We start from the raw sequence: 72089 nt of genomic DNA, 5'->3' as shown, positions 1-72089 counted from the left end.
AAAATAGAGTAACCTAGTGAGAACAAAACCCAACTCCCTAGTCTCCTCCTGTCCTTCTGAGGCTCAACTTGCCTCCAATTCTTCTACCTCCTACCCCCTGCACAGATGGCAAATGGGACTTGTGATCAATTCATAAAGTTTTGTGACTACTGCTTCTTCATCATGTTGTATACTCCTGCTTCAGCATGGAGCGCCTCCCCTTCCCAAACTGCTCCAGAGTGTGGGTCCTTTCTACAAGGTACAGGTTCCTTCAGGAACACACTACTCCAGCATGGGTTCCCTGCCTCACAGGTCCAGCCAGGAGTCATGCTCCACCATGGGCTTTGCTTTCCACAGGGCACAGCTCCTGCTAGGATCCTCCTTCAGCATGGGCTTTCCATGATCTAGAGCTTCCTTCAGAGCACATCCATCTGTTCATGCATGCCCTCTCGGGGGATATCTGCTGCCATGGACCTCTGTGGGCTGCAGTGGGGCAACCAGGCTCAGCACAGGCCGTCTGCAGGGCAATCTCTGCTCTGGCACCAGAAGCACCTCCTCCCTCTCCTTCATTCACAGTTGTTCCTCACGTATTCTCACTCCTCTCTTCTTGCTGCTTTCACACATTATTTTTTACTCTTTTTTAAATGTTATTCTGCAGTTGGTCTCAGCATCAGGGATAGACTCAGTTTTGGCCAGTAGCAGGCCCATCTTAAGAGCTGTCTGGAACTGTCTCTGTCTGACATGGGGATAGCGCCTTGTGTCTCCTCACAGAAACCAACCCTGCAGCCCCTCTGCTACCAAAACCTTGCCACGCAAACTGAATAAAAATGTAAAATGTGAAGTGAACCTCAAGGTATTCCATTCCAATTCTAAGCTGGTCATTACAAGCTGAGCAAGATGGCCTTTTCAATTCTGATCCCTATTACACTCATGTGACTCAGCAAAAGGGAGAAATATTTCAGAGATGTAAAAAAATAACAACACAGTTTCAAGAAATTAGCTTAGGATTTGTTTATATATATATATATGTATGTATATATATATATATATCTATATATACACATTTACTTTTTAAAAACCTATATATATATACATGCACACAGATACATGGGACAATTTTAATCTCTGTAATTCAAATGTAGATCTAATTCCATTGATTGTCCAAGTGTTTCAGTGGCATAATTTCCAGAGTGAAGATTTATCCTAAAAGAAATGTTTTATCTATCTTTAAGACAAGAGAGACATCTTCATTCTGAATTTTCTCAATGAGAGAAAATAGAAAGATCCTTAAAAATACCTTATATTCTTACATTTAATCCTTACAGATAATAGATCCTAAAAAATATCTATGCATATTTGTAGAATGTAAAAAAATCTTTCTATCTATATAATATTTTGACATCCTCAAAGGCCAAATTCTAAAAGTTAGTGTAGGTATCTTCAAGGACAATAAAACTCAATTGATATTCTTAAGTATATCGGAGAGTAACCTTAAAATCCTAAAGAATCTAGAAATTAAATTATGAGATTAATAGAAACATAAGAACAAGAAACTGAAAATTGAATAGTATAACTAAAAAATAATTCACTGGGAATTTTAAACTGGAAATATTCAATAGATGTTAACAAAAGCATAGAAAAACATAGAGAAAGTCTTAAACAGTATCCTTGAATGTATTTCAGTATTCTGAACTTTTATGAAAAATGTATTGGTTGGTTGGTTAGTTGGTTGGTTAGTGTTATTTTGTGGTGGTCTTTTTTCTTCTCATAAACAAGAAAATAAATGACACCATCAAAATATCTTCTATAGAAAGTACAATGTAAGAAAATAGGAACGAATAATTTAAATGCTTCTTCATCCCAGCAAGACAAATATGCCTTTATAATTTCACGCCTTTTTTAGGATGATTCTGCAGCAACTAGATTAATTATTCAAAAATACTTTCAAGAATTTAGCTTTATAGTGTGGGTTTTTTAAAATTTTCTAATAGTTTTGTGTTTACTGAGTCATTTAAAAAGAAATCTAAATTCAATTTAATTTTGATATTTCAATTCATATTTATTTCTGAGATATGCACTGGCTATTACAGAATTATTTCCTGACTGTTATGCATCAAAGACAATAAGGAAATTGATTGAAAGTTTAAAATTTATTCTGGTCTAAATTCATTGAAGATTTCCTAAAAAAAATTAATATAGTCATGTTAAAGAAGACTCAGTAATTCAATGTATACAATAAAAATAATAAATATTTGAAGAAAATTGTACTTTGATAGTCTTTACTTGTTATCACTGGTAATTCATCACTCTTATCTCTTCTGTTCTGAACACTCAATGTGCCCTAAATCTCCTTTTGCCTGTCAGACTTTTGGGTACTTTTGTTTAAATTATAAATGTATCATCACAGTTATTGTCAAAACACTGTTTAAATTTAATACTAGAAAGATTTTAGTTTTCTTTTATAGCTTGACCTGGAGTATAATCATATTGTATAAATGTAGAAATTCTTTTTTGTCTCTAAAACTTCAGATAAAACAGGGAATTAAATATTTATTATAAAGTGGTGGAGTGGCTCCTTTTACATAGACAGTATTTCCATTGTGTTTGAAAAGCTTAGCTGTTTGGATGAAAAACTATTAGTATAATTTACATTCTGTTTCGAAAGGAAGACAAATCCTTCAATTCCTCTTATTTTTATCACAAGGAAAAAGAACTGCGTGTGAAATTATTTTACTGCCCCATAAAGCTTGCTGAGATTTCTATTATGTAGGTCAATAATTCAATTTTTTCTTCATACAGGGTTTTAAACAAAGAAAAAAAATTAAAGATGAAAGGAACAGAGAGGGATTTTTGAAATAGCTGATTTGGTACATTCAAGAGAAGTAAAACATCTAAATTCAAACCACTGTTTTTACCTAATTGAAGGCTAATGAGCACAAGTACTCATTGCCTGTTTTGGCAGTTTTTACTCAGCTTCTCTTCAAGTTGTAATGAAAGACCATTGGTTCAAAACATACTGGCTCTGCAACTCACAGTGGGGCTGTGCATGTCTTTAGTGCACACGCACACACAGACACACACATATTTGCATATACATAGAGAATATATATTTTTTTTTAAATGTACATGTATATGCATATGTATACTTATATGTGTATGCATTCTTCCTCAGCATCAGAAAACCTGCACTGAAGTCCTTACTCTGAACCTTGCAGATAGGGAAGCTAAATTTGCATCTATGTCTTTACTGCTGAATTAGTCTAGCACACCATTTACATACAGTTTTATCCCTTAAAAAGTAAAGCTAGAAGAAATACCAAGGAAAGTGGGAGTCCCTAGCACCAGCTCATGTGCATAAGGAATCACGATTCTCTGTGTTCTGTCTAGGCCTTAAATAGGCTTAAAGCTCAAGTTTTCCAAAGAAAATCTGTGAAAAATTCCTAACCTAGCTCACATACAATTATATACCTAGCAGTTTATGCCATTATTTCTCATGGCATTTGTTATTATCATTAAAAATTATATGTAAATTATGTGAATTCTTAGATAAAGACACCTCCTTTCTTTACATAGCACATTTGCATGTAGGCTGTATCTGCGTATGCGTGTATCTTTGTCATCTTTCTGTCTGCAAATAGAGATAACTAATTTCTGATACACTTAGTTCTCTTTGATATCCATAGGCAACAAAGTAATCAATAAAAAAACAATTCACTGTGAAATGAAAAAATACAAGTCATAAAACCAACACTGAAAAATTATTTCTGTACTTTTTCAATCAAGTGACTTTTTCAATCAAGACCAGAGAGTTACTATTTGTCTGAACAGAGCTTGTCACACATTAACTAAACTGAACTCTCACCAGCATTCTCATGAACTCTGCTAAAATAAAGGGAACATAGTTTCTGAAATTCCCCCATTTACGTAATGCATATAGATAATGAATTTGGGGTTTTTAGCAATTAACTTGAATTTGTGTTCTAGTAATGAAGTGGTAGAATTCAATCATGTAAATAAAAACCTTCTCTTTCATTGTAATTTTGGAATTCAGGCTTCTCGTTCTGTTTTTTGATTAGGAAAGAGATATATTCAACAAACTTTGGTGAAAAATCTGTCCCCATTGAAGCCAGTAAAAATAAAAATTAATACCATCCCAAGAGTTGTTTCTGTCCCATCAAATGCAGTAAAAAAAGGCTTTAACTTTTGTAGCCTTTTTGTTGCTTAATACATGAGTACATCATTGCATCTAGGTAGCCAGTGAAGAACCTATCTGGAATTTTCTCTGAATTTTTCTTTCCATTGATACTATAAATAGAACTCCTATGTAGTTCTGCATGGACCTTCCTTTCATCGTATCAGAATAATTAGTTTAATCGACACTATTTATGTGTAATTTCTGGTCATATTTTAATAGGCTTTATTTATCTCTGTTTTTAAAACTTGTACATCAAGAGATTCTGATTTCCTACACTTCATTCTACTAAAAATTATTCATAGGAAGAAAGAGACGTTTAGCGTAAGTTTTTGTTCTTTCCTATGGTTGTGGTCATTTTTGTGCAAATGTCCTGTATTTCTGGCCTCTAAGATCATGATTATTTTTAAACTTCAATATTTGTCTTATTCCTTCTTAGATTTTGAAATTGACTCAAAATAGACTCACTATTCTGAAAGAGTGTTGGCACTCTTAATGTACATTACTATCTATTATTTATTATTATGATTGCTTTTTTATTTAAGTTTTCAATTATAAAGCTATTTATTATTCCCATTTTGACATGATTAATTAAAAATATGAAAAATTGAATCAATTAAAGACATTTTAGTGGTTTTAGCCTTTCCTTTTTTCTGGTTTGAGTAACCTCAAAGTGCCTTATGTTTTCATCCATGTGCCTTGTTTAATTTTCAGTAAGAGTACCAAAAAGCAACATTTTTTCAAGTGATGGTATTGCACAGGGCTCTCTGCAAACTGTAATTTCTTTGATCATGCTCTTATCTAGTTCTGCAAAATTTTTTCATTCACAGTCAACATCAGCCATAAGGCAGCAGTTTAAAAGGGAGAAAAAATAATGGGCAATTTTTATCCAGGACCACACTTAGGCTGAGCTCAGGATTAGTTGAAGCTGGCTTTGATTCAAATTGCACATTAGAGTTTAGTGAGATAGCAGTTCATTTACCTCTAATTTTGTACTTTAGAAAGGATGAAACTAAGACTAGAACTTAAATTGAACAAGCAGAGACTTGAAATGTCAAGTTCTTGCCTGGGAGGGATGTGTAATGATCCTCTAATCAGCTTTGAGGACCAAAATTCAGCAAGGAGTTTTCTCACAGACAACTGCAAAATAATCCTACTGCAAGAGAGAAAACATGAATCTGCTTGATGGTTCTATATATTTTCGTTTGTTGATCATTGTTTTTTAAATATTGTTTAAAATCTTTAGCAAAGTACAAAAGAAATGGCAATGCTGAATTTTTTGAAGTGTTTAGCAATTAAGGACTCATTGACAGCAGTTGTGTATTTTGGAATATTTAAAAGAAGAAGCTTCCTGTATTTTACCAGTTGCAGGGGTTTTTGTTGTGTTCTTCCTCAGCACCAGAATACCTGCATTTTCGTTGTTTTTTGTTGTTGTGTTGTTTTTTTCTTTTTTAATTTAAATTGTCTAGCATTCCTTTTTGCAGTTTAGAAGTGCTTTTTTCCACAGTGTAGATCTTTGAATTTACAGTTAAGCAGCCTTATACTTGTAAAACCAGGCACTTGTTTGGAAGGAGAAAAAATGTTCATAATGTGTGGAATGAACTTTATCTTGAAGGCTTTCTCATTTAATTGATGTGATCTGACCTTGCCATTAGTCTTGCTAGAGGCAAGCTATTTCTGTCTGCATTACTTTTCATTATTACTTTTGTGTAGAAGCTCGGTACCTGCTGCTCCATATAAATATGTGACAGAGCTAAAGAACATACTCTGCAAAGTCATTCAAGTCCTATCTATTCTTCTACTTTCAAAGTTAATTCACACAAGCGTATACCATACTGCCATATATCAAAGTCTGTTGTATCAACAGAAATTTGGAATACCAAACTTGTGATCATGATCCGAGATATTGCAGGAAATTTATATTCCCTATTTAGTTATCTGGAGTCCAGGCATCATCACCTTAGATATAAATCAATCTTATCCTGTACAAGTTACTTTGCAGCTATGCCTGAGCTTATTATTAATTTACAGTGTTCTTTGTTTGGTATAGAGTGAAGGAGACAATCAAATGACATATCACATAAACAATTAAAATCAGTCCTTGTGGTTTTAAGCTGTTGAAATGATACAGGACTTGTGCTGAATGCAGCTGTCCTCAAATTACTTTCATTGTTGAACATTAGACAATATGAAAAATTTCAGTCTGACTCAGTAATTTAGTATAGTGTCTGTAGACCTCTGTAAGATGTTTATTTTTATTATTGTATGGTTACTTCAGCAGACACAGGAATCATAAGAAATACAATGATGGTACATGGATAAAATTATCAAAACTCATATGCCTCATTGTTTTTCCCCAAAGATAGATGTAAGAGAGTCAGAAGGTTCACAGCAAATATCATTAATATAACTTTGCTGCTAAGGCAAATATCTGCCAATCCTTCTAATGTTAATCATTAATTTAATATGCAATTTGACAAATATTATCAATTACTGTTTTGCAGACTATTTTGAATCTCTGTTGAAAATAATTTGTTAAAACTTGCCAATTTAGTACAAATAATTGTTGGTAACCTTTTCCTTGTCTATAAGTATGTCACATCATTCCTATAAACTTGATATTCACTTAGGCACAGAAACATCCAGTCAACTCAGAAAGAAATGGATCTTTTTGTAGCTTCTTCTTCTACCCCCTCAAAGGGCTAATTTGCAAAAAACTCATACAAGAAACTATGTTGAGGAACTGTTTCAAAGAATTTAAAATTTAAATGGCACATTTGGAAACTAATTCTGTATTTTACTGGCATATTTCTTTAAATTTTTATCTCTTGACAGAAATTGTCATAAAATAAGTTAAAAATACATGTTTGAGAAAAGCACTTAAAAACCCACAAGTTTTCCTGAACTATTTTACAAAGAGATGGATGAGTATACAATTCTCTTTTCTTGTTTTTTTTTTGTTTTTCTTTTTTCTTTTTGTTTTGTTTTGTTTTGTTTTGTTTTGTTTATTTTTTTTTTTTTTTTGCTTAGCTTTGTTTCATTTCAGTTTTATTTTGTTTTGGTTTTATAAATTGGACTGTGAAAAGTATGAAAATAAACTTTCTTTGGGCTTGATGAGAACAATTCTTTCTTAGTTTATATAGCAAAACAGCCAGAAAGGAAATACTCAAAGACCAAATAAGTCTTCACAGATAACTTGAAGTGGTTTTTTGCTTAATCAGTCTGATGTCAGTTTTGGCTCCATTAAGTGTTAAGACTTAACACTTAATGTGTTAATTAAGTGGTCAGGACAATTTGAGAAAAGAAAGGAGTTTGCTTCAAGCAGTTTTTATCAAAATATTGTTCAGTGTTTGACTTGAGGGGCCCAGAACTGAACGCAGCACTTGAGGTTTTGGTTTCACCAGTGCCAAGTACAGGGGACGGTCACTGTCCTGGCCCTGTTGGCCGCACTACTTCTGATCCAGGCCAGGATGAGTTTTTGTCCACCTGGGCGCAGCTGGATCATGTACAGCCACTCTGAGCCAGCACCCCCAGGGCCATTTCCACTGAGCAGCTTTCCAGCCACTCTGTCCCAGCCTGTGGAGCTGCCTGGGGCTGTTGTGGCCAAGGGCAAGACCCAGAACTTCCCTTATCAAACCTCACACCTCTGGCCTTCACTCATTGATCCAGACCGTCTAGATGCCTCTGAACAGATTATTAGAAACTAAATATAGTCAAAGCAGCCCATTAACTAGTACTACAAAGAAAAGGAGATTTTGTTTGGTATAACAAAGAAACTATAATTTTTTTAGAAGAACAATTATAAATTTTGTCTTTATGATAGTGGCTGTTTCATGAATAATTGTCTACACAGCATACAATTCTTTACAATTCATTACTTTCTGAATCATCCCTTTTTGCAGCTTTAATAAAATTTCCTCACTAAGCATCTAGGGCTATGCGATACTGTAATTTTAATTGAAATAATGGAACACACTGCAGACCAGAAAAGTTATACTCCACATAAATATTTCATTTTTGCACGAGAAAGAACAACTGTTTGCTACATGTCTAAAATAGTTCCAGTCTTTGAACAGTGCTCCACAATCTAAAGTTTAAGAAAATTAATGGTTTTCCATTAATTCAGTGTCTTTACTTTGAACTCCTTCAATGAAATAAATTTTATTTCCATAAGTGAATCCCAACGTCTTTATATGGTGACCAATTGTGAGCTAAGTAATTTAAATGAGTTTCTACACCAAATGTTAATTGTTGGCCCTATTCCTCACAGTTTTATGCCAATGCAGCTATTGAATCCAGTGCAGTAGCTACCACCAGCAAGGAAGCTGGCTTGTGTTGAAAGCAGTGAAGATTCTGCCTTTTGCATAATGTGACTATCTTGATTAATTCCACTTTTACAGATAAGCTTTGACATTAGAAATATTTTATTTTATGCTATATATGTAAACAGTTCAATAATACCATTGCACTTCCCCTTTATTTGCCTAAAAATATGCATATACATATCAACAAAGCTTTTATTTCTAGTAATGATTTTCTAAACATGTAAGCTGAGGTTCTTCATTTATGGTACAATACTGCTCAAATACAAATATTTCTCCATCAATATGCCTTAAAGTTTCTGATATTGTTTTTTATTTAGCATCCATCCTCAACTCTTTCTCAGGCAAGAAAACCAGTTTCTGTTTTCTTGAAGTATTGCTTATGGTCAAAGATTTCAATGTAAAAATCTATTTTTTATGGTAGGGTTTGTTACTCTAGGATCAAGAAAGTATTACTTTCACTTTGATTTTATTATAGTTTTTATGTAGAATTGAGCAAAAAAGATAGTAAGAAGAAGGACCAAGGAAAGAAAACATTCAGTAAAATTTGTTAATCTGATGAACTGACTTTTGTTCACAGAAGGTGCAATGTAGTGGCAATTATAATTGCACAACATCCACTCTACAGCAACACATAACAGAGGAAATGTACTGAATTGTAGAATTTTTTTGTAAAGTAAAAATAGATCTGCATTTTGATATCTTCAACTACTGTCCTGATTGCCTTATGATAACTAGTATAGTATCTATTAACCATATTGTAAAAGTAAATAGGGATTTGATGAAGGGGCAAGTAAATCCATAGATGTAATTACTGCCTCTATAGAGATAATTACTGCATATACTCATGTGCAAAACAAATTATTCTTATTGTTTGGTTTTCTGATGAACTGGAAGATTAAATGCTGATTATACACTACATTTAAGGGTTAATTACTTTCATTTAAGCTACACACAATACTACTTAGAACTTCACCTGAAAAACACAGTTCTTTGCTTTAGCATAATCTTACACTCAGATAAAGCAAATTTAGCTGACTTAGGGGAACAGTGTGGGAACAGTTCAAAGTTCTTGAACAACTAATTTCTCTAGGTGGATCATAATTTAAATGTTCCTGTTTATTAGAGTAGAGACCCAGAAAAAAAGAGAAATCTCAGGGGAGGATATAGATCAGCAGATGGCAATGGTCTAGTCTTGGTATTATATGTACATTTACTTAGGAACTTAAAAAAGTTCCAAACACACCTAGTCTGTATTAAGTTTTTGACACCTGAATAATACTTTACTAGGTTTTACCTTAATTGGGCTCACTCTAATTTGTGTTTGTTTAAGGGAGTGTTCATAACTACTCATTAAACAGTCTGTTCCTTTCTTTGTTTAGAAGTGGAAGTATTTTATAATAATTCTAAACTGGAGAAATTGGGATGAGTGTAATCCTTTATTGAGGCTCTGCGTGTCCACGGAAGTTTTTACTGTAATGAATCCCCTTAAGAGACTGTCCTGGGATTGCAGAATTATTTTTTTTTTTCTTCTATGTGGGATGCTATTTTCCTGCTACAAGTATTTTGTTGTGCTTATCTGATCATTTTTCTGACCCTATAGGACTGTTGGGTGTCATGTTATACTCATCCTTTCTCATCTGAGGCACAGAGAACAGTTACTTGTATCTCAAAGTGTCTTACATTAGCTAGAAGTTTCTTTTATGGAAACTAATTGACTGAGAAATATGTGAAGTAAAATTAAACACTGTCTTTTCTGGCCTTGAACTCCTTGAACTCTGTAATATTGGACAATCTGATGAGCAGAACAAGCTGGAAAGTTATCAAAGGAGGCTATATCTGTGTCCTGGAGTTCTTCTATTAGTGAAGTAAAGAGATATTGCAGTGTTCAGATGATTTATTTATGAGTTCTTTTAATCTAAATTGCACATGATTTGCACTTCATTTATGCCTGGTGCAGTTGGCATGTATCTGGAAATACTCAGACATAAGAGTGGGTAATTCCAAAAACATCTAGGGAGATCAGAAAGCATAAAACATTGGGGCCTTACCAAATATTGAAGTTTTTAGATTCACATTTACATTTTGCATAAAAAGCAGATTAGCATAGGATAGACAGGCACAGATGTAATGAAAATAAACATATAAAATTAGCTCAAAAAATACTTAATGTCATAACTGTAGAGTCATTGTGAGAGGAGTTAGAAACTTTAATCTACTTTTCAGTAAGGAAATGGCTTAGAAAAGTAATACAAATGCTTGGTGGATTGAGATCCAGACATCTGTTGAATTGTCTGTATTACTGCAATTTAGAATACATGCTGTATATTCCTCATTCTACAAAAATAATAATGTCTGGGTTCAGTTTTTTTTTTTTTTTTTTCTTTTCAATATCAAATAATGCAGAGTCAGCTGTTCAGCTTTATGCAAACCTTCACATTCTAATGAAAGTTGCATTTGCATAAAAGAGATTTATTTTCTTGCTATGTGCTAGTTGAAATTTCAGTATGAACTTTAAAGGGCTTTGTTTATCTCATTGCAGTGAAGGACATTCCAGGAATCATTTTTTCCCTTGGCACAAATATCACATTGCCTTAGCTCAGCATTTTGAGTCACAGTAAATGCTAGTTGTGGATATGATACTATAAAGAGAACATGGAAATAAAAGGATGTAGGAGAAGAAAATCTTGTCTGTGTATGTGTGTCATATTTTTCAGGATATTAACAAAACCTGTGGCATTAGGTGAAGAAAATGTACACTGAAATAAGACTGAAACTATGAAATGCTCATCTGTTTTAAGACTCCTCTGTCATGCCCTAGCTGTGGCCAAAAGTTGCTTTACCAGTGTTTATGAAAATTGAGAGTTTATCAGTCCTTTGCCATTACCAAGTATTCAAAATTATTCCTATGAAAAATTTTACCGAATAAAGACACGATAGGAAAACCTAGCTCAAAAGTTCCATCATAGCCAGGTTGCTGCAATGACTATATGAAAACTAACTAAAGTTTGTAAAAAATAATGTTCTCAATAAATCACAGTCCAGCCACCTTTCTTTTGAACAGTAGTTCTAAAAAATATACATAAATTAATACAAATATTTAAAGCTATCATTGGAAAGCAAAAATGGCAATAATTTTTTCTTTACTAGAACTTGGAAATTTTAAAGAGTTTTACTAATGACAATTATCACATTCTGACACTTCATGATACCACTATGGTTGTTAGATTATTACCTATTTTTCTTAAAAACCGTTCTTCCCACTTTAATTAAAAAATTGCTTTGGTTTTGTAAATACATATTTATATTGTATTTATTCCCTATATAAATTCCTCTGAATGGTGTATGAGACAAAGATCAATGAAAATATAAAACCAGCAATAAAATTTAAGTAGCCATCCAGTGAAGAAGAAAGGTCACATCCAAATAATAACCTAAAATGAGGCTCAGGTCTACAATTAAAATGGTTCGTAAATAAATTAAATATTCACTAAATCAAAGGCAAAGTAGAAGAGGCAGGCCTGTAGTTTATTAGTTAGAGAACAACTTAAGATTTTAGGCTATGTAAATATCCTAGAGTTTTGAATTTGAAGCTACTCCACAAATCTACAGTAGTAGTAGTACAGGTGACCTTAGTAGGAGCATACACTCTTAACACAAACTTCAGATGGAACAACTTGTGTGGTGCTACTTCAGAGGAAAAAAAAACCCAAGAGACAGTGTCAAATTTCCTTTATGTTTCATTCAGAATTGTTGACTGATAAACCAAAAAAAACCCCAAAAAACAGCACTAAAGCATTTTAACGTTTCTGTTCTCTTTAGAAAGATTTTCACCTGTAATTTTGCAACTTTTTAGTAATCCTTAGAGTGTAGAGGATTTTGTTAAAACTAATTCCCAAATAGGGAAATATTTGTATGATTTTTCTCCAAATTCTTCTCTCATGTAGGGAAAGATTTTGGATCAGGTTTTAAAAATAATAAACTAGGGAATTTACAGAGTTTATATGACCTACACATGAAAGAAAGATAAGAAGGAAGAATAACACACATGGTATTAAAACGTGTCATGCTGCCTAAATGCTATGCATCTTTATGTGAAAAACTAGAAGAGGAAACTGAGGGCTTATGAAGCGGAAATATGTGTATTTGAAAACTGGGAAAAGCTATGACTTAGTTCTGGCAGGCATTTGGAAGGCTCCTTCTCTTTAAAACAGAAGGTGCATTCCTCTTTAATGAGTAGTGCTTTATATGGGGTATTGCTGTATACAAATTTGGTTTCTAGGTGATAAACACCCTAGTGAGATTAGCTAGAAGCTGAGCAAATGAGAATTAATACTGGACGCTGCTGTTGGTAACAGATTTCTGCTTCTTTTCATGGATGTAATGAATTTACAAGCCTCACATTATGTGACAAACATGCAAACACTCTCCTCCTCCTAAAAACTCTCTAAGTAGTCAAAATAAAATATCACATAAAGTTATTTTCTATCTTCAAAACTCTTATGTTTATACAAATTGGTAACACGCAAAATTTTTTGACAATTCTTGACATTTTAATACAGAAAATCCAAACAAATTCAAATAATTTTTTAACAGGGAAAAAAATCCAAAAACCTACATAGAGGACTTTTTCAAAAGAAATGCCAGAGGGTCATTTTAATAAGAAGTGCAAAGCAGTAAGCTATCAGTATGGTAATTAAAATCAATGAGTGTCCATAACCAGGCTTGAAGATGTGAAGAAGGTTAAAACTAATTAAAAACATCACAAAAGGTCTTTCTGTAACGATTGAAGAGATGCCTTGGTGGATAGCACTTCCCAACCTGATATCAAGGGAAAACAGGTTCAAAGGAACAAAAGCCTGTTATAAAAAGTGTAATTTTTTTTTTTGCCCAGAGAGAAAGAAAATATCAGACTGTTCAAACATAACTTTATGTAGCTGGCATTCAAATATCATCAGTTCTTTAAACTTTTGAACCTGTTTCTGCTGAAATAAATGAGAATGCTTCTGTTTGACATAGAAGGCTGGGATCAGAATCTACTTTTCCTGTTGCAGAAGGTGATGCAATTATAAAATCTAATTTAGATATTCGTTCGGCAGCTTAAAAAGAATTGTGTTTTGGGATTCAGAACTATTTCTGAGGTCCTTATCTGCAAGCTGGACAGTTTTCCCTGAGAGATTAAGGGCTTTTGAGTTTTTATGCTCTCTGTTTTACAGTAAGAATAATCCTATGTTCTGCATGCTCTATTCTTCATCATAGTAGAGAAAAATTGGAAAAAATTACAATTAACAAATAGTCAGAAATTAAAAATTAATATTCTACCTAGGCCTTCTATTGCTAAATTTAGTGTGGGGATTGTGGTTGCAATTAAAAAATAATAATAAAAAAGTAGTAAATTATACATAACAGTAAGAAATTACATTTGGTGGATTAAAGAGTTTAAAAGTATTTTTAATCCTACCTTAATCCCATTAATTAAAGAGCAAAACTTTATCCCTTAATGTAACCCTTTTAAGTTAGGAACTACCTTGAAATCTTAGACTAATCTTTGACAACTTTCTCTTCATTACATTTTAAACTCCCCACATCTGGAAAAACTGAACACGAATCTTATATTCTTCTTTAACTACAAACCACTGCTCAGATAGTACATTCAAAATCTGGTTTTTTTGCAGAAAACCTAAATCATATTTCTTTTGTTTTCTCTCCATCCCAGCAGTGTAGTCCTTCTCCAAGCAGAGTACATAGTTGCTCCTGAAAAAATTACATCTACCAGCTCTAGTCATAAGGGTAAGTTTTGCTGCTTCTTATTCCGTTTGACCTTAGAGTCCTCACAGCTAAAAGAGATTCACATGCAGATCCAATTCCAGCTCGTGCATCCTCTGAGCTGTTTACTGTATTCAGGCAATTACAGCTGTGCAAACCCAGTGACGGCATTAGGGGGCACAGGTGCAAACAAGGGACTAATTTGGCCTGCAAAACTTGTGTTATTGGTGATAATAGATGGGATGGAAAGGAGCCAGCTTGATTCTCAAATCACAGACCGACTATGTAAGGCTGAGAAGAATATCCAAATGTTTACTTAAATGGGAGAATGTGGGATAAAAAACCTTCCATAGAAAATGAATGTATTCCCAGGGTATTTTTTCTCTTTACTTCTTTTCACAGAATCACTTTCTAAAGTAACAATGTACTTGATTAAATCAAGTGAAAATGCTAATGTATTAACCCCATGTCAGGCATGTACCAACATAATTTTTCATCATGCTATGGAATTAAGTAAGAAAATGAAAGTCAGAAACAATTTTGTAAAAATGTCAGTGGATATGCAAGTTTTTTATTATGAAATAAAGAAAAATTTAAGGAAAGTATAATTTTACATCGTGGGTTAATTCCATTATTTAAAGATAGTGACTATTGTATACTAAGGCAGAGATAATTTAAAATGTCAAGAAAGGATAGACAACAAAAATTGAAGAAATCAGGTGAAAGGAGAAACACTTTGGTGATAAGCATCAGTTTTGTGATTACACTGATTATTTAAATCTGGAAAGATTTAACTAGCTCTATACTCAGAACAACATTGCCTTACTGGAATATCTAGGGTTACTTACTGAAAAATCTGGAAAATCAAGATATTTGAGATTTTATGAACCAAACTCAGTCTTTTTCTTCTCTTTTTCTTCTCTTTTTCTTCTCTTTTTCTTCTCTTTTTCCTTTCCTTTTCCTGCAAAGCTTTGTTTTAGTATATATATTAGATAAATGTTTGCATTCCTTTTCTTTTTACTATTCCTATTTACTATTCCTTTTTACTATTACTATTTACAAAGTTTGCTATCTTTGAGTTACTAACACAGATTAAAAGAAGGTACAATTGTTCTTATTCTTTTCAAAGTAGCTAACAGCAAATTTTGCATTGAAGAAATGAGATAGGCACATTTGAAAATTTATTGATTTTAATAATTCTTTCTCGTAGACTTAACAGGTAAGTAGAAAGCGTCTCTACTTTGAAATCTTTGTCTCAAATCCTGATTTTCCTCTGTTAGTGGTATTGGTCAAATATCTTTTTAAGCAAAGTTTTGAAATCATGGTGTTGACTGAAATAATATATTGCAAGGCAGTAACTATGTTTGAATGGAGACAATTTCTCTGAAATTCAGATGAATGTGTTGAAAATGGGATTTTCATATGCTAAATTAATTTGGAATCCAACATTTGTGTTATTTGGGTCATTTAGTTTAAATTGCCATAAATTAAAATAATACCATAAACAAAAAATATTAAATTCCCAGTTATTAGCTGCACCCTCAAATTAAAACACAGCACTTACCTTTCCAAAGCAGTTTTCACCAAAGGTATTTCTGAAAAAAATTGCTTGTTTGTTTTATTGCATGTTTCTGGCATAATATGACTCCTATATCATATAATTTGTTTTTCCAGTCAAATTATCCAAACAAGTGTTATTAGCAGGTGTGAAATAATTAAACAAATAAAGCAAGTTCTAACGCATCAAAGTAATGAAAAATGATGAATCTATCCTTCCTTACAGAGCAGTAATATGTTTGGATAAATTCATAAGCTGGTGTGGGTATGGCTGTGCTCATATGAAAAGTATAATTTATGCATATTGGAGTACATAATCACCTGTATTCCACTCCCTAATTCAAGGTAATTTGTTCTGTTTGAAGGAAGACCTGAGAAATCCTGTTTCTTCTGAAGCTTTGTCTTCCAGCTTCTTTGGGATTCTCAAGCAGAAGAAAATGCTTAAGATTGAAATGAGAGACAGAGACAACTCTCATTTTGGAGCTTCTGCCTTAATTCATGAAGTTGTTCCCATGTGGTTAAAGTAATAAAGTAATAAAACATGTGGAAGTGACTGGAAATTCACTGGGTACACACTGGTTTATTCAGGTTCTACTGAATCTGAGGTTACCTTGTGTTGTAGTTTCATTGAAACTAAGGTCTAAAAAGGACATTTCAGGGTATATTGTCCAGGCGAGACAACCATTTGGGTATTAGAAATAGCAAAAGTTATTTAAATTCCTGATCCAGAATTCAGTTTAGTCAGTTGAATTGCAATATGTTGATTCAGTTCAGTGTTTGTTTTGCTAGTGTGGTAAATATAGATATATAGAATTAAATTTTAAAAATATATATGCATATAAATAAATATTTGAAATTGTGATTGTTCCTGAAAAAACAAAGAATCTACAAGAAAGACTTGACAATGGACTAACATAATGGTCAGTTCTGTGTCCTGGTATGTCCCTTTACTCCTACCTCCTTTTAAACCAGGAAAAACAATGTTATGAATTTCTAGATTGTATGAAAATATACAGAATCTGCAAGAATCACAACATTTTTCTCTTTTTTTCACCCAACAAATATTCTAAAGGAATACTTTATAAAGATTTTTTTAAAGCTTTATGCATTATAAAGAGTATTTTACTGACTGCCTTATTGATTCTGATGACATTTCTAATGTCCCTGGTTTTAAACTAGTTATTTTATTAGTGCCTGATGCAGTCAGCATGTGTCTGTAAATATTCACAAAATTCTAAAGTACCTATTAAGATGTATTTACTAACTCATCCTCTTCTTATGACCTGGATATTTTATTTTTTCATGATGCTAAACACAAAGTTAATTCCAGAATTCTATTTTTAAAATATTTGCAGCTTTTTTTTGGAAACACTAAAAAAATCCTCTATTTGGAAGCTTATTTTTAAATATTAAGATATTCACAAGCCAAGTTTTCTGGTGTTCCTGCAGATAGGAAGGACTGCTATGGCAGAACTTTAAAAAGGATTTTTCTGTACACCCACAGAAAATTATTTCTGGAAAGATAAATATAATCATAAATAAAATTAAGCCAAGGATAAAGATAAGAACAAATTTGAGATGCAACTTAGCTTTACTGAAGACTTTGAAGAAGTCAGAAAGTTTATATATATATATATTGAGAAATGAGGGAGGGAAATTTCTATTCCTCCTATTTCAAAGGGGAGGAAAGACCATTAGTACAAAAGGATATTGCTGTTGACACTGCTTTGCTTCAGTTACTAATCTTAAAAAAGGGCACGTGACATGTCACTCAGGACCATGCACCCATTTGTTGTACTGGAAACAATCAAAAAACGTGTTTGTCAAAACAGACTGAGGGAGCTTTGCAACAGGATTAAACCATTAGTGAGGACTCCGCTTTTAGCAATATGTGGCACGTCTGAAAGAAAATATACCACGGACTTTCACAGCAGTGAAAGGTTGTGTTCTATTTTTATCCTCTAACCTTTTCTACTGTAATTTTTTCTGTCTCAAAAAATGTAGTGTTGCTTTAATTCTAAGCTCAGCTTAATTAGGAAATGATATGGTTGAGTTGCATTATTGTTAGAGGATGATATTAATCCTCCTCAGCCCACCACTTTAAAAACAAAGGAGAAAAAATAGCAAGAACTACTTATGAGAAGGATTTTTCTCTGTGTATACTGGAAAACATGGACTTGTGAAAAGGAACCAAAAAAAGTAAAATAAAAGAAAGGTTCTATAAGGAACAATCAAAGGACAATCAAAGCTGACTTCATGTGGCTATGATTATGTAAGGGAAATACGTAAAAAAGCTGTCAAAACTTAGATATAGAAGAGTAACAAGAAAAACTACATAAAGTTGAATAAAATCTTATTAATTTTAAGCAAAGAAAATGAAAAGTTAGCTTCAAAGATACTACTTTGATGGCATGTGGGTAACCAGTACCGGAGCTACCCTACAGTGACAGAAATCTTTACAGATTTGAGTTTCATTAAATACAAAAGCAATTTTTGTCAATTTCTTTGTTTTAAAATTCAAAGACTGGAGGAAGTATACTTCCTCTTCCATTACTTATTCCTAGTAATAGGAAAATTATTTTTATTTACCATCATACTGATGGAGAAAACATTTGTTTTTCTGCTGAGGGAGGTCAACAGGAGAACTGGGAATGCATGCAAACTGACATCTTTGCAATTACCTAACAATGGAATGCTCACTTTACCCCAATCCTTGTACAGGAAACAGAAGCTCCAGCTTAAACAGCAATGCTTGCAATCAATCACAACAGCCTCTATAGAAGGAGGCTATTACTGAAGATCTCTGGTTGAATTTTATTTCCTCCTTTTTGTTTCTTTTACTACATTTCCTTCACTAGAGTGATAATTTCACATTGGGTTATTCATGTCAACACTGCCATTTCGACAGTAGGGTCAATTTAATTTGAGTTGTACAATTACTGAACTAACATGTTCATTTCACTTCTGTGCTGTATCTTTATTAGCATAAAAAAATTCCTAAGGAAAAGCTCAATAAAATAATTTCATACCTGTACAATGAAAAAAATAAACTAGACGTCAATTAAATAAGAATTTTCTTGCCTTCTCTTGTCTTCCTCTGTTTTCATGAAGGATATATGATGGTCATATGAAAGGAATAATCTGACAGGCAAGTTACAAAAATAAGATGGTTTTCATCTTAGAAATGTAAAAGAGTAATACTTTGTTCTCAGTTTCTCTAAGAAATGGAGTAAATCTCATAAATTCAACAAGTTCTGAGAAACAGAAGTTTTACCACTATTATATATCTTGTGAGATATGAGGGACTGGGTCAAAAATGTTTCCCTAGTTCCCTTTTTGAAGAATAATTTGGATGCAATAAATAAATATTTATTTTAAAACATTTTTAAGGCATTTCTAAAACATAAATAAGTAAACAAGCAATTTTACATGTAAAACCCCTAACTTGGATCCTGGAGATTATCTGTCTTCTAATGCTCTGCTTCTCAGGAAAGATCCGAACACACATATTCTCACATTTCCCTTAAGGTAGTTCCATAGAGTAAAAAGCACCTGAAATTTATCTCTGTCATATAGTACCTGTGACTTTGCAAAACAATAGTCATTAGAAAACTGATTGTATTGAGCAATTCCACTGAATGCAGGTGAAGGAATTCCCACTGATCTCTGAAATTATAGTATGCCCAAGAAAGCCTTATTTTATTGGTTCTAGGATTCTATTTGAATAGATTATTTCAACAGCATACACATTAAAAAAAACCCTTAAACGTAAAAAAAAAAAATAATAAATCCTTAGCATAGGTGCTTTTGGCTTTAAGATTTATGAGCTGTAATCACCTTTGAGTTATAGTCCATTAATACCTACACTAAAATCCTCTGAGTTTAGTCTAAGACTTTATAATAGAAGGTTTATAACATATTCTTACCTGTACATGAAACTGGAATTTTATACAATAATGTAGGAAATATTATCATAACAAGCAAAATAACTAGTATCTTCAATCAAAAAAGAAGCCTATTGGAGCTTTTTTCCCCCTTTGATATAAGGTAATAGTCTATATTACTCTGCTCCTTCTAATGATTATAGAGTGGGCCTCAGAGAGAAATCTGTCCATTCACTGACAGCTGAAGTGGAAACCTTTGAGTGTTATACCAGAAAGGAATACAAATGCTGAATCAAATTAACAGTTCTATGTGCTCAATGTCTGTGTCTAATCTTTTATGACAGCTGGTACCTGACAGTGAGTTATTTTACCTAGTCTCTGCTTCACTAGCTGTTCAATAAGCCTTTCATGGAACTGAGATTTGCTGAGTAATTCAGTTCTCCTATCTTGGCTCCTTATTCTACTGTAGAATTGAGTTGAAACTATTTCCATTTCTATCAGTGCCATACAGATTTGAAAAGAAACAATTGTGTTGTGGCTGAAATACTGGCAGAAGGTCACCTAGGGTAAAAATAAGTTTAGGCAGTCAAACCTCCTACAATGTAATTACTCTCATCACAAGCAGGGGGGAACACGAGGGGGAAAAGAAAAAAAAAAGGCAAAAGCAGCTTCATTTCTCTAAGTCACTGAGATGGGAATTGCAAAAGAGTAAGTACTGCAGATATAAGTACAAAAACAGACTATCCTGAGGGGTTAGAGAAAAAGGGCCTAAATATAAAGTGCTTGAACATGTGACCTGTTTTCTAAAAGGTTCAATTCTCACTGAGGTTAGCAAAAGCTATGAAGTTGCTTAAAATTTTTAAGAAATCTCTTTTTTGATTTTTCTGTTAATTATGACTACCAAAGCATTCTTTCTATTACATTTATAACCTGTAGTATAGTCAGATCAAAAAATATATGAAGGTTTTTCCTAGTTTCACATGTCAATATTAATAGCAACAGAAGAAGAATATACAGTAAGGTCAAATATATAGCAGTGCTCATTACTAGATTTTCAAGTGTTTTACAAAGTGACAGAATCCTCTGAATATCTAAATACTGTGGAAACCACAGTTTGGTTGTATTCTGTTGAAACATCTGTGTGCATCTGTAGTGTCTTTGCTCTTGATTTTTGAAACTATTAAGGTCCCTTTTTCTGCCTTTGCTTCTCCCTGATGCCTTTGCTAGAGGACAACAAGTTGGTAAGTTTTGTTGAAAAAAAAAGACTCTTCACTTAATCACTCAAGAAAAAAAGAAGGGAATATTGTCCATGAAAAAATGAGTGGACTCCCTTACATCAGCCCATGCTTCCAGCTTCCTAGGGTTAAAAGCTATGGGTGTGCATACAACCACGTAGGATATAACCACACCAAAATGTCAGAATATTCATTAACAGTACATATTAAAAATGTGAGCTCAAGCTTAAAAAAATAAACTTGGAAAAATGTAAGAAAATGTTGGGAAAGCCAGGTTTAAAGTCAGTGGTGTAAAGCATAGTAGCAGTCATGCATGTGTGGCAAGAAATGCAAACAAGTCTAACCTCTTTGCAGCAGTAAATTATTGATATTAAAATTAAATCCCAGAGATCTTTTAATGCTGTAGAAATTTTTTAAGGGAAGGAAGGCCTCTACAATTTTATATGGTAAATAAATAAAAATGTGCTGAGAAGTAACATAAAAGACATCTGTCTGGAAAAAGAAAGGATTCATACAAGTGACCAAACAGCTTCTTAAATTCTGGAGTGACTGAGCTTTAAATACAGTGTCCTACTAGAATGTACTTGTTTTATTTGGCTTTTAGGTCAAAGCTAACCTGCACATGGCTGCTTAGGCTATGCCAACACTAAAAACCAGCAGTACCACAGACAGTTCCTGGGCACTAGTACGTGACCCTCTGTGTTGTTCAATTCTGAGAATATACTTTTCACCTATGTTAAACACTCCGTCTCAAATGATCATAACCAGTGCCTTGATGGTTAGGAGTTTCCAGGACTAGTTCTAATGAGCTGTTTGCATGCATAGACCCTGATTTTGAAATTAAGAAAGTATTGTATCATAGAATGTCTACATCATTTAAAAATAGAGTAAGTGTTGGAAAGTGATTTCAGGCCTACCTGCAGTCTTGTAGATGCATTCAATCGCATTACTAGGCATTGTTGTGATATCCATTAAGAAAATGAAGATATTTCCTAACTAAAGATCTTCTTCCCATGCAGATTATACTGAGTATGATAGAAAGAAAAATCAAATATATTAGATCCATGACATATTTTTCTATATGAGAAAAAAGTTAAATTACATGCAGGTCCTCACAGGTAGAGATCACGATGATTAAGTGGGTTTGTAGCCTTAGAAGCTGCAAATGGAAGTCACCAGGCAGGAAGATATTGGAAGCCATCCATATGTACCTGACATCCAGTTTGAAGTAAGGTATTTTCAGCTGGAGAAAACTAATTTTCTGAGGGACCCTCAGAGGATATTTTGTACATGTGTAACTGTCACTGGATAACCAGCCTCAGACACCTAACAGCAAGACTGTCCTACAATTCAATTCCAAATGTTACTGGAAAAGTGTTTAAAATAACTGTTAGATAAATGCTGACATTTTCAGTGAACATTCTCATTGTTTTTCTCTGAATGTAATTCCTTTACTAATTGCTACTTTTACATTACGAAGAAGGTGTAAATGTTACTTTCACAAGTAACATTTGCAGATTTCTAGTTTCTATAACTTTGAGTTCTCTAAATAACCTCAAAGTTTTGTGCATAATTGCAAACATAACAAAAGCACTTTGCAGCAACAGAAATAAGTAAAGAAATTACATAATTTTTAATTTACTGTAGTATGTAAATTGGAATCAAAGCATGTGTTTGTGGTAGGTTTAAAAATATAGACAGTTACTCTTGCTGTGAACTCTGTGAACTGCCTCACTCTGAATCATTGGCAGTCTATGATGAGAGTCTCCTCATCTACCTTTGATCAGAATTTATTAAAGTTTACCTGCTTTGCTATTCTCTATCAGGAGGAGCTGATTTGCTATAATCCTGGTAAGAAAAGCACTCAGACTCTGTAAAGCACCATTTAAAATGCTGTATATCAGAGCTAACACTATAAAGAAAGGAGAGGATAGTGTAGATAATCTTATGACCCCTAAGGTGCTGGAAACCTTGAGCCGTGCTGCATCAAAGAGGTTTATGGTCAGGGCACAGCCAAGCAGATCCTGTCCATGTCAAGCTTTGCCCATTTTGTTAATTTAAATTCTTATACAATCTTTTTGGAAGAAAACTGCTCTGTATGTTATTTATTCTATCCAACCAAAAGGATATTCATATGTAGGAGAAGATCAAGTTCAAGACCATCTTAGGAACCTGAAGGGGCACAAGTGAATGAGACCCAATGAGATTCACAGATAGATCCTGAGGCATCTGGTGGACAATGTAGCTAAAGCACTATCCATCATATTTGAGAAATCATGGTAGTCCACTGAAGTTGCCACTGACTGGTGAAGGGGAAATATAACCCTAATTTTTAAAAAGTGTAAAAGGAAGACTAAGGGAACTCCAGGACTGTCAGTTTCACCTCCATGCCTGACTCGATCATGTAGCAGATTGTCCTGAAAACTGTGCCAACAAAAACACAGCGTCATTAAGGGCAAACTGTGCCTGACAAATTTGGTGTCCTTCCACAATGGGATTACAGCAATGGTGGGTAAGGGAAAAGCAATTGAGGTCAGATACTTAAACTTGCACAAAAAATTTGACACTCTCCCTCAAGACATCTTTGTCTCTAAGCTGAAGACATGGGTTTGACAGATGGATCAATCAGTAAGCGTTTAAAAAGTTGGTTGGATGGTTGCACTCAAAGAGTTGTGGTCAACAGCCTGGTGACAAGTGGTGTTAGTCAGTCAGTCCCAATACCAACTGGTGATGTTTAACATCTTTGTCAGCAACATGGAGTGTGACATTGAGTGCACCCTCAGCAATTTTTCCAACAACACAAAACTGTGGGGCACAATCAGCACACTGGAGAGAAGGGATGCCATCCAGAGGGGACTTGGCATCCACTGGGCCTGTGCAAACCCCATGAAGCTCAACAAGGAAAAGTTCAAGACTCTGTAGGACAAGGAGGAATGGTTTAAACTGAAAACTGGTAGGTTTAGATATTAGGAAGAATTCTTTACAGAGGTGAAGTACTGGAACAGATTACCTATAGATATCCATTGTGGATGTCTTGTCCCTGTAATTTTTTAAGATCAGGTATGACGGGGCTTTGAGCAACTCATTCTAGTGGATGGTGTCCCTGCCCATGCCAGGGTGTTTGGAAATCCATGATGTTTGACGCCTCCTCCACCTCAATGATTCTATATGATTCTCTATGATTCAATATGTGAACTTCTTTTAGAAAATGCTAAGACATGCAGAAATTGTATTTGCCTCTATTTGGTAGCTACCAAGTGGAAGCACCTTCCCTAACCCTACATTACTGTCCACTGACTGAGTTTATCATGGGGCCAACTGATTTTTGCAACACAACACACACCTGAAAGCCAGATGTATTTGCACTCTAACACAGACAGAACTGTCCCTACTCTGGTCACTGAGTATTCAAAGTATTCAGTCTTATGATCAAGAACCGTAATACTGTATTGAAAATTTCCAGTAAAACTGTATTTCAAAAATTTCCATAATAAATATATATGTTTTTAGGATGAAATAGATGGATTTTTTCTTTTACTGGCTGACCTTCTATTTTATGTGAATAATTGAAGAAACAATTTTTCCAGTCACATTTTAGCAGTAGAAACATTCCTCTAAAAATAAGCACAATAAAAAAGAATGCCTCAGTATCAGAAGTGGGTTTATAGAGTGGCAAACTGCAAAGACGAACATCTATGGAACTGGATACATTTCTTGACTTAAAAAAAAAAAAAAAAACAACAGTTAGTCTAACTAAAACTGCTGTTCAAGAGATCAGAGATTTCTGTGTTGGTCTGCTTTCCAAAGATGAATGAAGATCATCTGGACACTCACTTGAAATATACTGGGCATTTCAAATTACCATGTCAAGTCATATTTCTACCAGCACTTTGAACAGGTCATTACTTCTTTTCTGTCTTCTCTCATTTTAGTTTCTTCTTTTCAAACTGAGTTTTTTGAAGCACTAAATGTAATCATGAGTCTCTCTGTGACAAATGTGTCTGTTTCTGATTAGAAGAACATTACTGATAAAATGAGGTTAAAATCAGAATAATTATCTCTGAGGCTGTAAATATTTCATATGGTATGAGATACATTCTTCATTCCAGCTTGATTTTTGTCTTGATGTTAAACCATGTCAAACTCCTCTACAATTTTGAATAAAGCACTTGTGTCATTACTCTTTCTGAAGAAAAATAGCAGTATATTTCAATGTTTAAAGATTTAAACTACTCACTAAGCAAAAGCAACCCATGAGCTAAGAGAACTTTACCTTACTAACTCCATGATGACATAGCTATGGAATGAATGTATTCTCAATGTAATCTTCTCAGACCTTCAGTTTAATATATTACTGATTTGCTTAATATTCCTCATTGAATTGTTTGAACATTTCTGGGCAATTTTAACTGATATGCATTTTTTTATTCTGATGTAATAGTCTTTTGTCTGCACTTAAAAATTATTTCACTTTATTTGATTTTATTCAATTATTTAAATAATTATTTTATTGTTATGTGAATATGTGCTGGATATATAGGGGACTACTGATCCTTGAAATAAATCTATTTTTTGCATTTATCAGTTGAAGCACAGTTGTGAGTGTACATTTTGCATGTAAACAAAGACATTTGCTCTTAGAATCTCTAAATTTGGGGTTCTCTCACTGAGTGCTTGAAATTCATAAGATGTTTTGTTACATTGTGTATCTCTGGAAAACTGAGTCACAGCTGACAAAGTTTATCTGCATTTGATTTGACCTCCCTTGGATATATTGATCAAAGAAAGTTTTCTAAATATGATCACTGATAGAGTTAATTATTAATTAAACATTAATCTGTTCTAACACTGATTTACATTAATTCAAAGTCAATTATTAGAAATAACAGAAAATAACAAATATTTTATAGGAATAGAACAATTGCAAAAAAAAACAAAAAGAAAAGAAAAAAAATCAGTATATGAATGGCAAATGACAACAGTCCTGTTTGAAGGGAGAAACAATAGATAGGGCATTAATAGAGGAGAGAGAAGAGGGGGTGTTCTTTGGTTTGCACTGTTCGTTTCTGAGACTCTTCAGTTACCTGGACTCAGAATCATGGATTTTAAACTAAACACCCAAAGCAACTGAGAAATACTTAACTCAGTAGAATAAACTTTTAGATAAAGCAATCCACCTTTAAAACAGTCTGAAATTTTGGTACCAGGTATAATCTAGGAAGATTTCTTATGCAATGTTTAAAAAAAATTTCCATGAGTTTATTGGTCAGAGACTAACTCAGACCAGCTTTTAGCCTCAAAGTTATCGGCTAAAATATAAGCAAACAAACCCCTAAATATAAATGAATTTTTGACAAAAAATAACCCTAACCCTTATCTTCATCTACAAATCCACCTTAGTTTTACCTGTAATGAAACTCAATTGATAATCTGATTAAAACTCCAACATTTTTGCAGTGTGATTATTTCAGTCAATTTACTTTTAAGGAATATAATTCTACTTTCTTAATCATTTTAATATGAATATATTGGAATGTAATTTCTATTCTTCAACTCCAATTTCTGGTTTATGGCCTTTTAATCTTGAACACTGAAATATAAGTATCTATAAAATACCAATTAATTCATACAAAGAGCTAAAATTGCAGCATGCGAAATTATAAAAAAGGGCTTTTAACAAGAAGAGCTAAAATAAAAGGAATGTGCAAACCCATAAAAATCTTTCCAATATTTTGATTTAAAACAATTTTAATTATTGAAACATACAGAAAATCTGAAAGATTAATTTGAATAGCTTTAAATTATTTTTTCAGGGTTTGTAGGAAGCACACCACCTCTAATAATATCTATATTATAATAAAAATGTCTTTTCTTATTTCTATGAAATATTTCCTTCTGGAAATAAAATAATGAAATAATATAATAATATAATATAATATCAATAAAAATAATTATAAAATTAGGAAATATACAATTATAGAATTTTTTTTTTAAATAGAACTGTTTCATTACCATAGTTTATACTAAAATACTAATATTAAAGTGATTTCTAGAACAATGTTAGTATCTAGTTTCCTCTTTGCTTTTCATATTTTGAGTCAATGACACTGTGTTATGTCCAGGGGATCATACAAAACTTACCTTTACTTCAAATTTAGATGTGTATTCAATTTTAAGCATAGTTGCATTAAATTTTACTTGCATGTTTCCAAGAGCATTATCTTAAAATATTCTTGAACTTCTGTGAACACTTGAAACTGAAGTGCAGATTATATATCCGATAATAGCAATACAACTTGCAGTGAATTTGAAAGAAAAATTCACTTGGGTGTGCTGTTGTGACTATTTATTTATAAAACTTCAGGCCCATGAAAATAACTTCTGTCCTACTGATGAATTTGACATCTTGTCTGTGGAAATAATGAGAACCAGTAAGTAGCTCTTTGAGTGTTAGATTATATCTAAACATGAGCAAACATATCCAGGAAGAGAAAATATTATGATACTGTCCAAGACAGAAGCTTTAACAACAAAAAGAAATATTTGATAGAAAATTCAGATTTTGCTTCCCTAATGCTAGAAATAATATATCACTGGATTATACAGATATTTCCAAAAGCTTTAGATTCTTTGAATTAAATTAAGTGGTAAGAAGGATTATACTACAAGGTAGCCCAGCCTTAATCAGATAATTTATTAAGTAAACAATAATTAGAACAAAAATAATTAGAAAGGTTGTATGATGTTAATTTCATTCTCCTTAATCCAAGATAGATAAAAGAAAGAAGGTCTGTGCATATGTGGATTTAAGGAAAATTAGATACCAAATCCTGAAGTCAGATCTCATTTGGGCTGCCAGGAACCTTGTAAACTTCAACTGAGTCAAAAGCAAAGTCCTGACTGAGGGAAGGAAGTCCTTGCAGCAGAGTAGGCAGGAGATTGCTTAGTTAGGGAGCCCTCCTGGAGAAAAGGCTTTGTGAGACATTGGCTGAATGTGAGCCCCCAGTGCACTCTGGCAACAGCAAAGGTCAGGAGCCTCTCAGCATGTATGAAGGGGAACACAGCCAGCTGGTCAAGGTAAGCGACCGTCCACCTCACTACTCAGCACCTGTGGGATCCATTGTAAAGGCTGCACCTTGTTTTGGGCTGCCCAATACTAGATGGACATCTACAAACTGCAGTGTGTTACAGGGCTGCCAGGGGTTTCAGGAGTTTTCAGGGTGAAGAGAGAGGTGAGAATGTTGACCTCATTCTCAGAAGGCTTGATTTATTATTTTATGATATATATATTACATTATGATTATACTACAAAGAATAGAGAGGAAAGTTCTCAGAAGGCTGCTCCCCCATTTTATGTATGTTCTCCCTTTGTTCTCCATAAATGGTTCCTCCCTTCCCAGTTTTCCCGCCACTATTGCCCTGACAGTTGAGTTACTATGGTTACCCCTGCCCCCTTTAGTTGTCAATCTCCCAAGTTACATAACTGCTCCTCCCTTATCCCACCATATAAGTAAAGTTTTCCTCCTCCCTGGGCCCAGTCAATCACCCCCCACTCCTCCCTGCTTTCGAGAACATTCTTCTCTCTGGGGGTTGTGGTTGGCTGGCGTCCCGGGGCCCCTCCTTTGTTCTATGTTTATTGGATAAGTTCTTGTGTCAGTTTTCTTATGTACCTCCCCACATGTTCCCCTATTGGTTAGCTGGGCTTCCCCTCCCTTCTCCACCCCCTCCCTGTAAAACTCTGTCTCCCCCCGTGTTCGGGGCCATTTTGCTGTGGGTTTTTCCACCTGTTGGTTTGCCCTGTGCTGCATGTGGGCTCTTCAATAAACCGACGTTTTACCCCCAGCAAGTGGTCGCCTCCTCTCTCGTCTCGTCCTGCGTGAACCCAAGTCCGCAATGCAACCCAGCCCGAGGCCAGGACGCCAAGGGGGGCTGGCCTCAGATGCGCAGGGGCGTCGGCCGCTTCTCCCCTTCAGCTAGCCGGACTTAGGGCCGCGTACGCCGTCGCGCAATAACTGAATCCTGCTTTGGAGCAGAAAGTTGCATTAAAGATGTCCTTTCCAAACTTCAATTGCACTACTCCAAGATTTCAAGGCCAAAAAATAACCTAATTTATGTTGACTAGAAAATGGTGGTATATAAAGAAAATTAATATTTTGTTTAATTTCTACATCAATAACCAAAGAAATATATCAGTTTTTCTTGCACAAAACAGTTTTTATAGCCATATGCGATGTGAAGAAGTCAGTGAATCTGCTTACTTTGAATAGACATTGAAAAATCAGACATTTGTTCAAAAATTTGAATATCTTCCTCCTTTTTTGTCTTGGCAGTAAGAGAGCTTCCCGCTGTTTCTTTGGCAACACTTGACAGTAGAGTAGGGTATGACTTAGACTTTCTGTTTCATCTTAAAAAAAATCCCCAAACATTAAATTTCAAATATGAATTTATAAAGGTCCATCTTCTGCTTTCATAAGTGACATGAATATTTTCATTTAAAAAAGTTTTAAACTAGTATAGCATTGTCAAAATGTACACAGTATGTATTAAGCAAATATTAATAAAAATGAAATTTAAATTAATAAGAATGAGATACAAACCTTTACTTCAGGAATATTCTATTTGATGCTTTTACTCAATAATTAAAGGCATGACAGAAGTTCTCCTTCCAGGAGGAAAGGAAGTAACTTAAATTGTGAATGTCAAATTGTGGCAAGTAATTATGTATATGTGCGTGTGAGTAAGTGTCCAGCACTGAAACTCTGAATTTTAAAGAAGAAACCTCGTACTTGCTAGCTAAAATGGGTAGAGTCTGGCTGTGCTATTTGTATACTTGGATTAAAAAATAATGTGATGTCCTGAATCACCGGTTAGGGAGGTGATCACATGTAATACTTCTGTATATTGACTATTTAGAATAGAAAAACCTGGTGTTTGAGGCCAAAATATGACATAAACTCTGAGGAAAGATCCCAGAAATCAGAGATATGTGTGGATATGAAAGTCAGGGTGGTCTCAGGGACCTAGGCCAGTGTGACCACTAGCACTGTACACATCTGTAGTGAGCAGCCTTCCTGTAGGAAAGGGAAGCTGAGACCCAATAAACACAGTGCTGTGGTCTACTGAATGAGTGTGCAATACAAATAAGTGGGATCAAAGCTCTAATCTTGTTGGTTCTCAATACACCTCGTTATCGACATCTACTATGGGCTGTCAATTATTTTATCTTGCCTGCGACATCCTCATCATGGTTTTTGGCTTGGAAGTAACTAAAAGATACGTATTTATCAGATTAAAACCTTGAGAATATTGTTCAAGACTGCTCATGATTTTGAGTGAGAGTTATAAAGTGTATGAATTCATTATGTCAAAATACAATAGTTTGAAAAACAAGAATTTTGATTTCTGTTTACTCTCTGGAATTAACTAAAGATAAAATTGCAAGCACTTCAGAAATTCAGGGGGAAATTTCTCACTTTTTCATTCAGCCTTTTTAGTAAATTCAATAAGATTTTCTATATAGAGAGGTTGACTATTTAAACTGCTTAGTCAGCTTCTCCATTTTGACAACATTCTTTTTTATTTTATATAGTAAAATGGTAGTATCTATCTATCTAAAAAACAAAAAAAAAGTGATTGAAAGGAAGAGTTCAAGACAGTTTTGATACAAAAATTACTTAATTAAATTCAAAATAGAATTTATTCCATATTAGAATGGGTCATTATTTTCTCTAAAGGAATGCCTAACATGACTTTCTTTATGTCTGCACATAACTCCTAATAGAAGAAAACTATTCTTCTTAACTGACATTCAAACACTTTTTTTCCTAATATTTATTTCATCTTAAGACAACAATATTTCAAAAGTTTTACAGGGACTGTAGATGTACCTTACAGAGATGTTTTCATGATTAATTGATTTTCTAAATAGTGGTAATAGTCTTTAAGTAAAATTCTTCACTTTGCATTTATGTTATCATTAATTTTACCAAGTATTATAGAATTATCCTCACTGATGTAGAACTTGACCAAAAGCTGAAACCTGATCAACAAATATTTCTATCATATTCTATTTTTTTAATATTGATTTAGGTACAAGACCTTAATGCGCAAGTTTAATGCTATACAATATTTTTTATTTATTTAAAGGGGTAAGTGGTAAAGTGATAGGGAATAATGTGCTCTTAGAAATGGCTAGACATTCAAATGTCCAACATAAAAGTATTGTGGGAACAGATTCTTAACATCTAAGAGAAGAATATTTTTTCTATGTTATTCAAAAGGCATGCATATTTTAACTGGAAACACAAACCAGAATCAAGACCAATCTTCATTTGAAGAGGTGATGATGGGGGTATTTTGCATTTTATTTGTTTAATTTAGAAGTCTGCCTCAAAATAATTTCCTTTGGAGGACTACTTCAGGAAAATACCATGGTTATTACTGAATTTTCACCAACATGAGCATTCTGTTCACACATAAACACATCAACCTAGATGCTCAAGAATGTGCATGAAGGAAAACTTTCTGTAGTCATCAAAGAACTGGAAAGATGTAAAGACCAAAAAGTCATCTCTATAGAGCATCCTAAGGCTATGATGTTACAGTTAGAAGTAGATAGGTAGAGGTAGTGATTTTGCTTTCTGAAGTGCAACTGTTTGTTTCTGAAATTCAGCTGTCACGTATCTGTGTTGGTACAAAACTTCATAAACATCCTTACAATTCCTCTTCAACAAACCTTTGGGATTCGAGGTAGAACATTTATTTTGTGACTTCTCCATGTTAGGCTGAAGTGTTTAAATGTTTGATGTGTAGGAATGAAAAAAAAAAAGCCTGAATAAAAACCAGGTTAAGTTAGTAATGTGTCACGTACCACTCAGCAGTAGTAACTATTCCCCTTGTAAAAGGGCAGCGCAGTGGCAAGGGCAAAGGTTTTATCCACAGACCTTGTTCCCATGAGCTTTGGGGAAAATTCCACTTTCTTTAAGATTTTTAGATCTTCTACTGCTTCAGTGGAAGAAGCAGTCAGACCTCACTCACATCTTTGCTCCTCTCACCTATATTTGAAATCTTTTTCACTAAAATAACCATTTAACTTGAGCCTTCTTTCTGAACAGTCACCAAAGCAAACAGTACATTTTGGGAGTTGTGTCACTTGCTCCTCTGGAGTTGAATTGTGTGCAGAACATGTCTTTGGCATTATGACAGAAAATTGAATTTTTTCTTTCTGTGATTTAAGTGTATCCTATTCCATGAACACACAAACTGGATTATGGTCTCTGTAGAATATAAAGCTAATTGTACTTAATTTTTTAAATCCTAACTTACTGAGGAATAAAAGAGACATCAACATATTGAGCCCTGTGGAAATGGCCACATCTGTAGAATAGCATTAAAAAAAGATATAGCAACCTGATTCTCTGAAACCTTTAGACCTTTAGAAGGAATCTGCTCCTCAATGTTTTTTGTTGTTTTCTTTTGTTATTTTTTTCTTTGTTTTCTTAAATATTTTCTGAACTCCTTTTTTGCAATGTGCAAGTGTAAACTGAATGGCACTTTGCATGCTTATGTGGAATAAATACTTTTCTCTTTAGAAAATAAGTACAATATGCAAATTTAATCCTAAAGAAATAGGTCTCTGAATTGTACTGCTAAGCTTATAAACCAGCAGCTATGTGCTCCTGGACTTCCTTTACAATACGTGGTGAAAAATATCTAATTATTGTCTTCCTTATCCAATAAAAGTTTAAGCTCTCACTTTCCCTAATGGAAGAAGAACAGGAAGAAAATATTTTTCCTTTCTATAAAATCTGTTCACCGTTTAAAAATTAGAAAAAAAAATCAATGTTTTATTAGACCTAAGATAATGTAATTTAGTAGCTGAAGTGATTCAAGCATGCACTGGGAGGAAGAGATATTAGGTTTTGATGACTGTATTCAGGCTTTTGATATTAAATAGTCATTGAATGAGATAAATATGCAATTTTTGATGTCAAAGAAGAGAATCAGGGGTTCTCATTAAAAAGAAAAAAGTATTAAGTTCTAATCATATTCAATTTTTCTTGCTCTGTGAGTTGGAAAATCTGGAATTATCTTCAGTAAGCCTATAATCTGATGGATAGGGCATGACTTTGCTTTATTGGGGGCAGGAGGGAAGGGAAGAGAAAGGAAAAGAAGATATGCAACTCTGTTCCCCCAGGCAAAAAAGACAGATGATTGTGGATAAAACTGGTTCCAAACAGTTTTCTCCTGCAGTCATATTTCAAAAGTCACCAATAGTATCATTGCATTGTTCAACCAATTTTTTTTATTTTTGGAGTTTAAGAATCTGAGAGTTTAATGAGATTGATATCTCAGCAAGTCCAGCAATTTTTTTTTTGTCATCCGTCAATATGAGGAATGAATTGAAGATTGCAGATAAACTAAGAATAACTATCTCTTGAACTTTAAGACAGTATTACAACAAAACTGAAATCCCCTGTAGTTTCTATACAGGGATGCTTCTGAAGCTGGTCAGGAGTAACATGGATTTCAAAACTGCAGTCATTCAAAAATGTCCATATTCTACCTAGGTTATTCTTTGGGTGTTTAAATTGTTCATCTGGATCTGACACTAAGTGGTTTGCCCAAGGCTAACAGCAAGTTAGTAGCAGAGTTTGGATTACAGTTTAGAAATTGCTGATCACCTGCCTCATGATCAATCCATCAAATGAGGCTGAATAGAAAAACGCATCTCCAGCTGTTACAGAACACATGCTGTTGTAAGAATTAAAAGGAGCCAGCTGTCTATAGCCCCTGAGAAATTTGAATAGACCCACATTTTTCCACACAATCATGCTGTAATTACATGTCACCCCAGGTGTTCTCAATATGATTACTCCCTACAAAACTATAAGTGAGACGCAAGACAGCCCATACAGCTGCAGGAAAAATAATGAAGCAGCAGGGTTTCTCTTTTTCTGCATGTGTTGCTTTGGTGCTGTTTATATAGCCAATCTGTTCCCTGGGACTGCTGAGAGAGCCCTTATGGTCCCAGGCACCCAGGGACCATAGATGCTGACCTATATAACTGGAACATGAAATCAAGCTGCTTTTTTTGACAAAGATATCTATCATATATTTACTTTGAAAGCTACTCTGAAAGGTGCAAGCCTTTTAACGGAAGAGCATGCCAAGATGAGAAAATAGGAAGATAGAAGCAATAAGATTTGTATTATTTATAGCAATTTCAAAGACATCCTTTATATCTACAAAAGTAAATGTGTATTTTAATGTTATTGCCTGTTGTTTGTCTGAATTCTAATTAGAAATCAAGTAATTCAGTTGAAAGTTTGGGAAGTAAGGAAAAAATTAGCTATCTTGCATATTTCTAAGGGAAGACCTGTTTTTCAAATACTGCTAAATTCTACCAGGCAAGGAATAGCCAAGGTAGAAACAGTGAGATAAAGGTCTTAATATACACTTTGACTTAGCACATACTTTCTGTTGGTAAATATTTAAATAGAGATACTAAAGGACTCCCAATGCTTAGTTGGGAACTATGGTATCTGTATTCTGCTTATGAAGTTAAACTGTGTTTCTAAATCTTTATTAAGGACAAGGATACAGATACTGCCATAAAATGCAGCATGGGCAGTTTATATGAGATGAAGGCAACAAAGTCAGCATTTAATAATTTTCTGCAAGTTTTTAAAATAGTCAGCCAGTTTACAGAAGGAACTTTTGGCATAAACTGAGGAGATTCCTTTACAGCTTTCAAGCTAAATATGAGCAGTTCCATGAAGTCTGTGGGGGGTTGACCCTGTCTGGGACCAGGTAACCACCAGGCTACTCTCTTTTCCCTCCTCAGCTTGGACAGGGAAGAGAAAATACAGCAAAAGGCTCATGGGACAAGATAAAGATAGTGAGAGATCACTTACTGGTTACCATCACGAGCAAAACAGACGTGGAAAAAAAAGTTTGATTTATTACCAATCAAATTAGAGCCTGATAATAAGAAATTTAAAAAATCTTAAAAACACTTTCCTTCACACCACCATTTTCCTGTTCTCGACTTAAGTCCTTATTTCCTGTATGTTTTCTCCTCCAGCCCATCATGGGAACAAGGAGTGGGGGCTGTGATCAGTTCCTCATACACTGTCTCTGCCACTCCCCCCTCCTCACACTTAGCTTACTCCCCTCTCCAGTGTGGGGTCCTTCCCATTGGAGACAGTCCTCCATGAACTTCTCCAACGTGTTATTCCCATGCAAAGCAGTTCTTCACAAACTGCTCCACTGTGGACACCTTCCATGGGATGCAGTCCTTCAGGAACGGGCTGCTCCAATGTGAGATTACAATCCTGAGAGCAAGCCTGCCCCAGCACAGGCTCTTCTCCCCATGGGCTCACAGGTCCTGCCAGGAGGAGGGCCCTTCTCAAGGACCCAAAGCTTCCACCAGACATCCACCTGCTCTGGTGTGGGGTCCTCCATGTGTTCAGGGAGATCTCTGCTCCCTCAGTGCCTCCACAGGCTCCAGGGGCACAGAATGTCCCACCATGGTCTTCACCAGGGGCTGCAGGGGAACCTCTGCTCCTTGCACTCAAAGCTGGCTTTATTTGGTGTCAGCACAGCTCCCTAAGGAATTATTCATCACTTGGTCATTTCCTGTTTGTCGGAAATATAAGTAGAGGATTATTTTATCTTTTTACCTTAGAGTACTAGGATTATAAAACTCCTGATACTGAATGTACAAACAAAATATTTTTTAATATTTTAGAGACCTGGGTGACAGTGTTTGAAGTACCACTGATATGCACCATAGAAATAATTGCAGTAGGTGCCTTAACTCCCAAATTGATGTAAGCAATAAAAATGACTATCCTTTTAAATGCAGGTTATTAAACTTTTGAAACCATTTCCTTGCAAATCATTTTTATTTTTACATTAACATAAACTATGTAGCGGCATCTCAGTATAAAATATTTTCAAGACTTCCTAATTTAGCACACAGATTAAAGGGGAAGCTGAATCACTACAATGGAGAATTTCTACTGGAAGAAATGCTGTATTCCTAATTAGTTTCTGACCATATATTAGACATTTTTGCTTAGAAAGTGAGTTATTATCTATATTTTATTTTGTGGACAATAAATGTTAGGAATTATATTTGATATTGTAGTAAAAATTCTCCAGAAAAAAAGTATTTTTCATTTGAAAAGGTATGCAGAATAATGAAAATCATATTGGAAATACTCTATTAGACACTGTTTAATCTTTATTCAGATGAACATCTATGGGCCTCTTACCAACAATCCTTTAATTTTTTCTATATTTTTGTCACAAGGTGGTTTGTTTATTTACAAATTACTGTTTACCAGGTTCCTTTTAAAGATAAAGAATATTTTTTTACGATTTTTAAGAATTATTTTAATACTTATTTTAAAGTTAGAGGTGAAAAAGACTAAACCAAACCACATTATTTCTGTAAAAATTATTACATTTAGTTGTCTTTTTTAAGATTTAACTTAATAGAACTTAATTTTAAAACTCAATTGCTCATTTTTTTATATATAAATAGGTCCTAGTTAAGTATTTAAGTTTTTGAGACAAAAAAACCATTATCCAGCTTGCTTAGTGTTTTTATTTCTGTCCTGCTTAATAAAAAAATACATTGAAAATTAGTTAACATCCTTTACAATTCAGAAATTTTATTGGCTAAATAAATCCTTCTTAAATTTATGAAAGAATAATGGGAGAATCTCTCATTAATATACAGTTAATGATATCACTAATATAGCAATTACAGTTTTGCTGTTTGTATGCCAATCTCCTTGCATGTTTCTTAATCCAGATGAACAATACTATTTTGGTATTATACTGCATCAAAGGATTCAAAATACAATTTCTAGCATTACCAATATTAATTTTGTATCCTTTAACAGCAAAATGTCTGATTTCATTTGTAAAATTTTTTGTTTAACCATGTTTTCACTTTCAAATCTATGAAATATACATTGAATTTGACTTTAAACCATCTTCAGTTTCAATTAAATTATTCAAGTTTGCTCACTTATATTCACTCAAATATCTTTTTATGGATTAAATTATTTCTTTCAATTGTCTTATATATTCCTTACCGACTTTTTTCATAATTTGTCTGTCCAAATCTTGTGATCCAAGACATATTTCTTTTTACTCACTTATTTTTTGTTCTGAAATGATTATATTTTGGTTCCACACAAGTTCCTGTAATTGTAATATAAAAATCAGGAATTTAATGTCCTTTTTTTTCAGCACTTATATACCACAGATCTGAAAAAGAAAAAAAGCATCTATCAGTGTCCTGACAAAGCATAAGTTGGTCTCTTACTAAACTCATAAGTTTACTCTTACTGAACTTTTTCTGGTTCTTTAGCAGTTCTCAAGTAAAGAAAAAATGTAATTTATTTGGCTTGCAAATGAAACCACGTACAATATTTCATATGCAAAATTGCCAACCTGTGCCTTTGGGGGGTGACACTAATTTTATTGGACAGTGATATTTTCTCAAAATAATTTTAATAATTGAATTTAATAATTTAAATATTTAATATTTTTAATAATTCAAATAGTTTTGAATATGAAACATCAAGGCTTGATTGAATTTGTTTACTTAAGTGTGCCCTGATTCAGAGACTGTACAATGTCATATGAAAAAACTCTCAAAGTACACAAAGCAGCTCTTTGAGCCTTCAGTGTGATGTGTAACTCATTTTTCTTAGACAAAGTCAGTTCATATGTTGAAAAGTACTGCTTCCTTTTTTTTCTTTCCTCAAGATTTCTGCACTTGAATTTGGGTATTTGGGAAAGCCCTTCTCCTATAGGTGAACAGATTCAGGGAACCCACATGAGCCTTTAGACTTTTCAAACCAAGGATATATGAAGCTTTGTCTTCTATCCTTATTTTTCATGTCTTGGATTTGCAACTTCTAGTGCAGGCAAGATAATGGCTGCAGAGCTGCGAACAATACTATGTTAGAGGTTTGTGGGGTCAAAATAAATATAGAGAATGAAACGAGACCTAAAACATGGATTCATCAGCTGTGACAAGAAAAGAAACTAATTAAGTATATCTTTATTAATGTTTATGAGCTGTAAATAAGATGCAGCTATTCAATTTTTTTATGAAAATGTGTTCCTATAGTAATGTATTCTTGATACAGAAAAGGAAGTTTTTATGTCATTGTATAAGAAACCAATCAAAGATTTGTATATGACAATACAGATACAAGAGACTATGAGGGTGACAGAAGTAGGGAAAGGCTTTGAGAATAATGAAGGTAAGGGATATTTAATGAAAAAGAATGAAGAACATGTCATAAGCCTGTACTGACCTAAAAGAACAAAGCACACAAAAAAGGGAACATTAATTGTGTTCTCATATTAAAATAATGGGAAAAACTAAAAAAGGAAGAGGGGAAATACAGACTTATTGAAAGGTAATATTTATCCAGAAGGAATGATCATAAATTAACTATGAATAAGTTTGGGTCTGTAATTTAAATGGTTTCTGAACTACATTAGTGGGGGTCCTAGAAAACCTTCCAATAGTATTCTGGTCATATTATTCCTTAACTGACATTAACCTTAGCTTAGATAGTCAGCTAATAACTAAATAGTTCTGTACCAGTTACTCAACAATCAAGGCTTTCCTCTTCAATCTCAAATTTCCAGAATTTTGTTAGATTGACTGGAATACAGACTGTGAATTTTTAGATTGCAAATAAAATTACTGAGATAACTTCTATGCTAGTACAACAGAGAGAGAGACTTCATTCTGCAAGTACATTAATTCTGATTTGGGCATATAGTCTGCAAATACAGCAACATATTTTGGACATCATTGTGAAAAGGTAGATTGAAGGAAAGAGCAAGAAATAATGTTTTCTGTTACTAGAATAGGAGTTGCCTGAGGCAACAGCCTTTTATGTTTCCTGCAAAAAGAAATCATGTGACAGATTTATGGAAACATAGATTGGTTTTCTGATATTGCCATCAAAGCAGGTTTGAATAAATGCAGAATACTGCAAGGGTGCAAAGATTTTTGTGTTATCAGTCAAATTTACTTTGTCAGCAATAGTCAGAATAACAGGACAAACTCTCCAGAAATTTTCCTTGTTTTCATAAGATGCCACCTTTCACTTCTCCTCTCCTTTTCGTGGCATCATTTGCTTCCTTTTAGCCTACACTTTTCTATAACTGTTTTTCTGTCATTTAGTCTTATGTTTGTATTGCTTTAGTCCAAAAGCAAGAATGTCATCAAGAAGGCCTTCAGAACTGAATCATTATTTGCCCAAAACCCACAGGGTTACTACTAGTAAGCTGAATGATGAGCAATCAGAAAACAAAGCCTGAATTAAGCATTCAGGTCCAGACTGGCTAGTGCAATTGAGAAAATATAAGAACTGTGGTTTTGAATTATGGTTCACAAATTACTTCCACTTACCTTCTATATAATTCATTATTTTGTCATGAACTCAAAAAAACCATCAAACATGTAAGATGATCTAAATACAATGCTCAACAGGAAAAAAAAAATAGGAGTCCAAAGAAAAGAAGCAGTTTTCTATCGAGTATTTGGGCTTGGGTTACTAAAAAAATAATGGGTGAAACATCCAAAAATATATCCAACCATTTCAACAGTATGTCCAATTACTTCAACAGTAATAACAGGAACTGATTTTATTTTAGAAACAATTTATTCCATTCCAATTACAGTTTGCTTTCTTGTGGGTGGCACCTCTTTTACAGTGATCCTCTTTGGGATGCCTGTCAGCACCAGGCTGTTTATTCTGACCTTTGTGTTGCGTGCTGATTGTGAGGACTTTCCTCTCAGTTCTAAATTACAAGTGGGCATGACATCTGAGAATGAACCAAAACCAGATTATGAGATCTGAAATAGATAAATATGCAGAAGTTTATGGCAGAACTTATTTCTTGTCCATCTCTGGTTTCCATTTCAGAAATAGCAGCCAACATAACATGCAAAACCTGTTACTGGGAGGACCAGAGCTGGGTAGAGGGAGAACAAGGGCAGATCAGGGAGGAAGTTTTGGGGCAAAGGGAGGAGGAAGGATAGGAGCATCCCATCAAAAGTGAGCAGGCACCTGTCAGCACTCTTGCATGACTGAGCCCTGGACCTGACAATGGTGAATCTATTCTATCTGCTCATTAAATCCTTTTTCTTAAATATCTTTTTGTGTAATTTTTCTCATTTGTGAGAAATGCAAGGTTTATGGCCCAGCTAGTGGAAGGATCAGGGCATATATTTTTCCCCTATTGGTTTTAACCCATTGTATGTTGTGCAAATGTGTGACAGTAGCAAATTTCAAGCTGGGCCAGCAGACAAGAAGGAGGAAAGCCTGTTTCTGGTAAGATTGAAAGTCTGACTAGGTAAGGGTTCCCACAGTCCAGGCATTGCTTGGAATTAGTCTGAGAACCTGTGATGGTATTTGAGAGATCTGACAGACATCCCAGGTCTCCAACTGCAGTAGGTTGGCACAAGGTGGCTTATAAATTCCCTTCACAGACAGAGCCTCTCAGGACCTTAAAATGCTCTTTAAGCCTTTTACACAGATTTTAGCAGTCTGCAGCTCTCCTGACTTCAACAAGCTAACTTTTTTCCTAAGTGTTGTTGAACTCCACAGTAACTGGAAGATGCCTAGAGCAATAACACAGAAATTTTCTCTCCTATTTTACATATCTATGTTAGAATAAAATAAAATATACCTTACAAGTATAAATTCCACCTTACAAGTGGGATTTTTTTTTCAATATTACCTATAAAAGGAGTCTGGAATGATTACTTCACACATAAACATTTCTACTTTAGATTTCTGGTTTTGATTAGATGAATCCCACTGTCACCAAATAGATTCTGCCCTTGTAGCCCACTCAAGGTTGAATGAGGGAAGAAAAACACACCAAATCAGGTATTCTCAAACTCTGTCTTGCACTATTAAACACTAAAAATTGCAACACAAGCACCTGTCTGAGAACTACAGACATATTTTTAAAAATCTTCAACAGAGATTTTTTTTTTCCTAGAATAAAACTACCCAAAGCATTTTAGCCATGTTTTGATGTGGTGAGAAGTCTTAATAATAGGGGTCTCCTAGTGCTTAAAATTTTCTTCCTCTGAATGTGTACTTGATATGCAAATATGTCTGCTCTTAGTTTACACACTAGCAAAAACAGTATTCACTGCCATAATTCCCTGCTACATTATTCAAATGTAGGTCATTTTTGTTAGGACATCAGATCTACTTGTATTTTTGACCTCTGTCTGAGTTAAGACCTGCATGACAGGAGAACTTCATGCTATCTTTTTGTATGCATCTGTATTTTATATTTAATCTGTATTTATTTTACTGAAATTTTGTGATTAATTAATGGATCTCAATGGATTTCAGGCCTATAAGCTTTCTCAAAGCAGTAATGAATTGGTTAATAAAATCATTTGAAACAGCCTTTGCCAAATAAACCCTAATTTGAATTCAAAGTGGAAATAATAACTAAAAATGAAGTTCCAATACAATAAAAGGGAAAGCAATAAAACACTGATTGTATGTCTGTCTTACTTGAACACTTCCACTGGCCAAAATTATCTGAAGATCTCAGGTGCGGAAGTTTGGTTTCAGTTAGGGTTTGAGTCCAGCTTTAGGACGTGTGTCCCTTTACAAAGTTAATGAAAATGTTTCTGTTTGCACCTGTGAGTGGAGCTTGATCAAACCAGTTTGACAGCTCAGCAGGAGGGCAGGGATAGACTTCAAAGCATTTAACTTTCTGCATTGTCTCAGGTATTTGCTGGAACAGCTGCTGTCAGCTCTGTTGTCTCCCAGTATATGCTGTCAGCTTCTGTTTGAGTTAACCCCTTAGACTCATCAATTAAACAATACTAAATAACTAACAGATGGAATGTACAATATGTATGAATCACAACACAGTCCTACTTCCTCTACTGACATAAACAGCATCAAGTTTTCATAATACATAATCTTCTAATGCTCTAGGAGCTTATGGCCTGGTTTTGACTCATGGGTGCATTTTTTATGGTCTGATTTTTACTTATGGCTGCATTTTTATCACTATGCAGCATTTAAGAAAGGAGCAGAAAAGGAAATGGAAGCTAAACAAGAGATCTATAGCACATAAATTAAACTGAATTCCTTATTACAGTTTCAAAAAAAATTTTTCTTATGCTCTGATAGTGAGATCATACAAGTTCAAAAGGGTCAGGTCAGGTCAAAACTTGAATGAAAATACTCTAAGCTGAGGTGAAGACTACATGAAATAGATGTGAAAGGTGAACTATGAAACCAGTATCTGTGCTGAAAGGCACATCACCAGAATAGTAAAATAAACTGAAGGGAATGCATGCTTCTTATTGCGCATAATTTTTTATCCAGCAGCTCACATTACTTTAAGAGATATCTGAATGTTAAGAAAAAAAGTCCTGCAGCATAGTTTTTATTGCTGAATTCAAGTCCTGCTGAGGTGGCTAGAGGTCATACTTTGCTGGAAGTATTCAGAAGAATTTTTTGTGAGGAGTAACTAAATGCAATGATTTTAACTAGACGTATCATATCCCCGAACTACCTTCACTTGGAAGTTTTTCTTTTCATGATTAAAGCCACAGTGGATTTCCTCAAAATTTACTCCTCCCCAAAAGATCATTCCAGAAGAAGAAGTAAAGAACTGAAGGAGGAAGTGCTTGGGCCTTCACTACTGATTTCTGAAACACAAACTTTTGGTGAAATGTTTGGGTTTTTTTCATAAATTCACTTTCAGGTTAGCATACCAGTAACAAAAAATTTTGGTTTTATTGAAAATGAAAAAGTAGAAATCATCTGAAATTACATTTCAGAGAACAAAAATGCTTTACAGCCTTGTCTTGCACCCTCAAACGTCATCAAATGTAATCTCATTTTAGATTTCCAAGTGCAGGCTCATCTTCCAGTAAATATTAAATAATTTTGTATTTTTGTCATTTTCACTTGTCTAACTTGTACAAGTCTCTGAATTCCCCAGTAAGAAAAAGATAACAGAGACTTAAGTAGAATGAGTTTCAACAGACAAACTTTAACTCTTTAAAGCTAGTTAATTCTGCAGCTTTGTCAAAAGTTTACCTTCAGTCTTAAGTGGAATTAATGCTGTTGGCTAATTATAGATTCAGATAATGTAATTTTTGTTGTGCTACATTTGGATAAACTTGAGGTAGAAAACCTTAATTTCTTTTACTGAGAGTTTTCATGTTGCTTCAGTTCTGTCATGAAATCAGATAGAAAAAAATTATAAAGATTTATTTTTATATAAAAATCATCATTGAATAGATTTAAGCTGCTTAACACTGCAGGAATATATTTCTAAGCCATATTTTAGATATTATAAATATACATTGTTTAGTTATATTTACTAATATGATAATGTGGTATTTCTAAAAGCTACCCGTCCTCACAAGGAGATCAATGGCTGCCAAGTGCCTCATCCACAGATGACTATATGCTCCATTTTGGCAATACAAATGTAACTTGCTAATAAAATTCTCTCTTCTCTTCCACTTCTGCAGTCAAATTGTGTTTAAAGATCAATTCAAAATTCCGTGGAAGCACTCAGACATGTCACTAGAGCTATTGGCTGTAGTGTCATAAATTTTTCAACTTTGTTTCAGTGACTACTGTGCAGGGTTTGAGAAGTGAAAAATAAACAGGAATATAGGTCAATGACAGGGAATGACAGTGGCTCTGGAGTTCCAGCCAATGTTACTGGTTTTGATCCTCAAGTTTTATTCTGTCTTGTTTGGTTCATTCCTTGAAGTTGTGAATACAAAAAATAAAACTGGAAAAGGGCAATTTATTACATGCAGAATATGTTTTTGTCTGTTGCATATCAGAGATATTTTTGCTTCTGTCTGCTTTGTCTTTGATGTTTCTTTTCTTTAATAATTGTGCTTCAGTCCTGTTGAAGTTGTAGCTCTTAATTTAAAAGTTTGTGTTGTACAGGGCTTGGCTTTAGTTATTGCAGATATTTTGTTTCTTCCCTCATAGCCCACTTGATGAGCAAACTAAATCTAGCAGTCTGTACACTTAGATAAGATCATATCAGCTAATTTCAGACAGTTAAATCTATTAATCTAATCTTAGACTGCATATTCCCTTAGACCCATGTTACTCATCTATTCTGTGTGCAGAATACAGGTGTGATCGTTTGGAACAACTAACCTACAGGCAGATTAATTTCTGTTTTTACTTTACTAGTTCTGTGTCTGTCTTTAAGCTCAGGTAATTTTGTCAATCATTTACTTATTAGAGATAGGGGGTAGTTTTTATTGCAATAATATAGTACAGGCTGATTTAGTGGATGAATTTTCTCACTTTCTTTTAAAGGAAAAGAAGGTCTTACGGGAAATTTTTCTTTTCAGATATAAAGAAATTTTTTTGTTGATAGAGAAGTGCTCTTACTTCCACATTATTCATAATTTTCAGAGGAAGAAGATGACATTTCAAATTTTTAATTCACATCTCAGAAAACCTAAAATATTTTCCAGAAATCAAGTGTAAAAAGAAAAAGCTACTTTTATTTTTTTAAGTTAAAAAGGACAAGAGGAAACAGGACATTTGTTTTGATAATAAAATACTTTAGAAAAAAGAATAATTCATAAAATGCTTTTAAAAATAGAATAATTCATAAAGTCATGTCACTATTTCTGAGAAATCTACTTGGATAAAGACACATATATACGTCAGTGAAATCACATCCTGGAATGTTGAATATGTGCATTAGAAGAATTTCCTTCATTCCAGTTCTCAAATTCAAGTGTTAGGTACTAAGAGATAATGGCAAGACATACAAATTAAAATTGTCTAAAGCTCTGTCACAGGAGACAGCTATTAAGTCTGTGATCAAAACCATTTGGCAGTTTCAAACAACTCTAAATGTATCTACCAGATGTGTTATGTGATTCATTGTATTATGTCCCTGGTGCCTATAATGATGGCATTTTTTAAATCACATTTGGAAATATTAAACGTTCCTGTCTCTTCAGTAAATTATATGAGTCAGACAGCATGTTATTTTGACAAAGTGACATTTACTATGAATTGACCATGTTATGAACAAAATTCGGGTAATATTTTTTTTGTGAGAAAAAGTTACAAAAAGGCAGCCAGACCACGGGTAGCTGCTGAAGTTCTTCATGTTTTGTTATTGTAATCACGAGTCGTTGTGGCTAATCGCTCCTTTTGTATCAGCAGAGCCTCGCCCGAGGCTAAGTTGTACCTTTCCCAGAAGGGTGGGAACCTTCCCGAACAGTAGAAGAGACCTGAGAAGGTGAGGGGGGCTATGCAAAGTGACTCCAAGACCACAATGCAGCATGGGTCCCCCGCTGTACAGAGAAAACCCCAAAACAACGAGCCACCTAAGAATTGAGAGACTGGAGTGATGTCTGGACGTGAGGAGCCGAATGCTGAGCCTGCAGAGACGCGGAACACCTTCGAACCCTCTCGCCCTGACCATGAGAGACGACCCGGCGGTGAGACCAGGCCGACTGAGCCGGCAAAAGTACCACCTGACGGGGAATCACGCCCTAAAGGCTCCCACGAGGACTGGATTCCCCCAGCTCTGCCCCTTGTGGACAGAGCTGCGCATATCCTCCTCCTCTGAGTCGCCCGGGAAGATGACGGAGACTGCAGACCCGTCGAGCCACCCAATCCTGAGCTGATCACTTTTAATAAAGGCATTTAAAAGGAGAAGAAGTCTCCTGGCCCTTGTTTATTTCAGCTGGGGGCTCGTCCGGGATAGCCACGCCGCAAGAGGACTCAGGACTGGCCATCTTGGATCTTCAGAGGACAGCTGGCTACCAGGACCAAGAGGGATCGGCTCAGGACCGCGACGCAGAGGAGCACCGGAGCACCGGACTGGTGAGAACCCCGGTGGCGGGAGTGGGAGACGTGCGCAAGTGTGAGTGAGACGAGGGCCGGCAGCCGGACCTTCGAAGCGAGTGGGACCCCTAGGTACTGCGTTTCCGGTTTTTCGCGAGAAACCCGGCCAGGAACAGGGGGAAGCGAGTGGACTTAGTGTGAGTGAAGTTGTCTCCCAAGGGGGAATAAAGGGCTCCCCCACTCCGGGCGTGCGGAGTGAATTACTGTGTATGAGTGGCACGCACCCCAAAGTCCTGACAAAGGGAGGTCAGGCACTTTTGTAAGTCTCGAGAAGGATTCGCGTAAGATTTGTCAGTCCCGAGAAGGATTCGGGTGTTTCCGCAAGCCCTGCAGGAAAAGTAAGTCCTTACAAAGGGAGTCAGGCACAAACCCCAGCGAAGGAGGCTGTGGTTTGCTTTTAAGTCCTGATACGGTGAAGCCTAAAAATTGGCGAGTTAGGCAAACTAAAAATCAGGCAGTTGTTTTTCCTGACTGAGGGAGTCAGGGACGACCCGGATTCTTGGCCGAGGCATCGTGTGTTCAAGTCTCGATAGATATAAGACCTGACGAAAGTTGGGCAATCAAGAGATTGGGCAGTTGTTTCAGTATAAAGTCCTGAGCATCAGGCAGAAATTCGAAGTTCAGTGGAGGAGGCTGAAGCTCCTCAAACAAGGTTTTTTTTGAAACTACCGGTCAGTTGAGGCACCTTTGAGACTTTGTTATTGAGACCTGAAAAATGGGATGTTGTAATAGTAAAAAGACCGGCAAGAGACTGAGGTATGTACATCCCAATAGTCCCTTAGGAGAACTGTTAGAAAAATGGGATTCTATAGAGGCCACGGAGGGATTAGATAAAGTGAAAATGATCCATTATTGTATGGAAGTCTGGCCAGAATTAGAGGTGCAAGGAGGATGGCCTTGGTGTGGGACAAAGGATAAGTGGATGTGCCAACAATTAAATAATTATCTGACAGCTCGAGGCGATACTGATCCTGAGCAATTACTGTATGTATCGTGCTGGTTACAGAGCGCTGTTGGGGATGAAGGGGTGCGAATTTGTAAGGTACAGAGGAAGAAAGAGGGGAATGAAGGAGGGGATGATAGAACTAGTAAAAGATGGGACCCCCTGGATTATTTGCCTCCTTCTGCCCCTCCACCTTATAATCCTCTTCTACAAGCACCTCAAATGGCAGGTCCGGTTCCTCCCCCGGCTGCCATCTCACTACCACCTGCTCAAATTCCTCCTTCTACCTCTTCAGCTTCTGCTATGATAAACCCAGTATCTCCTCCAACCACTCCCTCACCACCCCCTTCAGCTCCTCCAGTTCCTTCTGCATCACCACAAGCGCCTATTCCACCTGCTGCATTCTCCACCCCTTCTCCGGCTCCGCTGAATATTCACTCAGGCTCTTCTCCCCCTCCTATTGCTGTCCCTTTACCTCCTCCTAGTTGGGACACAAATGCCTCCTCGCCTGATAAACAGCTATCAGCAAATACACCTGCTGATGGGCAGGAAGTTCAGGGTAACCCAGATATCCCGCAAAGTAGTTTGGCATCTGAAGATGGGCCGTACTGTAGTACCAGATCCAAGACCTCCAAGGCGGAGAGACTCTTTCCCCTCAGAGAGGTTCCTATGGGAGGAATAGCGGGAGGTGTTGGCTTTGTGAATGCTCCCCTAACTGCTTCTGAGGTGAGAGGATTCGAGAAAGAGTTGGGGCATTTAGTGGAGGACCCAGTGGGCATAGCCAACAAAGTGGAACAATTTCTAGGTCCAAATATCTACACTTGGGGGGAGATGAATTCCATCCTGAGTATATTATTTTCCCCAGAAGAGGTCCAGATGATAAGGGTGGCTGGCATAAGAATATGGGAGAAAGATAACAGTCCAGGACCCCAGGTGCCAACAGGTGAACAGAAATTGCCACTAACGGAGCCCAGCTGGAACCCTAACCAGGAGGAGGGGAGGAAGGCCATGAGGGAATATAGGTCTTTGATAATACGGGGGATCAAAGAGACAGTTCCCAAAGGAACTAACACCCAGTTGGCGTTTGAGGGTACACAGGAGAAGGATGAAGCTCCTGCTGCCTGGCTTAATCGCCTAAGGCGGAACTTCCAGTTGTACTCTAGAATAGACCCAGACACCCCAGAAGGTCAAATGCTGCTAAAAGTCCAATTTGTTACCAAATCTTGGCCTGATATAAGGAGAAAACTGGAAAAGATGGAAGATTGGCAAGAGAAGGACATTAATGAATTGTTAAAAGAGGCATTGAAGGTGTATTTAAGGAGGGAGGAAGAAAGAGCAAAGGCCAAGGCTAAGGTCATGGTTGCTGTAGCTAGAGAAAGTGCAGAGTGGGCGGGTCCACCACCAGGAGGAGGCAAGGATAGGCCAGTACTGTCAGGTGCAAGAGGGATGGAGACACCTCAAGGCCCTTTGAGAGAGCGACATTGCTATTACTGTGGAGAGCCAGGACACGTCAGGAGGTTTTGTAGAAAGCTTAGTCTCGATGCGGCAGTAGCCAGGGAACAAGATAATTTAGGAAAGATCCTTAGAGGTGACGATTAGAGGGTCAGAGGCTTTACACTATAGGGGACCCGATGCAACATCTATAAGAGCCTCTTGGTAAACTTGGAGGTGGGCCCCCTAAATGAAAAATTTGAATTTTTGAGTAGATACAGGAGCAGGTAAGCCCTGTCTCAACAAAGTACTAAGAAGTATAGTATAGAATAGTGAAAAACATCGGAAGTTAGACAAAAAACAGCTAGGTAGAAAGGATATCCAGTAGCACCAAAACTGGCCAGTAATACTTAACTTGTAATAAGTGATGTGAAAGTAAAAGGTACCTTTTTTGTTGTCTTGTGTGTGAGAGTGAGTCACAAGCAAAGTCAGCCTCAACTTCCCGGGCAGGTGGGAAGGGGGCAGTGGAAGTGTGTGTATGTGTGACCTGCAAACCAGGCTTGTGTCCCCCGGGTGGGTGGAGGCTGTGGCTGAAGTGTGTGTGTGTGACCTGCAAACCAGACTAGTGCTCCCCAGATGTGTGAGGGAGCCCTAGCTGTAAGAGCGTGAGTGAATGCAGACAGCCTCACAGGTGAATGGGCCCCAGAGGCAACCAGAGTCAGGGCCCTTACAGGGGGCCCAGGGATACTGAGACCTGAGTGCCAACCCCAAGGTGAGGGGGGTGCTACAGGGACCCGTGATTTTCTAGCAATAATGATCCAGTTTGTGTCTTGAGGGTTTGAAGGAATGTGTGAGAGTGAATATAGACAAGTTAGAATAGAAGTAATGTAGATGGTGCATTATAAGTTTTACCACATTTCCTTAGAGGGAAGTGTATTGTGTAGAAGAATGGTGTAAGAAAAAAACCCCAAAAATTTAAGTGTAAGGGGTTGAAAGAAATATTTAAGCTCTAAGTGAAAGTAAGAAACAGAAGCAAGAGATAAATAAGATCTTGAAAATAGAACAGAAAACCAGTGAATTAAATACACAGAGATATAAGAGAATAAAAATACTTTGGGAGTTAAGTTAGCTGAGAAATACAACTCCTTGCAAAATACAGAGTATGTAGAAGTTGATGAGAGAAACATGCAAGCTATGGAAAAACAGAAGTTAAGCAATAACATTAGACAGAGAAACTGAGTTTTGATAAAATCATTAAATAGCAGACCATTAATGCCTGTGTTTGAAAGCCCGTTTCAGGTACTCTTCATTACTAATTTGACTGTGCAGACCAAAAGAAAAAGGTTGGACTCACAACACTCTCACATCCTGGCATTGGACCAGGATTCAACACCAGTTTTTTTCTCCCTCCTGCACTCTGGCATTGGACCGGACTCCACCCCTTTCTCCTTCTGGCATTGGGCCAGACTCCCAGTTTTTCCCTCTGGCATTGGGCCAGAGTCCACACCACTCACCTCTGGGCACTGGATAAGGATTCATCTGCTTCACAAGCTAAATCACCTGAGTATACTGTGGTAAAAGGACCAAAAGATTTAAAGTTGACTCTCAGAAAGAAGAGTCAAATAGACTGAACTGTGTGGGAAAAAATTGGTATCAAGAGTTCTAATATTGCTTAAAATGTTTCAGAACTGTTCTGTGTAAACTATGTTGGTAAAAAGTTTAAGACTGTAAATAAGAAATATTTAATAAACTTAATAAACTTCTTATTAAGTTCCTTAATTTAGTTCTAAAGACTCCAGGTTAATCCTCTACAGAACACTCCTCTGGGAGGGGAAACCAAAATTGGTAGGGAACAGACCAAGAGAAGTTTAACCAGAGAAGCGGGTAGAAGGGACTCTAAAGAGCTTGGAAGCTTTTCCTCAGAAAAATTCCCCAAGAGGCAAGGCCGGGTGGGCAGACTGTGCAAGATGACCCATACCGGACTCTTGGGAAGGGTAGTACTGATGGCTCTGATGGCTGATGGTGCTCTGGGAAGTCCAGCTGAGTCGTGCAGTGAGTGCTACCAACCTCTCTGTGCGGAGGAAGTGAGCTCCTTGTCGAGAGTCCACATCAGTTCTGACCCTGATCGTGTTAACCCCTCCCAATTGGTCCTTTATCAGAAAAATAAGAGAGTGTATTGGATAGCATACAATACTGCCACTTTTGGGCAGCCACTCCTAGGAGAGTGTACTATAGGGGAAGCCTGGTTGTGCTTTGAATGTGATGCTGCTGAAACAAGCTCAGCAGAACTAGTAAAAAGCAAAGAAATGGTGAAAATGGTAAGAAAAATTGTTTGTTACAAGTATTTATATGAGTGTACTGGAAAAGAGATGAACCCCTTTTGGAACACATTTTAGGGGAACCCTAAACCCCTAGGTTTAATCTCGCCTGGCAGTTGCATTGCTAGAGTGATAAAACCAATTTTCTTATTACCCAAAGAACTGGATCAAGTTTGGGAGTTCCTATATATAATGATTTGGGAGAAAATAAACAGAACCGAGAAAGTGAAATAGAAATTGAGAAAATCCAAAATTGTAAAAGCCAAATTCGGACCCCAATACCTATGTTAAACAAAGTCATCAGGCTCCAGGCAGTATTAAAAATAAAGAATTCAATTATTAGGAACATTTCAAACGAAATAAAAAGATTAGCATGTGTAAATAATGAAGAACAAACTCCTACACTTGATTCCAGTGGGTGGGAGAACCTGGAGATTTTCAAAAAGGATGTATGGGAAAAGGTAGTTTTTCTCACTGTGCGTGTACTTGGAGGATTGGTTTTTTTACTATGCTTATTTATCTGTTTTAGTAGAATAGTACTTGCCGTGCGGACCAACCTGAAGAAACCAAGGAAAGTAACAAGGTTAAGTAACCAAGATTACCAAAGTGCACAAGAGATTTATAGTAGATTCAAAACAAAAAATTGTGAGTTGATGCGAGCTTAGAATTTAAGCTCGATCAAAGAAAAAGAGGGGGGACTGTTATGAACAAAATTCGGGTAATATTTTTTTTGTGAGAAAAAGTTACAAAAAGGCAGCCAGACCACGGGTAGCTGCTGAAGTTCTTCATGTTTTGTTATTGTAATCACGAGTCGTTGTGGCTAATCGCTCCTTTTGTATCAGCAGAGCCTCGCCCGAGGCTAAGTTGTACCTTTCCCAGAAGGGTGGGAACCTTCCCGAACAGTAGAAGAGACCTGAGAAGGTGAGGGGGGCTATGCAAAGTGACTCCAAGACCACAATGCAGCATGGGTCCCCCGCTGTACAGAGAAAACCCCAAAACAACGAGCCACCTAAGAATTGAGAGACTGGAGTGATGTCTGGATGTGAGGAGCCGAATGCTGAGCCTGCAGAGACGCGGAACACCTTCGGACCCTCTCGCCCTGACCATGAGAGACGACCCCGGTGGTGAGACCAGGCCGACTGAGCCGGCAAAAGTACCACCTGATGGGGAATCACGCCCTAAAGGCTCCCACGAGGACTGGATTCCCCCAGCTCTGCCCCTTGTGGACAGAGCTGTGCATTTCCTCCTCCTCTGAGTCGCTTTGGGAGAGACGACGGATGCTGCAGACCCGTCGAGCCACCCAATCCTGAGCTGATCACTTTTAATAAAGGCATTAAAAAGGAGAAGAAGTCTCCTGGCCCTTTTGTTTATTTCAGACCACACTCCTATTGAAATACAGGAACATTCTAGCACTCTAACACTGGTGTGGAAAGAAACACGTTAGGGAGAAAATTCAGCCCCATAGACTGTCAGATAGCAGTGTGCAGTGAAGAAGTTTTTTTAGTAAAGAGAGACTGGATTTGTTTTTTTTTAATTTTGCAGATGAAACATTTATTCTCTGAATACTGTCAATGATGTGAGGTGATTTAACAAGGAAGATAGCTGAGGCATAAACAGTAGATCCACACATCAATATTTCCTTTTATATACATACACGCATACTGGTCTTCAGCAGAAACAGAACATCACATGGGCAAAATATATCTGCTTCCAAACTAGAGTGGTTTCATTTGGCATATAATGTTCTTAAGTTATTTGAAATAAAGATTTTATTTTTTCTACATTCTTTAAATTGATCTTGTAGTTAATTATTTGCTTTCTAGCTCTTTACAGAAAAAAAACCATCCAAATACTTTACATGAAATAAGTAGTCCTGCCTCATCATTTACATGGGTACTGTTTCCTCTTTCTAAGGCACTTACCATCTAAAGCAAATTTTGCTACAATTTGCAGGCTTATTGTCCTGAAAAAAAATCAGGAATTATTAAATTGGACTCAAACTTTTAATTATAGTTTTGTGATATTCACATTTTAAGCCCCTTGACCATTATAAACACAGTTTCTAGAAAAGAAATTATTTGGAAATTAAGGTATGTACTATGCATCAGTTCGTGAACCTTATTCATCCACGTAAAAAACAGCATAAACTAAGGCTGAAAGCCTGAGGGTAGAAACTCTGATGCAGATACAATGAGCTCAAAGACAGCACAACTGATTTACTGCATGCCTGAAGATTATATGTGATAGTCATAAAGATAAACAAGCCTGATATGACTAAATAAGAGTCTTGATTTAACTTCTAAAAATCTTTTTGAGGGAATGTAAGAGCTGATATTTTATATTTGCCAAGGTATCTGCAGAGGAACTAGAACTATTCAGTGTGTTCAGCAGCAGCCAGTAAAAAATCATGGATTGAATATGACATGGTTCAAATGACATTTTTTTTTATCCCATACAGGCAAAAGCAAATGTTTCTCTTATGCCTTACAAAAGTACTTCCTGAGATCAGATTTTTATTTTTTTTTTTAAATCAGGCACTAACAAAATGCTCCTGCATGTTAGTCAGCATGAATAGAAGTTTTGTCTTAATGCATGGGCCTGCACTGCCCATGGCAGTGACTGGCAACTCTTGGCAGTGAAGGGGAACCCACCATCAAGAGGAAATAGATACTGAAGGGGTTTCATGTAGTGCACATGATGCAGTTAGTCTGTACCCATAAAATACCACAAAATATTACAGATTGAACATATAGGTTCTTTGAGCTATGTCTCTAATAAATCAAGCACATTGGGTGAACTTTACCAGAATTCAGAATTTATTTCAGGGCACAGAATATTTTAATACAGTGGTTACCAGTGTGTTTTGAAAAATCAGGTAATGGTTAAGGGTGGAAGGTTGCTCATGCACCTTGTGTTACTAGACGTCTCTTGGATTTGATACGTGTCCACTGAATTTAATCACTTATCAGGAAGATTCTTTAACTTTTGTCCTCCTTTTGCTGTTCCTTTGGCTTAATTGACTTCCACTCACACTGATGTTTAGTGCCATGGCAAATGACCCAGGGTGACTAAGACAAATGATACAGGAGTGAGAGGTATGACAAAAGAGCTACAGAGGACATTTTTCTGCCATGGCAAGTTTCTTATGAAAATGCTTCAAGGAATTTGCCTTGAAACAAATAATTTTAATGCACTAAGTGTTAATTCTTGAGCTGAACAAAGAGATTGTATCCATTTTAAAAGAATCAATGCTTTTTTCATGTCTTAAAAATCCAGAAATTTGTCTTCATATGTTAAGGGTTTCTATGTCAACTGTCTTTTTACAGCTTCTTCTGCAAAAATCACCAATTATTTCAGGGAAGGATCACTTAAGGTACAAATAACAGTATTCATAAACCCCAGTTAATTTAGCCAAAATGAATAACACTTATTTTTCAGAACAGGAAAGCTAATGAAAGTAATATGATAATGTTGCAACATTTATCACCTTACAAATGTTAAATTATTCAATTATTAAGTGCTGCAAAACCCTTGAAGTTTTTGGTGTCTTACTATTTTGCATCCCAGTCTCTGTGTAAAACATCCCAAAATTGATTCTTATTCACTTTTCCTATTATGCTTCACCTATGTAGTAAGTAATAGAGCAATTTTAGCCATCAAACTATGTTAAAGTTGCAGTTTCACAAATTCATTTTAAAACCTGCTTTGTTGCCAGTACCTTTGATAGTGATTCTTTAAGCAACCTAGCACCTCCTTTGTTACACCCTTTTACTTGGATTGTCATTTTTATGAAAATAAGGAAAAAAAAAGGTACATTTACTGCACAGTAAAACAGAATTAAATGTACAGTTCAACAAATGGTATATTAACAGTATTTCCTAACAGAATTATTTACTTCCATCAATATTACTGATTAAGTGCTTTTCCATTAAATGCTTGACATTTATACAAGAAAATCAGTATTTAGTTCAACTATTTTGAAGCAATGGAAATTAACATGTTATTGAGTAAACAAATTGTTTTCTATGTCAGAGTAGACATCTAATTTAAAATGTTAGAACTTGCTGAAACAGTTGAGAAAAATAGAGAAAATATAATGGTGTATCAAAATGCTTTGAAAGGTATGATCCTTTGTGGGCTAGGTTATTCCCAGCTGGACAAGCTGGAAAAAAATGCCAATATGATGTTATGTATCCCCTGCTGAAATGAGCTGTCAAGCACCCATCAGGGGACAGCAGATGTTAAAGACCACTGTGCTTCAAATGTCAAAGAAATCCAACCTTTGCTATGGTTTGAAACCATCTGTTGACATCCAAGTAGGATGCTGCATGTCAAGTGAGCTATATTTCTCCTTTGTAGATTAAGACTGTGGTCTCTGTTCTGTCCTCACTTCTTGTGAATCTTGGGTTTAAGCTTAATTTAGGTAAGATATACTACAAGCTGCACTTTGCCATCTTAAAGTCATGTGTGTCTTGTGGTGAATTCTTCAGGTGAAAGAAGGGATAAAAAAGAAAAAGAAAGCACACACAAATGTTTAACCTGCATATACTTCCTTTATTTGAAAAGAAAACCTTATAGAAAATGTATCTGCATAAGGTAATAAGTGATAATAAACAGAAACAAATTCTATTGAGGCAAAAAAAAAATCTGCATTAGACAAATATCTATGATTTGAAATTATTAACCATAATAAAAGTACTCTAGTGAATCATCTTTAATATGCTTATGTGTAAAAAAATGACAGGGTTACATAGACTTCAGAGTTAAATTCATTCTTAGGTATCTACTGCCAGATATTAAAATACATGAAAAATATAACAAACTTTATGCACACAGATGTCAAGGTCATGCTACAGCAAATATAAAATATGATTGCTAAATTATGCATCCAGTGCCCAGAGAGTTGCATTCAAATCTGGATTTGTCTGTAGGAGTTTCAAAAATAGCCACTGAGCTCAAACATGTCTGTGGTATATTGTACTGAGAATTCCAAAGCAGTCAAAACACACACAGAATAAAGGGAAAAAACAGTAAAAAAAACAGAAAACAAACCCAAACAAAAATTACCACCAAATACGAATAGGCAAATAAGGAAAGCAAAAAACAAACCCTTAGTAGTCCTAAAAACAGACAAAAAACAGACTCTTAGTAGTCCTATGGTTACAACTAACTTTTAAAATCTAAATAATAGTTTAACTTGATAAAGTGTTTTAATTATTTAAAATCATTACGATGTTTTCCATATTTAAAAATATTGAAGTTTAGGGCCATATATAAATAAAGCAGTTATAAACTCTTATTTGAAGGACAGAATTCCACAGTGTTTAGATTTTTAACTACGGATGGCGGAAGCTTCTTGACAACTCTTGACAAATTAAAAGGAAGCCAAACCAAAACCCCAGAAAGTTGTATTCCTTATCATGACATTGAGAGATACTTGATATATGCAGGGAAGAACCCTAACTAATAGAACAAAGTAACCAGTAGGAAGAAGAATATATTATTTAATTAGAAATAAGTGAAAGCACAGTCTATATGGGACATTACACAACTCAAGAAACAGAATGGGTGTTGCTGGTCTGCAGACTGAAAATACAGCTGAAAACTGCTGCCTGTAAGAATATTTATAAGCAAGTTTGTACAAAAAGGTTAATATACTTTTGAAAACCTTACAAAGGTAGTTCATTTAAAAGATTATGAAGAAAATATTGCATTTCTGATGTCTTAGCTACTTCTTTCTAGCTATTCTACCAGGGCTTGTATAAGATAGTGCCTCTAACTACAGAAAAAGTCTGGCCAGTTTCTTTGGATCTCACAGCTACAAATACTGTATGCATGATAAAAAACAAACCGAACATGATAACTAATAACCATGGTAAATTTATCCAGATAGACAAATTAATTTAAACATTTCAGACATTTTCAGTGGAACACCTTGCCATTTTCCAGCCCATTATGGAGAAAAGTGGCTCCAGTTTAGGACAAGATATGCTTAAATTCTGTCCTGACTCATTCAACAACTTGAAGGACCCATTTAGTTTCTGTTACTGCTCATACTGTAATACCAACCTAACAAAACAGCATCTATGTTTACGTGATTTTTAAGTTTAAAATTTTTTTAAGTTAGCAAGAGGAAAATCAGTATTCCTGGTTATGGCCTCCATTATTATCTCTGCTGCAATGAAACAAATTGTTCAATATATTAATTATTCAAATATCATGGGATTACTGCAGCTCAATATGTGCAAAACATCTGTCACTTGGAAGGAAGGAAGATGCAGTTTTAACCTATTAAATGGTGATAGAAAGTGTGCCGGCTTTCCTGGACATATTGTTTTTAATTCCAAATAGGGAATTTTCCTGTAGTACATAGGTAGGGTGTTGTTTTTGTCATGAGAAAGTGAAATACACACTTTGCACCAAACATCATGAACAGAGAGGCACATTCATTTACATGAGGACACTTCACAGTCTAGAGTCTAAAATGGTTGGTTTTAATGGTGGTCTCCAGACCTAAATACTGAGAAAAGACTGTCACAAAAATAACTCTAATGTTCTATTCTTGACACAAGAAATCTTGAAGAATCCCGTGGAAACTGGACAGTCTTATAAAAAATACATATTGAGTAATGGTGTTCCAGTATTTTCTCTGAAAGTTCATTATTGCCAACCACAACTGATATTGATATATTCATTTTTCATATCCAAAGTTTGATAAGGGTCCAGATGGTTAAAAAATTGGATTATATTCAGGCACAAAATCTGTGCTTTTGTCACTATTGCTCACTATGAACTTAGTCTATGATGAGTCTTGCAAAAGTCAGCAGCAGACAGGAACTTAGAACAGGTTTTTCAAATTAGAATACAAACTAGATAAAGCTAGTGCTCCTTCATAATGAAACATTATCTGGCATTGAGGCTTCTATAACAGATGAAATTATGACTGTTTAGAATTGTACTGAGAGTATTGGTGCTTTTATGGATTTCTCTTCCCCTGCTAGCATTTTGGAAAGGCAGTCTTGAAGGAAAAAAGAAAAAAATCTGCACATTAGCCCTTCTTTCTTGAGGACATTTGTGAAGCAGTATAAACCCTTTCCTGTCAATCAGACACTCATTTCATCTTCACATAAGATCAATTTTCTGGTTAGACATAGTGACTCTGCTAGTCTGCTTGGGGATTTGAGAAGATTGATTCACTTCTCAAAGTGCTTTAGGCATAGTGATTTCTTTCACCTTCCCTATCTGTGCTGAGTAGGTCAGGAGTTTCTAAGTTCACACAACTTAATTCATTGCATGGATTAATCTACTGTTGACTCTAATGTATAAACACATATCTGTGAATTAAAAGAAGTTTGGAAATTGCTTACAAATTAAAAAAAAAAAAAAAAAAACCAACACAAACTATGAATTGAATAACTGTAACATAGTTCTCTAAAAAAGCATCAAAATAATCGGTTTGAAATCTGGCTGAATTTCCATGTACTTAAGTATAAATAAATTATATAGCAAAGTTTTCAGAAGATGTTACCTAATTTGATGGCAACATTAACATTCGTGTTATTTTTAGTACCATGCAGGCTTTCACATCATCCAGATAAATATATTCCTTTTGTTTAAAAAAATAGCAAAATTAACCAGCAGACTGACTAAAACCATTGCTGTAATATACTGCCCTATTTCCCACTGAGTCATTCAAGAGCAATAAACAGGAGATACCAGTCTTGTACAAGGAATGGAAAACCTTATAAGGTGACCAGACAAGGAAAATGTGAACAAATTGCAAACATCTGGAATCAAAAGACCTGTATCTTTAGATTTGCAGTGTATGAGCTCGACCCTCCTCATGTTCCATGGTTATCCAGTCAATAAAATGACAATATCTTTGCAATGACTACTTATTTCTGCTTAATTTTATGTTGTTCTGTGGATTTTAAAACATTTGTGCATAAAAATTTATATACAAAAATATTTATAATCGAGAATAAAATTTGTACCTAAGTGGATTAGGCTGCTTAGACTTATCACCAAATGACTTTAAACAAAATAATTACCTGCATTATACAAAATAATTTCACATCTTTCCCAAATGAGTTAAATTAATGAATTGATAGCTCAATTAAACTAAGTTCTTTATATATGACCTTATACCTCCTTGGTCAGGATTCAAGTACTTAAAAATTTTCATTGTCTGAAGATCCTCTTTTTTTTTCTTCAAAATGTTCTTCTTTAGCTCTGTCAAAACAGCTAGGAGGTAACAAAAAATAGGTGTTCTCAGCTCTGTGCATCCTTGAATTGGATTTCTCTACTGTGACATTCAGTCAAAAGACCAGTTGAGGGAAATGTTGTATGTGCCTTTAGGTAGAATAGCTCATGCACGGACTCTTCAGATATGAATACACTGGGGAGATGGTGAAATATATAGCTCCAAACATATATCTTACAATCCAATAATGTAGAGCTCCCAAAGCAAACAATAACACTCAAGAAGATGAATTGAATTTTGAAGAGGATATTCTCTGGTGGATTTTAAATACTCATGCATTTGCCTCCAGAGCAATTTCAATTATTCTGCTTCCTCCTTACTCCCAGTCTGAAGGTATCTAGCATGAAAAAAAATTAAATTTCAGTTTCTAAAGATTTTAAAATGTCTTTTCTTTTAAAAGGCTTTTGTGTTTGTTTTTCCTACTGGTGGCTCAGTAGTTTGTGCCTTCAAATCACAGAATGACAAATATTTTCATTTAGAGAGTTTTGTCAGAACAGATGTTTATGTGAAATTAAATGAGTCCCTCCCATGTATATTAGCTGCATGAATAGAACAAATAGAAGATGAAAAATCACTTTGCGAATTCTAAACAACTGAATGAGAAGAAAGAAAAATAAAAAAAGCATATAGATACACCATTTTTCTATTCTTCAATCCAGAAAGAATTTCTAAGTACCAACAATCTATGATAAAACACTATGAAACATGAGTTTTATGAGGCTTCATTGGGCTATCAAATCATAAGTTAAAAGCATACTATTTTCTCATAAAAATTTAGATGGTTGATGAAGTTTGCAACCCTGTAATCTAGAAGAGTATAATAAATAAAGACATAAATAAAGTGATTCTACTCATTAATGAAGTAATTCATGGGAGTTTGTTTTGCTGTAAGCCATTTTTTCCTGAATGATTATTCAGATAAATTACATTACTACAAACCAGAAATAAAAAAATAAGATATATCCAAGTTCTCCTGCTGTTTTAGCACGATTAGGAAAAAAAACCAAAAAGGTCAATTTAATGTTAAAAAAAAATGTTCCAATTGACAGCAATTTTTTAGCGCTGCCACACATTATAGCATAGAATACTTTCTAAGATATCTTACCAGGAACATTATTTTTCAGTATGCAACATTTTTTTTAATGTAGTTCTTGGTCTTCTTAGATAACAGGCCTCAATCAGGACAACAACATAAATGAAAATACCATGCAAACCACTTGCAAGAATCTCTTCAAAAGTAAATAACAGATTGGATGGGAAAAACTTAGATGTTTGACTGCACATGGTTACTGAAAATGTTAGTAAATTAGAACTCTATTATTTTAAAGAAAGGAACTTAAAGCAGTTAAAGAAGAAACGTCTTACTCATGTGGTTAATTTTCTGACAAAACATAACCCAGTAATATCTACTATTAAAGACATAGAAATGTTTCATATTAAATTTATTTCCCAAATAAATGTGGTTTTTTTTAATGTAGTAAAAAATTGTGTGTGTGCCTACAAGCAAAATTGATTATAATTTATTGCATTTTTGAATTTATATTTTAGTTTATTATGTAGGCTATGTAAAATGCAAATTCTTTATAATTTCTATAACTAGTAAAGTATTTATAGGCAGTTTCCAGAACAATTCAGTTTTTTATTAAGTAAGCAATTATTGCACTTGCTGTCGATTGAGTTTGTTGCACTAGTTTTCTTCAATGTTGTGACATAGAATTAGATGGATTTCTTGGAATTAATTTCAGAGGATTCAGTCTACGTCTTAATTTTCAATCCTAGATGACAATTACTTTTTCTGTGTGATTTTAAATTCTTTTCTTTAACATCTATCTGCATTTCTTTAAATACTTTTATTATTCATATATATGATTTTTGTTGTCTTTATTGTTTTAATTGAAAATTCTTTATTTTTTAATTCATTGTAACATAAACTTTTTATTTTGTTTTTTAGTAAATAAAGTTTCACTTATGTTGAAAAGTCTATAAGAAAAGCCTTTAGGAATGCTTATAGTTTCCACAAAACTTTTTATTCAACACCAGACTCTTAAGAAATATTTGGTTAGCACTCACTACAGAATCCCATTTTTCATACCTTAAAACTATTTTTGGACAATAGTAATTGTAACTCTAACTTTTCATTCCAAAGATGCATCTTAAGTTATTTTGGAAAGAGGTAATAGTTCTGAGATTTCAGAAGATGCAATCGTCCAAGATTTACGACCTTCCAAATAACTAAAGATTTGCAGCATTTCCAGATAGCTTAAGATATATGACTGTACCTAAAAAAAATTCTCGGTCAGAGCTCAGTTAGAGCTTTTCATTAAGTGTTTTTTTAATATTTTTTCTTTAATGACCAGCCTCCAGTATAAGGCTACTTCAGCTAAGCAGTACAGGACATAAGTTCTGGGTTTCATCTTTGAAAAAGTCAAAACAATTTACCCGAGATTCAATAAGTTTTAAGCTTTAAAGGAAAAGAACTGTAAGGAGAACCTATCCATAATACTTGTTTTTTATATGATTAGTAAAGTAAGAGTTTAGGTTTGTTGCATAAGGATGTTTTAATGTTTCAATTTTACCTTTTTAGAAGACTGTTGTGGTTTGACACTGGCCAAACTCCAGGCATCCACAAAAGTCACTCACTGAACCTCTCCTGCCACAACTGGGCAGAGGAGAGAGATAATTAATGAAGGGTTCAGTGTTTGAGATAAGGACAAGGGGAAAGCACTCCAAGGGCAAAATGGGCTCAACTTAGGGGTACAAAGTGAATTTATTACTAACAAAATCAGAGGATGATAATGAGAAATAAAATAAGGCCTTTAAAACACCTTTTCTTCCCCCAACCCCTCCCTTCTTCCTTCCCACCTACAGTGCAGGGAAACAGAGCATAGAGGTTTTGGTTACTTTATCACTGAGATTTTCTTCTGCTACTCTGGGAGAGGAGCCCTTCCCCTGTGAGACTTTGGGTTCCCTTCCATGGGAGACAGATCTCCATGAAACTTCTCCAGCATGGGTCCACACTCAGAAGCAGCAGTCCTTCCAAAACTGCTGTGGCGTGGGTCACTCTTCCACAGGGTGCAGTCCTCCTAGGACAGAATGCTCCAGCCTGGAAGCAGGGCCCTCTGTCTCCACCGGGTCACAGCCTCCCTTAGGCATCCATCTGCTCCAGTGTGAGCACCTCCCCCATGGGCTGTGGGTGGATCTCTGCATCCTCCATGGATCCCCACAGGCTGCAGGGGCACGGCTCCTTCACCATGGTCTCACCATGGCCTGCAGAGAAACCTCAGCTCTGGTGCCTGAGTCCTGCCCTCCTTCTCCACTAACCTTGGTGTCTCAGAGTCGTTTCTCCTCACGTGTTCTCACTTCCTTCTCTTCTCTGGCTAGGAATAACCGTGTGCACTTTGTTTTCATTTTCTTATTAAATATGTTATCACAGAGGCATTGCCAGCCTCTCTCATTGGCCCAGCCTTGGTCAGCAACAGTCCATCTTCAGAGCCATGAGGGATTTGCTCTGCTGGAAATGGTGGAAGCTTCCAGCAGCCTCTCACAGAAGCTATTTCTGTGGCCCCCCCCCCTACTGCCAAAAAACAGGCCATGCAAAACCAACACAAAGACTAATGTATATATCATGGGTAATGTTCTAAGTTGCATTCTGATTCAGACAGATGGTTGAGATTTTAAGAAAAACAATTTGTAGGCAGTAAAATTATTTTCATTAGCAAATAACGTTTCATTTAAAACACTGTGCAGTATATTTGCTTCCTAATTTAGAGCGAGTAATCAAATATTGAACACCCATTTCAGGTGTGGTGTTTCATCATATTGTGGATCATGAGAGGGAAAATAGCCTGTATGAAGTGAATTCTGAGCCTATTCCCTTAAAACTCTAAAGTAATGTCTGGTTTTCTGTTCAGGAAGGAAATATTAAACTGTAGGTACTGGAAGATAGAGAAAAGAGAAGAAATCTAGTAATATATAAGGCCTTATAAAAGAAATAATTGATGGAAAGGAAAGCAATACCAGAGAGATTCACTCAATTTTTTGCCTTGGGTGGGAGTTATCCTGGGTAGATCCCTTGATAATATTGTTAAATATGCTTCCTTCTGCAGAGAAATATCTCCCTTTTGTGAGTATTCAATAGTTTTATTAGTAGTGCATTGAACATTCTGAATAAGATTAATCTGATACTGATTCATATCCTCCCCTAGGGAAATTCATGGCAATAAGTGGATTTGATTGAAAATATTATTTGCTGAAGAGGATTGAGAAGTATAGATAGAGAATAGGGGAAAAAGAAGCAGAAAAAACAGTGGAATGACAAAGTGACCAAAGTTGGCTGGAGAAGGGGAGAAAGAAGTGCAGTTTGAGGGAATGGCAAGGAGAAAATATTGCTCACATTTAATTTTAAACTAGTAGTGTTGATCAGAAAGAATGATTTCTTTTACTTTATTTTATAAAAATTGCATACACTTGTATGTACATAAGAAACTGTAATTCCATTTGGGACTACTTGTGACATTAACAAATCATTTGAGCAGAGTTCTTGAGGTTTATCATTATGTCACCAGTATCCTTCGGGAAATTACTTATACTGTGTGTGCAGTTTTGTGTACATAATTCTTTATATTTATCAAATTACATGGGACTCTATAGTACACTTCAAAACTTAAAGTCTAGCAGGCACATACACTCTTTTAAGAAAACGTGCATTGCTTTAGGAGAGTGCTTCACATAATCATCCACTTAAAGGGTCCTAATTTGTTTGTAAGTCATTTTCTGAAATGAAAATTTAATAATACTAATGCATCTAGCAATCATTTTCTGTAATAAGTATTTATGATCAAACTGCAAATGAACTTTTGTTTAAATTTTCCTAACAACTTTTGAGTAGATATGTTGATGTTTTTGAGCATGAGCTGATGTTTTCTGGGAATATCAAAAGCCTTTATGCATTATGTGACATTTTAAAACTTTGAGAGAGACATAAGATAGCATTTTGTAGGTTTCTCTTTTCTTTTCTTTTCTTTTCTTTTCTTTTTTCTTTTCTTTTCTTTTCTTTTCTTTTCTTTTCTTTTCTTTTCTTTTCTTTTCTTTTCTTTTCTTTTCTTTTTTCTTTTCTTTTTTCTTCCCCTTCCCCTTCCCTCCCTCTCTCCTCCCCTTCCTTTCCCTTTCCCTTTCCCTTTCCCTTTCCCTTTCCCTTTCCCTTTCCCTTTCCCTTTCCATTCCTTTTGCCACTTCTACCCCTTCCTTCCTTCCACCACTTCAGCCACTTCCTTCTCTCTTTCTGTTTCTCTTTTATTTTTATTTTTCTTCCTTTTCCTATAAACCGGAGAACTTGTAGTCTCAGTCCTGTCCACAACAATTAACTCTTAATTGGAAGTAGAATCCTGCCTATCTAAGACGTACTCTTTTAGAAGTTTCAGAGTTTCCATGTAAGATTATTTAACCCTATATTAAGTATATTTATTGATGAATACATATCTTTCTATTGTATTGAAACAGATAATTGCTACGTACAATTCATTTTACAGTAGAACAAATATCTAAAATAGACACTGTGACCTCAGCTATAGATGTAGCTTATGATGAAAGTTACATAATATGAAAACCTCTCATTTTATTTCTAATAGAATTTTAAAGACATATGAATACCAAATCTATCTTATATAATAATATATTATGTTTTAATAATAAGTTTAAAAGGATGTAAAATTGCTTCCTTCATAGGAAGGAGTTGACAATTTCTCTCTACTCCTGATTAAATATGTTTTTACTTGTCAGTTAACATCATAATAACTGACATGTTATTTTCACAACCTCAGATAAGTAAATCCTTTTTCCTGGAATATTTCTTATCTTTCAAAATCACCTTTTGATATGAAGATTTTAAAAATATTTCAGAAATCAAGTTCAGTTTTTCAGAATTAAAAAGAATTTTTGCAGGGTCATTTTTGTTAATTTCACCCAATTATTTTTTTCTGTGTGAAGGACTACAACAACTGATCCTGACCAAAAATATTTCAGATGATAGGACCTGAAAATAGAACAAACTAGTTTGTTGCAAATGGAAACATTTTGTTTAGTTCAGATGTCCCCTTGATGGATATCTAGGTGGCATTCTTCCGCAGTGATAAAGCTGTGTTTTTCCCAGTCCTTTATCAGGGGTGTATCTGTCATCTCTATAAATTGCAACACCTCCACCTCACTTCTAAGAGTGTTTCCACCAGTTTTGTTTCGTGTGTACTGGAAAAATGCAGTCAGGCATAGATCAGATAACTTGTGTGATTTTGTGGAGAAGTCAAACCAAGAACTAAATACTGAGTCCCCTTGATCCATGGCATACTGTTAATAATTTTTAAACTTCTTATTTGCTAAAAATGAGAGAAGAGCTCAACTCTCAGAGACGTATTTTGGAGCAAACCTTAAGAATATGTGCTTTTTTGGGATATGTATGACAGCACATGCTCTTAACACAAAGAGAGATTTGAGATACAGTTCTTGCTGAGATTTCGTAGAGAACAATGTAGGTTCATCACAGAGAGAGAAAACTGGTACAGACTCCTCCTTATTGCTGAAAAGGAGAAGTATTTGGGGTAAACAATATTTAGGAGTTCACTTGAACTTTCTTTCAAAGGAAACTGGAGGGTTTATTTCAGAATATTACTTGGAAATGTGCTAATCATGAAAGTTAAGCAGCAGAATTTGTGAACTGACAGGGAACAAACTTATTTTAATATGTACAACCCTAGTGGGTTTCTTCTAAAAGCCTTTCTGTCTCTGCCATCTTTCCAGTGCTTTTAATCTCTCCTAGTGGTCATGGAGTATTTTTTCCATTGCTATCTTATCTATCCAACAAGCATAGTTTTTGCAGGATAAAAGAAAGGCTGAACAAAATTGCAAACAATTTGAATGATGTTCATTATGAAAGATATGGGGGTTTTAGCAAATTGCTGACAGTGTATCCATACATAATTCATTGCTTCCATATGTAGAAAATCTCTTTACATGTCAGTTAATACAGTGAGGTGAATGGTTCTGGTCCCTGGCAACATGTAGGAGAGGTTAGAGGTTTGGGAGTAGAAGATGGTCATGTGAAGTCAGACTGCTCTTAAGGAAAGACTGAAGGGTCTGATGGAAAAAAACAGGAGAATAGTTGGTATGTGGTTTGTCAAAAGCAGCTGATGCCCACTCTTAAAATTTATTATTTATCTATTTATTTATTTATTTATTTATTTATTTATTTATTTATTTTAGTCTTTCATACTGTTGTTGCTTATTGTTTGCACTGGTGAGGCTGCACCTCGAGTCTTGCGTCCAGTTTCAGGCTCCTCACTTAAAAATAAAATAATCGTGAAATGATGAAGAGTTTGCAGAGAAGGTCAATGAAGGTGGTGAAGGGTCTACAGAGTAAGGCCGATGAGCAGTGGCTGAAGAAACTGGAGTTGTTTAGCCTGGGGAAGAGGAGGCTGAGGGGAGACCATACAATTCTCTATTTAAAAGGAGGCTGTAGCCAGGTGGTGCTGGCCTCTTGTCCCACCTGAGGTCATGAGGGCGTAACTCAAGCTGCACCAGGGAAGGCTGAGTCTGGACATCAAGAATTTTTTCACTGAAAGTGTGGGCAGACATTGGAATGGGCTGGCCAGAGAGGTGGTGGAGTCATCATCCCTGGAAGCATTGAAGAAACAACTGGACATGGTGCTATGGTTTAGCTGACAAAGCGGAGTTCAAAGTTTGGACTTGATGATCCTTAAAGTCTTTTCCAACCTAAATCATTATATGTTTCTCTTATCTGAGTTCTTAATGACACAAATAAAACTACATTTGTGTAATAATTATCCTTTGACATAAAATTTAAGTAACCTAAAACTTTGCCCCATGCACATGCCAATTATAGTTCAGTAATGCATTTAAATAATCATGACTCAAAGATTTATTTTCATTTGCAATACTACTAATTTATTTTAAAACTACAGTCAGTTTAGCTGTCATTGCATATAGTCTAAACATACTTTCACAGTTTCATCACTGAAATGTAATAAGAAAAACCCAGAGACAGAATGTCTTCACTAATCGTTACAGAAAGAAATTACAAAAGCAGGCGTTAACCAAACACAACATGCTTCAGTTAAAACAGTTTATATCTTGAAAACAGTAATATTACTATTATGCTGCACTGCCAACTTTTAAAATGGTATTTTCATCTAGTATCTTGTAGACAATTTATCAAACAGTTGCTGAACAATAAAGGGTCTGAAATTCTTTCACATTATCCTGATTTTTTTCCATTTTTTCTCCTGCTTTACAGCACTGTTTAATTTGTTTGGTATTTTCATGCTATTACTGAGATAATGCCACTTCTCTAAAATGAAATGTAGTAGTGTATACTGTCAGAATGCAACAACACTTTTATTATCTAATTTAGCATGGAAAAGCCTTTTTCTGTGAATAAATATATAGCCCCCTCTGTGCAAAGGAACAAGGTCTCATCTACCAATGGAACAATTAACTGCCACAGAAGAATCCATCCAAAAAAAAAAAAAAGCAAATTTTGCTGGAATACTGGAAAATAACTGGAAAGATAATTAACTTAATAAATTTCATCTGCAACTGTATGCATACATTAACATTTTGAAAATTACAGCGGTAATAAAAATACAGCAAATATCATTCCCAAATGTAGCAACAATCGAAGCTTTATTTGATAATTTTACTTTAACTACTGGGAATAAAATTATATTCTTGTAGGAAAGAATATTTACTAATGTATTTTCATTTTTTAGATTGTTTTCATTTCAAGTGTGGGATAGCAATAATATTGCTACCTTCACTAAAATAGAATAAAGCAATGAAGCTCAGACTTTTTTAGTAGGTCAGCATTTTTTCCTTTTCTAAGGTTGCAAAGGAACAATTAAATTTTATTCTCAACAAGAAATGCCACTGAAAGTAGGAGAATCAGCATACATTTGTTACCTTTTACAGATTAGGATGTGTGAAATTTCTGTTGTCTGTGCCAAACCAGGGGCTATGTCCAAATATCCAAACCAAATTCCAGAGAAAGAAAAATAGCCATTTTCTCTTATAGGCAGGTTGTGCAGGAACTATTTTATGGGAAGTAAATAGACAATATTCAGAATAGTCTTTTTCTATCTAGGTAATTCATTACTGCTCTCAAATCATCTCAACACAGCAGATAATGATTTTAGATTAAAAAGTGTGGATATCAAAAGCACACTCAGAAAATGAAGATAAATCTACCCATATCAGTCTTTTACATAACATTACATATATGATTTCCAAAAACTTTAAAACTACTTTTGTTTTGAAGTTTCTATCAATACAAAAATATATGAATCAAAGAAAATGCTCATTTGTCAAGCATTGTAATTGAATTGAAATGGCCTTCTGTGACCTTTCCTTTATTTCATTTCATAAGAATGCTGAAATTTTCATGCAGATGTCAGCATATGTTAAATTGAATTAAGCAAGAAACTTCTTTTATTTTTCAGTATGATTGCTTTTAGCAAAATCTAAAGAAAACATATTTTCTAAGATTCTTCTAAGGTTTAATAGTGGATGAAATATCTATGAGATCAATTATCCTTCTTCCTGACCCTTAAGTACTTTTCATTTTTCAGGTGTCACACCTGATCATATTAACATTACAGTTATTCCTTATTTAAAGGACAACATTGCCCATTCCTATGACCAACATTTTCTCACAATAAGCTTTTGTCATTCTCTGACTCAGTTGCCATAATTATCAGAAATGAGAATTATTGCAAAATACAGATTAATTATATCTGAACATATATATATTTTGTCAATTGTACTGACTGGCAGCTGACTCTTGCCATGTCATGCAACAGGTCCATGATTTTGGAAGTGTCTACTGAAAGTTTGGAAGTGAAAGAAATAGCACTTCAGCTGGTCGTCTCTCAGTCTTCACATACGAGAGATGGAGATTTGTTCTTCAATGATTAGTCCTGTATGTAGATCCATGTGAAGGTATCTGGCTTAATAGCTTTAATGTGATACATATGATCCCAGTTTACCTCTTTATTACTTGGGTTCCAAGGGAAACTAAGCTGAAAACATTATAGAATTTCACCTAATAGAAAATGTAGTCATTTTACTGTATTTGCTGCAGGATTAATATATTCCAACTTAGTTTCCTTTTGTCCTGAAATAATTCATCATTACAGGTAACTATTTTTTGCATCATGTACATGTGAGCTACTAAGAGGAAGAGTTGCATGCAAAAAAGATAATCTATCACATTTTTTTTCATCTCTATTTCAGGGGCTTTTGGAGTAGAAAAATTTAGGCCACAGAATTCTTAGGAAATAATGGGCTGGTATTATGGAATACAATGCCAAATGTATGCCAATAACCAAAATCTGCCTCCTGGTGACTTTCACAAGCAGAGACTTGGTGCTCTCACAGGAAATAGGGCATTAGAATGATGTTAGAGCACAGATGAAGAATGGGTGGATAAGAGTCGGAAAAGACAAAAGTGCTTTGAAGAGATAAATGCTGGGTAGGAGAAGCTAAGAAACCAAAATAATTGACTACAAGGTCTGGGCAATCAAACAATAGTCAATGGTCCAAGATCCTTGCACTATACAGAAAGGAATTTCTATAGCAAAGAATTTGTAAAGGCAACAAATCATGATTTTTTAATGCTGGGTTCAAGATTATTTTCTTTCTTCTTAACAAAAGAAGGGTTTTTTTTATGATGTATAACTTTTCCATGTTATTAACAAGTTTAGACAGAGACAAAGTGCCACAATGTTATGTCTCCTGGAGTGCCAAATCACATACTGACACTGACCCCAGTGCTTGGAGGGTTCTACAGATATTGGAGAATAGGCACATATGCTATGAATATCAAAAAATAACTTTTATTTCCCTTTTACTAAGAATCTGATGTGTTTAAACTAGTCTTACTTGTAACAAAAGCTATCTGAATTGGGAAATTGGCTAGAAACACTAATAAAGGCATCTTGCCCTTTGCTTTACTCTGCTAAAGCAGTTTCCAAAGTCAGAAATACTGTTTGAAAGAGATGAATGGACATACTAACTGGATATGAAAGACAGGTCAAGTCTAAGTTTCACAGCCAGAAACCACAAGGATAGATAATATCCAAACGGACAAAAAAGTCCCACAAAAAATGTGACAATGTGACCACGAGCCTGCAGAACATTGTTTAATTTTGTGCTTAAATGGTTGCAAAGAACTTTAATACAGCTGAAAAAGCGAAGTTATGGCATGTGTGAATAAACACAGAACTGAGCCCTAAGTTAATAAAGAAGTTTAAACAAAAAGTTTAAAAATCAATATGAAGGAACAACTAAAAAGTTATGGAATTGTATTCTTACCCTATCTAACGTAAGGGATAGCCAATTAATTACACTATAGGAGTAATTGAATAGATTATTGTGGATAATGTCTGAGATAGTCAATGTCCTTAGGATAAGATACTACCTCAGGTGCACATGAAATCACACAATCACCTTCTCTCTTACAACTTGATTTGACAAATAAGTAGGAAGTGACTGCTGAGTCACTGCTTTGCAAAAGAATTCGTTGGGCCTCTAATGCAGTTATGAATCAAAAACAGTCAGTACAGAGCCTTAGGCAAGAATCTGATGGCATGCCAGAAGCATCACCTGCAGGGAACCATGAGCTTGTTAATGCTGTTCTTTGGATGAATGGTATTAAACTGTTGACTGGCCATCACCATCTCCAGACAGCCTGCCTCTAAGTGAGACTGTGCCCTACAATTTATCTTTCACATTTTGTCTGATCTCATCTATAACACCTCATTGTATTGATTCTGTCAAAATGATGATTGCAAATAGCATTCACCAGGAAACACTGCACGTGGTTTTGCAAAAATTACATGATACTCTAACTTAATGGAAAACCATGTGAACTGCAAAAACTGCCCAGAGGAATAAATCACTGCTGGTGTATCTGGCAGTAAAGTTGATTTTCTTCTTCCTCCCAAACATTGACACACTTCTCTTAGCCATTGAAATATTGGCAAAAAAAAGCCTTTAATGGATAGAAGGAAAAAATAACAAAAAAGCCCCTTTAAGTTATGCTGCTACACTACTGGGAAAAAACAGCAAAAAAATTGTGTCTCAGCAAAGAAAGAATCATTAGAGGAGGGTAGCAGTTATCGCTAAAAAGATCTTTTGCTGAAGGGCTAAAACTACATAGTACAAAAAAGGAATTGAAGTTCTCTGTGCCTTATCAGCTGCAGTGCATCACCCCTGTCTGCTGCACCCTGTTTTTCAGCTCCACTCTGTAGCACAACAGTTTAGGTTTTTTTCTTTGTTTTCTTCCCATTTTCTTAACATAAAAGTAGGCATTGTGATATCCCCTGAGTTGCTGTCCTGCACAAGACACTTTCTGAGGCTATGGTTGTTTATCTCATTTCAAATAATAGGTATGGCCCTAAAGAATTCCTCTCCCACATGCCAACTTTCCTCTTCCATACTTCAGAATTTTAAAAACACTGCATTTCCCATTAAGTCTTCTTGAATAGTCTAAAAGTCAATGATTTTTCTTTCAGTGAAGACAATGAACATCTGTAGACATTTATAAATGTTCTCCTCTTCTAGAGTAGTTATAAAAAAACTTTCGATTTCTATAATAGATTAAAACACCTTCAGTCCTTAAGGAAAATTAATGACTTCCTCACCTGTAAAAGAGGTGAACCATAGGAATGCTAGCACATGGTAGAAAACATGGTGGTACACGAAAAGAAATAAAGCAAAACCAGAAAAAAAAGCAAGAAAAAGAAAGAAAAAAGAGAACTTCCTAGGGGAGAGAGACAATGAGTCTCAGATGTACAAATGATTTGACAAAGCAGGATTCCTAGAATCATGATTTGAGTTAGAAGGGGCCTTAGAGACTCTCTAGTTCCAAACACCTGCCATTGGCAGAGATTATTCAACTGGACCAGGTTGATGAGGGTCCCATTAAAGCTGGCCATGAATATTTCAGGGACAGAGCATCCACATCTTCTCTGGGAAACAAAATAAACCAGTATTTTAGAAAGCGCTGATTTCACTCCACAGTCATCAGATATTTGCAACTACTATTTTGTAGTCTTCTGTTTACTCTCCTTTTTTAATTTGGATTTTCTATGATTTTTAATTCTAAAAAATGGTCTAATTTAATACATTAGCATTGCACTGCATTGTTTATGTAAAATTAGACCCCAGTCTGAAGGGCACA

This window comes from Melozone crissalis, unplaced genomic scaffold (genome assembly GCF_028551555.1).
Source record: "Melozone crissalis strain CALT ecotype California unplaced genomic scaffold, PUWL_Pcris_2 ptg000013l_1, whole genome shotgun sequence".
Classification (NCBI taxonomy): Eukaryota; Metazoa; Chordata; class Aves; order Passeriformes; family Passerellidae; genus Melozone; species Melozone crissalis.
Note: the sequence above shows the minus strand (reverse complement) of the source record.